This window comes from Falco rusticolus, chromosome 7 (genome assembly GCF_015220075.1).
Source record: "Falco rusticolus isolate bFalRus1 chromosome 7, bFalRus1.pri, whole genome shotgun sequence".
NCBI lineage: Eukaryota > Metazoa > Chordata > Aves > Falconiformes > Falconidae > Falco > Falco rusticolus.
In genome coordinates, this window is record NC_051193.1 from 61184214 (window position 1) to 61256302 (window position 72089).

At 45.5% G+C, this 72089-nt stretch overlaps 1 protein-coding gene across 1 annotated transcript; it reads right to left on the minus strand.

Moving 5' to 3' along the window:
- Positions 1-13652: 13652 nt before the first annotated feature.
- On the minus strand, positions 13653-45133 carry EGLN3 (egl-9 family hypoxia inducible factor 3). The gene is made up of 5 exons (XM_037394407.1): positions 44397-45133; positions 23664-23783; positions 19497-19633; positions 18724-18797; positions 13653-17374 (listed from the first exon to the last, which is right to left on the minus strand). Exons 1-5 carry the CDS (start codon positions 44751-44753, stop codon positions 17337-17339), a joined length of 726 nt encoding a protein of 241 aa, XP_037250304.1. The 5' UTR covers positions 44754-45133; the 3' UTR covers positions 13653-17336.
- Between the last annotated feature and the right edge of the window lie 26956 nt (positions 45134-72089).

The following is a 72089-nucleotide window of genomic DNA, read 5'->3' on the forward strand; positions in this document are numbered from 1 at the left end:
GGCAGGGGAAGGTGCCACAGTGGTGAAACCAGGTGTGCGGAAAGGGGGCTCCCCGATGCATGCCTGGTCTCTGAGGGTGCATGAGTAGCGTGCAGAAAGGTCTCTTTGTGCCGATGTTCATGCCCTGTAATTCTAATATGACAATTATTTTATAATCCTTTAATATATTTTTAACTAATTTAAAGTTCAGAGCTGACAGTAGATTAGCCATATAGCTCAATTATTTAAATTCTTAAGCCTTTTCTAACATACCAAAGAAGCGGGGAGTCTAGGTACTTTAGCTTTAATTCTTCATAATTTTTCCCCTTCCTTCAAAAATGAATGCAAAACAAAGTGAAACATTCAGGGCCAGCAGCTGTTTCTCTTTGCTGGTCCTCAGAGGTCATTACCAAGGTGTGATCCTTACCTGCAGTTGTGGAAGACGAGCAAACCATGGGCCGTGCTGGACCAGGGCTTGGGGCTGTGCCTTAGCGGAAGGTCTCTGCCTGATGAAGGGGGGCACCCTCACTGCCGGGAGGGGAACAGCTGGCACCGCAGGAGGTGATTCCAGCCAAGTTGTGCTCTGGAGGTGTCCATCTCCAGACACCCGGCGAGGCTACCTTGGCAGAGTATTTACTGGATACAGTCCCCATGTAAGCCAGCAGCTGCAAACCTAATCCTCCAGCTGCTCATCCCCAACGGATTGCCTGTGGCTGCTTCCAGCATCCAGCAGGACCGGGATGCATCTCTGAAGATGATGATCTTGGCATGTGGCACACTGCGTGCCACATCTGTCCTTTACCACCTCAGAAATAAGTCTTTGCTGCTAGTGGGTTGCTTATTGCTCATGGCCCATTTTAATTTGTGTCAATTGCCTCCAAGTTTGTTCTCAACCCGCTGTAGCCCTATAACATGTGGTCTACCATTTTGCTCACCAAAATGTACACACCCTGCTCAACCAAACGTACTTGAGGGTTTTTTGTTTGGTTTGTTTCTGTCAAAGAGATATAACACAGTATTATTCACTAGAGTTAACACCTCCAGCGCAGGCACTGTTAAGCCCATAAGCAAAGGTAGAAACAACTACAGAGCTTCCTGGCCCTTGTAAACTTTCAAGAATAAACAAGATGGTTCTAAATAGTTATCAAATACCTTGCTTAAACCTGTTCCTTGTTGATGAACAGAGTTTTAAATGAAGTCATAGAAGGTTGTCCATGTAGGTGCAATAGAGATACAGATGTACGACAGATAGCACCATATACAAACAACTGTGTCATAAAGATTTGGTCTCTTCCACCTGCAAAACCTCACCGGAAAGTAAAGAGAACCTAATTTTGCTATAATAATTTCCAAAATAATTACTTTGTCTGCAAGTTGATTATATCAAATTGTCTGCCTGTTTTATCTGTAGTTTTATATTATTTTTAAAGAAGTAGGAGTAGAAGTAAGTGGAAGAATCATACGCAAGTGTGATGTCTAATGAGTAGTCATCATATTGAAGAAGAATTAGCTGTTCCTAAATGGTCAAGTTGAACTTACTCTGTATAACAGAGTAAAACATAAGCCTTTCAGGCAAGTTCCCCTGCTCCTGATAAGACATATTTTAAATAGTTCTGCTATCCTAATTAGAATCTTTTCCCTCTGGATAACATTGCTAGGTGTTATTCAGGTTAACATCCCCCTTTATATTTATTTTCTTTCTCTTTATAATATGAAAAAATAAAATTGAAATGTATGCACACTCAGACTTGGAAGAGTTATACAGCAAGATTTTTGGAGACCTATTCTGCTGTCAGGTTTCAGTAACACATATATTTGCCAGTTCCCTTCTAGTGGTTCCTTTCAGGAGATCAGCTGCATTAATTTAACTCCTCTGCTGCGATTTGTAGTTAACAGAGACTAAACCTGGAATAAAAGGAGCTTCGTGACTACCTCTGCCTTTTGCCATTGCTTGCTTGGTCTGAAGATAATGGTGACAACACTGACAATGTTAAAAAAAAAAAAAAAAAAAAAAAAAAAAAGGTGTACCTCAGGCTTTCACTCGAAGAAACAAAAGGCAATTATCCAAAGCCAGAGAGAAAGGGAGAGGTTGTTGAAAGCAACCTAATAAGCGGTGTCTGCTGAGAAAAGATGTCAGCTTTGAAAAAGCATCTTTTTGAATTAGATCTTTCCCGTTGGGCTCCTGTTCCAGGCGTTCAGCTCACCCAGGTGGCCAGCCCAGCATGGCACTGGCACCGCTGTGTGAGGACCCACCACGGCTCTCCCTTCGCTGGGCTCCTGCGGCACCAGCACCTTTCCACCCACCGAAGGGAAAGGACCACCCAGCCAGAGGGTTTGCCATGATGGCAGCCATGCTGCATGGGAGGCAGAGCCCTCCGCGCCCCTGGCATGTGCTGGGATTTAAACGTGCACGCCCAGAGGTGGGACCCGCGTGTGCACACGTATGTGCGCATGTGCACAAGGCGCTCTATCCTTCCTTTTGCCTGCTGCTGCCTCGTGCCCTGGGCAGCTCCAGGGAGCCCTGTCCCCATGGGAGAGGCACTTCTCAAGAATAACATTATGTGCATCACAATATAAATTACAAAGTGCCTCAGTCTTGTTTCCACAGAAATTTTCTTCTTTTTTTTTTTTTTTTTTTTTTTTTTTTTTTGTTAAATCTAGGCTTTCTATACAACTGGGAAGCAAAGGCCATTATTCAGCTCCTGCACAGTAAAGAAAAGCATGTGGCTAAAGTACAGTGTACTGAGTGTTTTGGCTGAAAAACAAAAGACCTTAGCACACGCATAAGTGCCATTGAAAAACCATATAAATTTGCAGATGGTTTCAAAAGTGTCAAAGTCACTTAGGATGGCTGCACTGGGAATGTCGGGGGCGGGCTGGGACATTCCTCAGCCAGCCATCAGGGCCTGGGGGACACGTCCCCCTGCAGGGTTACCCTCTCTGCTCGAACATGAGGTTGCAGAGGGAAGGATATGCCAGATCCCAACAAGACAGGGGAATGTGTCAAAACCAGTTTGAACAGCCCCATACACCCAGGAGACCCTTTGTATTTGCCTCCCCACCGCCTGCAGCTCCAGAAGAAGCTGAAAGCAACTTGTACTACACCCCCTGACTGCACAGAGATGGGTGCTAGTACGATCGTTTAACACCACGGGAAGTACAATGCATCACCAAAAAAAGAAAAAGATAGCTGAACAAAGCAAAAAAAAGAATGTTTTTATAAATACATCAGGGCGTCTCAGATACATCACTGTGATGAGCCATTGCCTAACACAGCTTGCACCACTTGGTGGCAACACTTCCATGTTTGATTTATTGAACCTTTCTCATTATATTTCTTTTGATACTTGAAAGGACAAGTGTAGGCCCTGATATGTGCAATTAATTACCGCAGACCATAAAAAGAAAAGTTTTGCATGGCTTTGCTGCTACTTTCTGTCCAGGATTCATAGTAAATAGTTTACAAGAGCATGCTGCTTTAGGTCCTGGAACATTTCTAATAGGAAAATTTCACATGCCACAGAGACGTCACTGAGCAGCCTTGTACAGCAATCTCATCTTAAATACCGGCAGAAAACAATTTCTTCCAATGTGCAACCAGAACCATGAAAGAAAGTGCTGACCAACTGCTTGCAAGAGCAGGAGGTGCTCTGGAAAAGCAGGGTAGATGGCTACAACTGTGCAAGGTTCTCCATTGCAAGTGTGTTTTAAGACTGCAGGTGCGCATCCAAATGGCATGCAAGCTGTAGCCTTGCATGGTGCCCAAGCAACAGCCGTGCCATGGCTCGCTCTTGCAGTTGAAGTTAGACCTGCAAGACTCATTCTCCAAGCAAAGATCACTGAGTGTCCCCACCTGCCTGAGTCCGGGCACTTTGCTAAACCTGACAACTAGTGTCATCCATGTCAATAATTTCCCAAATTGCAGGATGCACAAACTCACCGGCATTGGGCCCATACATGCAGCTTGCGGTGTCCTGTTCTGCCAGGTGCCCCCACAGTGACATGTCACCCCAAGGCTGTCCAGGGGCAGGCAGGATAGCTCCGGGAAAAGCAGCCCAAAGTCACGCAGCAGCCCAGGTGCGGTGCTGAGAATGGGGATGCTCCTGGGTCTCTGCTCACTGCCACAGGCAGATTTTCTGGGTACCACAGCAGTCCACAGATGATGTAGGTGAGGTTCACGTGCTGCAGGAGCCTGCAGGAGTGCCCTCCAGCCCGGGTTGCTCTACCCTCAGGCAGAACAGCAACAATGGAAAAGGCACCTGCAGGTACCTGTTCCTCACCTGCTAGGAGACAGAGCTCAAATGTCATCACACAAAGTCCTTGAGATCAGCAGCTGACACAGCAAATGGAGACTGTTTGAGTCCTAAGACTGCAAGGGAGAAGTCTCCTAGATATTCCCTTGCCCTCTGTGCCTGCCGCACAGGGTCACGCTTGGCAGGCTCCTGGCATGGCTGCTCCATCCGGAGGGGTCCAGGCCCTCCAAAGTGCTGAGCCAGCTTGGAGAGGACGTGCCTTCTGCAGAGGCTGGGGAAGCCCCCACCTCCTCCAAAATGGCCTCACTACATGTTCTGGCCCTGATTTGCTGACAAGGGGAATGAAAGGAAGCTGAGACTCCAACAATTTTCATGTGCTCCCTGGGCATATTCGCAGAGACTCAGCAAAGGAAATACACTAACAATAAGGGGGGAAATGTTTGGCTTATGATATTAACATATTTATAGCAGCAAGAATACTATAGGTCTCAACCTTATATAAAATTTTGATGGACTGCCAGTTTTAAAAGTGAAAGAAAAAAGTTTGCAAGAACTACCCATGGTATTTTATATTAATAATAAACACATCTAGGCTCAAGTACTGACATTCCAAGCGCTTGAATTTACAATCACATTAGTTAAGTTCTTTCAGATGTGTTGAAAGAACTAATGACTCAACGGAGAATTTACTTACAATACATTCGGAAATCAACACAGCTTTGCAAAGGGGAGAAAATGTTCAACGGAGGTAGCAAATGCTGACTTTTGGATGTACACACGCACATTCTCTTTAATCGGGACATGAACTGGGGGAGGGAGCAGAGGTTCCTGCCTTCAAAACCCATATGCTCACGAAGGCTAACTTCTGATACCCTACTGTATATTTCTTCATCATTCCCTTTTTCTTTCCCCCAGTATTATTTCCATTTGTAATTAAAGATTTCCTAGAAAACAGAGAGCCTAGCCAGCTGCATGGCTGCTCCGGACAGGAGGGACAGCAGGATGCGCTCCCTGCTTGAGATCTGTTTCAGCTTTACCTAGAGGCTAGATCCAAAGGGGCATCAGGCTCAGAACTGCATCTCCAGAGTCTGAGACAAGACGAAGAGGTGGAGAATCCACCACATCAAAAGGTTTGGGCATCAAATAATAGGATAAGTGTAACCTGCACGAACCATCCGACAGGGAGAGGGTACAAAAGGAGCTACTGATACCTTGTTCCTGTGGAAGATGCGGGTTCAGCTCTTTGCTGTGTAGGAAGACGAGAGGTGTTGCTCACACAGAGCAGTGCCAGGCTGCAGGGTCCTCCTAGGGTACAGGCTTACCATGCCCAGCCTGCTGCATGGTGAGTGCAGCATGAGTACCTGCGAGCGTGCTGGGCCAGAAAGAAGAGAGCAGGGAAGGACAACCACTCGTGACAGTGTTTGGCTGAACTTCACTCCTCAGGAAGGGCAGCACTGGCCTGGTCCCACACCAACAAGTGTTAGTGGTCCCCATAACCACTCCCTGGATTAGGACAACCCCAAACCTCTTCACTTCCATGGAGTACCTCTCCCACTGAGGCTCCAATATCACACTTACGATGACACAGGACATGTCATCCAGTCTGGTCAGTCGCTACTCTATGCTCCAAGAAAAAAAATAATTATTATTTCTACCTCCACCATTCCTGGCAGACATTTCTCCAACCACATCCTATGGTAATGGCACCTCCACAACTTCAGGCACTCTGGTCGTTCAGTTTCCCAGCCATAAGAAAGTTAACTGGCAACTTCCTTGCTGCCGTTTTATCCCATAATTTGTGTGTCATCCATCACAAGTATAGAGAACAAACTACTTATTCTTTGCAGTAACCTTCCCTGTATTTTAAGAGTCTTACTGTGCTTTTACTTCCTCCTTTGCTCCTCTCCCCACTCTCTGTAGCCCTGGAAGAAACATCCCCAGGTCTTTTAGCTTGTACTCACAGGTCATGTTGTCTAGGTCTCTGATCATACTCGTTCTTTCTAGTGGACTGATAGAGGAACAGGTTTTTTCCATGTCTTTGTTGAAGACAGCTGAGCCACAATATTCCAGTTCAGCTAAATTTCCTCTTGAATCCATGAAAATGTATTTATTCCCTTGGAACTGGAACAGCTTCAATGGGTTAACCAGAAAGGTCACACTCCCTCACCACAAGGACATGCTGTGTAACTTAATACTCAGGATCTTGTCCTAGTGGGTGACTGAGGCCAGTTTGAATCTCCTTGGGTAAGCCTGGTGTGAGATCCTCATCATCTCCCTCCAAGCACTGACAGCCGGGGACCAGCGACGGGCAGAGGCAGGCAGCTCCTCTCCCTCCTGCTGTGGTCCACATGGGATCCAGGCCCAGAAGATTCATGGCCGCTCAGCACTGTGAAGACTGAGGCAGCTCTCCACCAGCTAAAAGGAGATCTGTGAGTGCCCTGGGAACTTTGTTACAATAAATGTCAATGACTGTGGTTGTAGGCAGGAGGTTAGAAAGCTCCAAATGTAGGTCTCTGGCATGGAGGGTAGCACTTGGGCACCCAGGGGAACGTGGATGACAATTAGTTATTACAGTTTAATAAGATGAGCTGCTCAGCTAATGGTGGCTCAGAGCCCTCCATCTCCCCAGCCCCGGGAGCAATTCACAGCCCAAGCACTACATTCACACCGCTGCACCACCGATCACAGCACCGGCTTGGCTCGAGCCCTGTCCTGACCATGCATTGGAATTGCAGCACAGGGAGCTTAAAATAAGTAATCAGCCTTTCCCCAATCAAGGAAAGATATTGCAGGTGAGGACCAATGGAGCGGGAACTAAGTAGAAGGGGAAATAAAACATCTGAAGAAAGAGAAATCAAAACAACTTTCTGTATTGACACTTGTTTTTAAACTAAAGACATAATTATCCTGTTGCAAGCCTTGGCTACAGAGAAAAACATCTTGTTGGGAACTAATTAAAGAATTAGCCAGTGTTTAGCTTCTCAAAGATAAAGGAGCATAAGCTTTGAAACAGAAGTGTTTGCAGTGAGCTTTTGAAAGCTCTCTAAAGACAGCCAAGCTTAAGTCTGTTAAGCCTCTTCCTTCACCTATTAAATGTCTGTTCAGATGTCTTTTTTTTTCTTTCTTTCTTTTTTCTTCTTATAAGAGAAACCCCTGGTACCTCTTAACAACAGGCATTTTCTTTCTTGCTTGGAGCACAAAGTGATGTGCAACCATACAACACAGTGATGAACACGGGACATCCATGAACCACTATTAATGTGGGACAATTGACCAGGCTGGCATGAAGTACAACATTTAGTAAATAAAAAGCAACCCACTGTCACTGCATGCCACAACATCACTCCAAAGTTACATTCTGACCAGACCCTGCCCAGACACATCCACCTTGCCTGGCCCGCCTGGATCAGCACTCCCTGTGTCACACAGACAACGTCTGGGTGCTGTAGGGGATGCCCAGTCCCTTTCAAGAAGCTGACCAACTTTTTGGTCACATTTGGAGTAACTTTCATCCAAGTTTCCCTGCCTATTTGGTCACCCCCTTGCTGGGATGTCTTTTATCAGTGGAAATTAAAACTGTCTATGCAGGTGGAGAAGCTGAACGTTTTGCAGCCCAGTTCCATCTACTGGTACCTTTCTGACTAGTCTGCTGGGCAATCAGTGAACTTGGCTATATTTCCTATGGTCCACTGCAGGGGCCAGAGAATGGTGGCACTTAAAATACATCGATCCACAAGGAGCTCCTGTAATCCCTCTGCCAATTACCCCCTAACCTAACACCTGAGAACCCTTATTCTCCAAGTACTTACTTCAGGCATCGGATCTGCACTTCTCCCAGTGCCTCCGCTGCCCACATCTTGGTAGGGCCCAGCAGCTGACATCTGAGCTCCTGAGATCATTTGGGCTCCACTGCCTAAGTGGTCCTCCCTTTGCTCACTCACCTGCAAGCCACGAGCATCCTCACTGCAGCCCCAGCTACGCACTCAAAGGTCCTACCACTTGCAGTGGGTTTGAAACAGCAAGGATGCTGCCAGTTTATCCCCTTTGTATACGGCATATAATAATTTTGTATAATAACTTTCTGCCCTCTGTATGGACAAGCCGCCAAGACAGAATGCTTAAATACAATGTGGGAGCTCTAATTCTCCCCTTGCTTTAAGAATCCAGTTTCTCTCCCTGCCAGAAAAGCTTCATTCAATCTTCTATTCTTACTTTTCTGGAGGTATTTTTGATTCAAGCTCAAGAACAAAACCAAGCCTTGATTATTTTCTCCTTGATTTCACATGACTACAACGTATATTGAAAAATGAAGATAGTTTCAAGATAAAATGTGAAATTTGTCTCTGTCTCTGGGGGGAAAAATACTTTATTGGGGTAACAGCAGCCACTGAGGAGGAAGGCAGGTGTTTCCCACAGGTGATCAGGAGACTTTACCGCTACAGGGAAATACCACGCTCTTGGGTACTTTGCATGTAGTTAGAAATAGCATGATTGACAGGTTGATCAAGCCTGAGGTTTTGGCTAAATGTGAAGTGTCAGTACCCTTTTCTTTCCCTTTCTCTTTTCCCTTCTTTTTTTCCTTTTCCCTTTAAGATCAAATATGGAAGTGTTACGCAGTTTTCCTGGATTTCAAAAGTTCTTAAGTTTGTTTTCAGGTTTCCACACTAAAGGTCCTTTCTTATCTCTGCCATTAGGTCTGGCCAACAGCTTGGCCACGGGCTCAGAGGTCCCTTCCAGCTACTGAGGTCCCGGAGCAGCCGGACACACACTTGCAGTGATGCAGGACACTGCCTGAGGCTGCTGAAGCTCATCCTGGGCCATTTGCCCCAACAGGGTGGTGCACAGGGGCTCAGCCCCCACAGCTCAGCAGCCGGCAGTGAGGGGTGGGCAGCAGCAGGGAGGTGGGCAAAGACCTTGAGTCCCAGGTAAGAGCTTTACACCTTTTGGGAATACCCCTCTGGAGACATTCTTCAGAGCTATCAGGTCTGTTGCAGGCAGCACCTGTAAAACAGCCCTCAGCCTTGCCCTATGGAGGCATTTAATGAGAGATGAGGTGCAACCGAGTTAAACAAACCCAGGGCCAGCAACAGTGCGACAGCAGCGTAGCACCTACCTTATTTCCTGCTTTCCATGCTCCTGGCTGACATGCAGCAATGCCATGGTGCAAAACAGCTGGCAGAGGTCGGGCAGGAGAGCTGGGGGCTGCTGTGCTTTACTACAGTGCTGCCGACCAGCCGAAGCCTGCTCCTTCGTGGGACCGCTGCTAGTAAGTGTTAGTTGAGTCATGAACAGGTGTTATATGATGTTTTTATAACTGCCTCTCCTTCAGTTTACTTAAGGGGAAAAAAAAAGAAAAAAAAAAAAAAAAGAGATAACTTTCAGGAACACGTTTCAGGAACAGTAAATATTTTAACTATAGATCCCTTCCTATGTCAGTCCTGGCAGAGGGAATGAGTCCCTCCTGTGCACTGGAAACTCAACATATCCTTCCTCCGGTAACAGTAGTTAGTGAAGCAGCCTGGGAGGTTAGCTGAGCCGTAACAAAGGCTTGATGGTAAAAATTACTGCAGTCTAAATTATTCCGCTTTCAAAAGATACGCTTATGTGGTTTCATTTTGCAGTCCTTCTAGGAAAAAGAACTGGTTTATATTACCGACATTAGTTGGTAGCAGAGGAGCAACTTTCATTTTTCTCAAATTAATTTCCCTTGGAAATCAGCTTCCTTCTAGCTGCACAGGGAAAGAAGCACACGCACACACACACTTAGACACGCTCACGCACATTCACGCATGCTCATACATGCACACACACACATACCTGTGCCTACCGAGACCGGCGGACCCTCAGATGCTTTTCTCTTCCCACAGCTGCTGAGTCGCTGCTACAGCACTGCCAAGATGTAGCTGTTTTCTTATACCGGTATCAGAGCAAGCGAGAGGGACCGGTGACAGTAACATGTCATCGCTCATAAATGCTACTGCCTTGATGTCCTTTGCCAGGGAAGGGCTGGGCAGCCGGCCTCTGCACGGGCTCCCGTGGCCACGTGTATGCTCGGCACCGGGCGCTCTCCTCTGGGATAACTGGGGCTTGGTTTCAAAAGCAACTTTTCTTTGCCATGAAAGCAAATTTGTGGCTACGACTGAGGAGCCGTGGTGGTGGAGCTGTGGAGACAGCCTCACTCCGCAGAAAGGGAGAGAAAATAAAAGTGGGACAAAACCAGCTGTTTGCCATAGGAAGGTGGGACAGGAGTTACAGAGAAGGGTGGCCAGAGGAGACTGGGTGGTCACGTGGTTCATCCAGTGAGGGGTGGCAAGTCTGTCTACACCAACGGCTACACCCAGGAGTCTGTCTCACCCAGCCTTCTGTAAAGCTCACCAGCACTGGCGATGCTATCACCACCCCACGTAGCCAGGGCTGGGATGTGCCTGTGCTCCCCACCGAGCGAGGCACTCGGGCACTCTCTTGGGAGGCTGGAGATGTGTGAGTGACTTCCCAGTGCCTAGGGGGAATGAGATCCTTCTCCTCCCAACTCCAGCTGCAACAGCTGTCATGGAAGGGGAAATGGCCCCTGCCAGTTCCCATATGCGCCACCATCCTAAATCTTTTAATATTTTTGTAAAACTTCTTTTTTTACTGCTTCCATGCACTGGAGGGATTTGACTCTTTAACTGCTTACAAGATGTAGGCATTACTTACAAGATGCAGGGTGCAGTACTGGGTGCTGCAGCCCCCACAGGTTGCATTTACAGTTCCCTCCCTAGCACCGACATCTAAGAGACACGCACTTCTGAACGCTACATCAGCCAGCAGCCCAGGCACACAAACATCTCAGCCAGGCCACCACAAACACTGAAGATGAGGTGAAACGCCCCCTTTTTGCACAGTCCCAGTTCAATCTGCAGTTCCTGGACAAGCGCTGCTCCAAAGCTGAGATTCATTGCTTCCCAGGACAGGGTATTTAACTCGCTGCTGATTGATCCCTCACACAGTTCCCATACCTACCTGTGTAATGCTCTGGTCAGAAAGAAAAGCCTGGATGGAGGATGGCTTTGCTCCCTCCCCCCAGCATCCTGATGGGAGCTGTGAAGTCGGTCCCCTCTGCCAGGAGGGGGCAAAGCCTGTGGAGGGTGGTCACAGTTCCACGTTTTAACCCCCAAATGCATAAATGCTAGGGTTCCCACTCCCAGCTTCCTGCATCAGACTCCCCAGCCGATTCCTGGGCTCTTCCAGGTTGGCAGGATGACATGCCTAGTCCTGAGCACAGCTCAGTGCCAGCGGCTGCTGTTCCCAGGGTGCCGGGCAAATTTGTCCATCCCACTCCGGAGCCCACACCACAACCCTGTGGTCAAGTCTTGTGCTAGCCCAGGTCTGCTCTCACCTGTTGCTGTCATACGTCCTGTTAATGGATAAGTGTAACAAAACCACCTTGACACAGCAGTGCCACCAGCTCCGTAGGGCAAAGGAGACCTCTTCTGAGTCGAGTCGTCCCTTCTGCTGCTTCTTTGCCGAACGGGATGATGATTTCTCAGTTGAGAAATCTGTGCTGCATACAGCATTATGGTGTTTCAAAGATCATGTAGCAGCAATGCTTCATAGCTCATGGGGCATCAGGGACCAGAAAAATGCTCTAAGTCCACAGTTCTGGAAGTTACTAAACAGTAGCAGCTGTATCAGAGAGGCAAGGCTTGTAAGGGGAGATAGTATTTTTTATTAATCAGACTGACAGAGTTGGGAAAAAAGAGACACATTCAGGCAGGGAAACCCTTCTGTTTAAATGTACTGACTCTACTGTTTGGAGATCTCTTTCCCCTTAAGTGCTCTAGTTCAAACCCCCATTCCAATTTTGCTATTCTGAGGTGTTTTAGCACAAGACACTCAGCAGGTATGAGCTGAGAAAAACGTCAAAATTAAAGTAAGAGCAGCCACATGTAACCACAAGTGATCTTCAGACCTCTGTTAGCTTAGACTACAGGGTTTTTCTTCCCACGCTTCTCACCAGCCAGCCATACAGTAGGTTTTTAAAAGCCAGACAGATTAACACTTTCCCAAAACCTTTAGGACCAGGCAGCCACACTCTGACTCCTCTCCTGCTAAATCAGTCTCCAGGGTGCTGGCTAAGATCAGGGACCACAAACCACCTCCTCTCGCACCGCTAGAAGGAAGGTTTACCACTGTGGGTGTCGAGCAAAGGAGCAGACCCGCATGCTGGCAAGGACTGGGTTTGCCACCGCATGAGAATTGCTGTTGGCCTAGTGTAGTTTATTTAGCACCTCCAGCATTGTTTCAAATAAGCACACATGCAGATGAAGTTAGCTCCTTTTTCCACAAGACAGATTAAAAAAGAAACGTCCATCTACCCTTTGTGAAAGAGGATGGGAGTTTTACCCACTCTCTGAAGTGGAAGTACTCCACAGAGATGAAATTATGTGGGAAAAGGAGAATCAATTTTTACTAACCTCTCCCACTGTCACACTACTTCATAATTTTCAGTGCAACCTCTGATATCAGATGCATTCTCAAGAGTCATGGGAATTGTCAGTGCAAGTATATTTAGCCATGCCCCATTGGGTAGGTGGGGGAGGAAAAAGACCCCTAAATAGCTGTAAGATAACAATTACTGCAAGCACATTTGCTTAGAGAAAGTTTAGTCAGAGTTCAGAGAAAAGATAAGTCCTTGGCAGCTGGATGGCCAGCTGCTTCTTCAGCTGTCCCCACAAACCCTTAGTCGGTGAGGAGCATGCGCAGAAGAGAAACCCCTCTGCTTTCCTTAGGTCTTCTCCACGTGCTCTAGGCACTCCTTGGTGTAAAAGAAATGCTTAAAAAAGTGGCAAATTACCTACAATTCTCTCCTCTCTTTAACAACAACAGCAAAATTAAATCCAAGCCTTCCACAACAGAAAGCATCTTTTACATAGAGGGGGAAACTCCCACTATTCACAATATTGCAAAAGAATCAAAAAAGTTCACAGCATTTTAACAGACCAGTAAAAAAAATGTCCTGGCTTTCATTCAACTGCAATGTTAGTGGGAGTAGGGAGAAGCCTGGCCCACGACTGCAGGAGAAAACTGTGGGATTTGGGCTGGAAAAGTAGCAGGAGGAGGATGTGAATGTTGTTAAAAATAAAACTTACCAGACAACAATTAAATCACGATAATGTTATCTGATTCAACAGGAGTGTGAAAACAAATGGGCATTTCAAGAAGAGGGTCACTAGCAAGGTAAATAACTTCAAAATAGCAGGAAGCGACCAAGGAAACATGCCAAGCTGATGGCAACAAACAGAGCTCCCCCTGGCAGCGGAGCACAGCGGTGGCTGGGGACTTTGGTGTCACCTCCGTGCATCACCACCACCCTTCATCCACCTGCTGCAACCCTAGCTATGGTGAGACACAAGACGAAGAGATTTGCACAGGACAACGTTTAACATGACCCAGTGTTTATTGACTCCTGCCACGTTTTGCCTTTTTTTTTTTTTTTTTAATAGTAACACAAAATGTGATGTATGGTAAAATACTACAAGGGGTTTCTATATCAATCTGATGCAAAGTGCCAGCATTGTTGACCAGCATACAACCTGACAAGAGAAGATGTAGTCATAACTCACTCTCAGATATCTGCTGGGAGTACATCACAGTCAAAGTAGAACTAGTTATTTGCCTGCAAATAGATACATTTTCTTCTAGATGCAAGTGGTGTTAGAGCCAGCTATTTTGCAACAACAACAACAACATACATATAATATATTCCAACATTTTTAAAAATACAATAGGAAAGGACTAAAACCGTTTAAAGAGAGAAGGAAAAAAGAACAGATCTTTTTAGACACTACTTTGCCGAGGCCATTCCTCATAGAATCAGAAGTAATCTAGAGAAAATAAGATTTATTAGAGGCTACTTTGCTCAAAAGGCCAGTGGCTACAGGTTTAAGAATAAAAATAGTCTCTTGATTTTCAGTACTGTCTCCTGGCCTTTTTCCTCCCTGCACAACAAAAACCACCTGCTGGAAGTTGTGGCTTAGTGGCTCTGCATATTTTGCCAATGCAATTGCATTTGGAAAGGCAACCATATTTCTTAAAGAGCCATGAAAAACTTGCATCACATGCACATGTGGCATGTAACATCTTCACAGATATGAACGGTGAAGGCACATTACCTAAAGGTTAAAAAAACAAAAACCAAAAAATAGCAAAGCTTTTGGAGGACTAAAAATTAAAAGTGTCTTAGAGATAACAACACTCTTTTTCACAACCGGGTGACAAGCACTGTTGAGCCATAGATGTTTCCAAGTGTTTGCCATGAAGACAAAACAAGGAAAGGGAAAAGTCTCCTTGAAATGCCCTCCCCCCTAATTAAACCACAGCATCTTCCAGGAGATCACCTCACCGATTTGGAAACAAGCTAAAGGCCTGGAACTGGTTTCAAAATCCTGTGCCCTCAACCTCTTTTGTACTTAATTATATGTGTTAATAAAGAAAAAGACAATGCGTTCTGCCACAGAATAATTGCTCTATCTCGATCAGGAAGATATTGGCTAAAAATGAAAATATGTACTTTATTTACAATAAATGCATCTATACTGCTCCATCCATCACACACATATTGCTGACCTCTGCTGAAGCCAGGTGGTAGCAATAGCGGTAACCAAAGTACCTTTCTTTTCCAACCTTTATACAAAGCCTTTCTCCTCCGACCCTATAGTTTTTCTACTGTTCTGGCCTCCAATGAGATGTATGCTAACATCTCTTTCTAGTGCATTTGTTTTAAGATTACAGTTTCTAAAGGCAAAACTTGTTCTGCTCTGTTTTAGCTGTTTTACCCCCTTTTAAAATCATGTTAGAATTTCAAATTAACATGCCGTTATCAATTTTGCATAGTAGTACAACAGGTTGGGTTCCCCCCTTCCTTTTTAAATAATCATAATGTGGGCCCCCTTCTTCTACACCTCCCATTTTTCAGAGGGTTACCTCTCACTCTCTGGGAAGAGCCCTAACTCATTTTCCTCCCATAGGAACGCTACAGAATGAGAATTTCAAGTTACCCTGAAGTTTTCTTCAAGTCTATGTTGTGCTGCTCAGAAGCAACCGTAGTGGAATAATGTTTTTTTTCTAATATTAAAGGACATTTATCAGATTATTTGGGGGTCTTTTAGTCTTGAGTTGTAAGAATAGTTCTCACACGTGGTCCCTCATAATCCTCTCTTAAGGTGCATGGTGGTCAGGCTAAACAAAGTCTAGCCCATAAGACCATAGCTGGATCTCCGGGAGAAGCCAGAGAGAATGAGGGATTTGTTAGCACTATTGTATTTACATTCAGAACTCAAGGGCAGGCTGAAGGATGCCCAGCTTTCTCTTTTCTTTTCTTTTTTTTTTTTTTTTTTTTTTTTAAATAAAGAGACAGAACTGCTTAAAAATACTCCATTTCTATTACCATTTTTATGTCATGAAAGTTGGTTCTTTTCTGTCCTATACAGTTGTTGCCCTTCTTTCACTGACATTTAGTAGTTACCATTGCACACTACCTTTTCGTTCCCTAGCTCAAGTGGGACAGAGCTGGCCCGCGGACCCGTCACTAGCATGACAGCCCAGCACAGCACGGTGAGCTGGTGCAGGGGCCGGTGGTTCAGATCACCTTCACTGCTGCAGGCAAGTGGCACCAGACAACATGGGACACTGAAGAGGGCACCTATTTGGAACATTTAGTAGGGTCTGACACACACTGACAAAGCCAGAAAAAAAAAAATGAATGCAAGTGAGAATATTAGGTTGAGAACAATTAGCGTGAGTAATAAATACACCCACTGCCAGCTCCCAGCTTCATTAAGAGCTATTCTGAACTGCATAGTTAAGTGCTGGTTGTAGAAGATTAGGCAGATTGGAGATAGCTTACCAGTTACTCATTGAGTCTAATAAGTTTTTAAAAAAATGGAGAGGGGGAAAAAAAAAAAAAAAGGTGCTTTGCCATTTGAATAACTCTGATCTTGTGGCTTGGGCACAGCAGAAATAGTTACCTGGCGTAACAGATCAATTGAAACTGAATTGCTGGTTCATTCAAATTACATATGTGTGCAAAGTTAAATGAGTGTGTTAACTAAGGATAACCAGCATAGAAATCAAGTCAGAGTTACCCATTATTTATCATACATTTGTCAGACTGCCAGACGTATCTTTTCCTTTCAGATTCATATCTGTGTCATACAAAACAGATGGACAAGTCACAAAAGGAACACTTAACCTTACCGTTGTGTTGGCCTTTAGTGCCAAGACATTGTGTGCCACCAGCCTTCCAAGTTTACCAAACTTTTGGGAGAAAACAGCTGCTTTACAAAACCATGAAAATAGAAAAAGTACAGCCCATCCTGCTCAGAACAGAAAGGAAATGGTTTAACAAAGCTGTGGACAAATACACAACTACTTCTCCCTCGGTCCTGGGACAGAAAGGGCAGTGCAACTGCACAGCTAGGACTTGACTCTTGAAAAGCAGACAGTCTCCAGGAAATGCAATGACTGTGTAGACAAAAATCTGTTTGGAAAGTCGTGGTATTGAAGAGCTGAGCCAATGTTCTGTGCAGCAGAGTGATGAACAGTACATTGACAGGCCCATGTGGGACAGACCATAAGAAAACACTCTACAACAATCCAGTTTAATTTCACATTGCCAATACCTCTCCTTGCCCATTAGCAGTCTGCCACAAATTCTAAACTTGTAAAACTCCCTCCCATTGAGCTAGATTATTTTTCCCCCATAAAGTGCAAATAAGACTCAGGTTTTTACCACTAGTTCCAATGATCGTTATCTTGGTTACGAGAGAGATCAAAAGCCAGTTGGCTGAGCCACTACCACTAGGCTTAATGATACCCCCCCCCCTTTTTTTTTTTTTTTTAAACCCTGGTAACTTTTTCCAGCAAAAGGCAAATCAAAACCAAGTTTTTCTTCTGCCAGATGCACGCATGACAGGAGGCTGCCTTAAGTACCATCAATATAAAATGCACATGCTAGACACAACCAGCACATTCTTGTGTATAACAAGAATTTGCCCATGTTTGCTGGAAACGGAAGTCATCTTTGGGATCTTAATTCCTCACGAAGAGCTCAGGAACTGTTGATTAGTCTTCATTAAGAGGCGCTTCTTTCTTCCTTGCATCTACATCAAAAAGATGAAAGAAGGAGAGGCAGTTAGCCAGAGGGTTCTGACAACATTCATTGGAAAATTCAGAAACAGAATAAAGTTGGTTTGTTTTCAGTGGTCAGCACTTTCTATTTCAGACTTGTGATACGAATTCACTACATGGACTGAGATGCTGTATGAATCCATGTATGATGCGTGTATGAATTAAGATATTCGTGCCAAAGTTTTGTGGGTTTGCCTTGTTGAAACTGAAGGTAACTCATGAAGTATTTAAGTAGCCCAATGAACTTTCAGACTCTAGATCTGTGATGCTTTCCCCCTCCACTCTTGGCCCCTTGCTCCTGATCCCCTTTAAGGCTGAAGCTCTGCATACCAGCTAGAGAGATAACAACCTTCTGCTCTGAAAAGCATTTGACTAATTATGACTTTGCTGCTCCCCAGCTGCCTAGCACACATTTTAAGAGACAAGTGCCTTCCACATTGTATTTTGAGGAACTGCCTGAGGCAGTCCCTGAAGACCAGATCTCAAACACCTCCAAACAGCAAACCTTGGAGCATAGCCCCAGGCAGGGTGTTGAAGCACATGTGGACAACTCAGTCCATTACTCATGCCATTACTATGGCAGCGTGGCTGCTATTAGGAAAGCTGAGGTCACCTCTTCCCAGGCTTCTGCAGAAATGCCTCTGGGCTGACTTTAAGCTTTCTGTGAGACCCAGTTGAATGTAGGCAGCTGTTGAAGTCCACCATGATCACTCTAGCAACTACTCGCCAAGAGACGAACTTACATATTCTAAACTTAGTTCCCTTCCAACTCATAATCTCTACGTTCCAAGGTCATCATGAATATGCTCCCTCAGAAATTACTTTTATATTAAAGACAAATCCCTTTTGCACTACTGCAGGCCCCAGCTGCCTTTCACTAATACAGAAGACAGGACCTATTCGGCCAGGACATGATTATGAAATGGTGTAAGTCTCATGACTTTCTGTAAACAAAGTTTGGAGGAGACAAAATATATTTCCCAAATAACAAGAGCTTAGAGATTCCCAGTGACTGGAGCAGCCACCTGGGGTGGGACAAAATCTCGGTCTCAGCAGCCCATTTGGGAGAGAAATCAGAAATCACCTCTCCCGTGTTCCCCATCACACTCATCATGGATACTAGGGACAGGCCTGAATCTTCTGCTGTCACTATTTCTCTACTTCACATAAAATAACTGACTAGTGATTAGAGATGAAAGAGCTTTCTGAAAATGAATGTCCCACCCATCTAGCTACAGAGCTATTCCCAGTCTGTCTCTGACTTCGAAAGTATCAAAATGCACTACATTCTTTCTGGTGAACACATATAAAAGAAACATACCAGTTAAGTTCCTGAACTTTTTTTTGGCTTCTGCTCTTTCTTCAGCATCAAAATACCACACAGTCATGGCATATCTATAAAAGAAAGAAATCTTGTATTTGTTTCAACTTTCACTATTAAAGTAAGAGTCCTGGAGCTCTACGCTCATGGAGAAAGCAAAAAACCAAAACTCAATTAGAAGATAAAAAAACAAGATGCAAACGGCACGTCTTTATAGACACATACAGACAGCATTTGAAATGTGTTTTCTTAAGTAAGATTGAAATATAGGTGAGAATTTCTGCTTGGAGGCATAAAAGATGCACAGCCCCTGGTTACAGAGGGCAAAAGCAGCTTACTGACCTTTGCCTGGTTTTTCTGTTCTGGGACGCCTGCAGGCAACTTAGGGGTTGCCCTGCGTCACATCAGCTTTTCATAGCCTGTTGACAGATGGTAGCCCCAAGAATCCCTATAGTGTTATGAGGGCAAAAGTATAACCCAGAATCTCCCAGCTAAATAGCTGTGCCTGGCTTGGAAGATATCTCCTGTCAATGGTAAAACAGCTTTTTTTCCATCACACAAGGAATCTTATCATTCAAGCTTGTTCTTCCTCATTTGAAGAGAGAATCCCCAGTAACTCAAAAACAGAAAATACTCCAAATCCAACTATCTATTTTTAATGCACATGTGTACTTAAACAAACAAATGATGGCCATAATTTTAGGTACAAATATTGGTAAAATGGATGGTTTGTTTTCTCCCGGCCAAATATCAATACCAAATATGCTACTTACCTGGTTGCATAAGAAGGCTGGACTTCATGTGGGTTCCTTCGATCTGACCAAAAAAAAAGTAATCGGTCAAAAATTGGCTCAACATCTGCTACATAGGACTTTCCTTCTGGGAATATTCGAAGTATTCCACCATGCAGCTGAAAGAAAATGAAAGGTTGCATTTTACACCTACGAACACCCACACACCAATGTGAACAATTACTTATTTCTCCCTCCTCAGCACCCGACAAACGGGGAATAAACATCTAATGATAACAGAGATAGCTATATGACAACACCAGAAAAATGACACACTAAATCTCTTGGCCACCTTGTTTTTCCCAAAGAGTTTATAATGTTTTAGCATTGGCTGACAGAGTTCCCTGGGATATAGTTCTGAAGGGCCAAGGGGCCCAGGCTGGATGTTCCTCAAGGAGGAAGCATTAAAGGTGTGGAAGCAAGCTGTCCCCACGTGCCAAAAGGCGAGCTGGCAGGGAAGACAACCGGCCTAGCTGAACAGAGAGCTTTGGCTGCAATTCAGGGGAAAAAAAAAAAGGAAGAGTTTACTGCCTTTGGAAGAAGGGGAAGGCAACTCTGGAGGACTATAAGGACATCATGAGGTTACGCAGGGTGAAGATTAGAGAGGCAAAAGCCCAGCTAGAACTCAGGCTGGCCACTGCCATAAAAGATTAAAAAAAAAAAAGTTTTTACAAGTACATTAGACACGAGACAGCCAAGGATAACCTGCATCCTTTAGTATGTATGTGTTGGGGGGGGAACTTTGCCACAAAGGATGAGGAAGAGGCTGGGGTACTTAATGCTTTCTTTGCATCAATCTTTAATAGCAAGACCAGTTACCCTCTGGGTGCTCAGCCCCCTGAGCTGGAAGGTGGGGATGAGGAGGAGCAGAATGAGTCCCCACAGTCTGGGAAGAAACAATTAGTGACCTGCTGCTCCACTTGGACATGCACAAGTCTATAGGGCCAGATGGGATCCACCTGAGGGTACTGAGAGAGCTGGAAGAGGAATTTGTCAAGGCGCTCTCCATCATTTATCAACAGACCTGGCAAACTGGGAGGTCCCAGCAGACTGGAGGTTAGCCAGTGCAACACCCACATACAAGAAGGGATGCAAGGAGGATCTGGAGAACTACAGGCCTGATCAGCCTGATCTCAGTCCCAGGGAAGGTTACAGAGCAGATCATCCTGAGTGCATGTGCGGGACAACTGAAGGTTCAGGCCCAGCCAGCTCAGGTTTTATAACAGGCAGGTCCTGCTTGACAAACCTGATCTTCTAAGACAAGGTGACCTGCCGAGTGGGTGAGGAAAAGGCTGTGGATGTTGTCTACCTGCAACTTAGTAAAGCCTTCGACACCATCTCCCACAGCATCCTCCTGGAGAAACTGGCTGCTTGTGGCTTGGACAGGTGTGCTCTACACTGGGTAAAAAGCTGGCTGCACGGCTGAGCCCAAGGAGTGGTAGAGAATGGAGTTACACCCAGCTGGTGGCTGGTCACAGATGGTGTTCCCCAGGGCTCAGTATTGGCACCAGATCTGCTTAGTATCTTTATCGACAATCTGGACTAAGGGGTCGAGTGCACCCTCAGCAAGTTTGCAGATGACACCAAGCTGGGCAGGAGTGCTGATCCTGAGGGCAGGCAGGCTCTGCAGAGGGATCTGGACAGGCTGGATGAGCCAAGGCCAGTTGTATGAGGTTCAACAAGGCTCAGTGCCGGGTCCTGCACATGGGTCACACCAGCCCCACACAGCGCTACAGGCTGGGGGCAGAGCAGCTGGGAAGCTGCCTGGAGGAACAGGACCTGGGGTGTTTGTTAACAGCTGGCTGAATGAGCCAGCAGTGTGCCCAAGTGGCCAAAAGGGCCAACAGCAACTTGGCTGCTACGTGAAACAGTGTGGCCAGCAGGACAAGAGCAGTGATTGTCCCCCCGTACTCAGCACTGGTGAGGCTGCGTTCAGTTTTGGGGTCCTCACTTCAAGAAGGACATAGAGGTGCTGGAACATGTCCAGAGAAGTGCTTCAGACCCTTCACCAGCTTTGTTGCCCAAGTCTTACAAGGAACAGCTGAGGGAACTGGGGTTGTTTAGCCTGGAGAGAAGGTGGCTCAGGGGGGACCTTATCGCTCTCTACAGCTGCCTGACAGGAGGCTGCGGGCCGGTGGGGGTCGGACTCTTCCTCTTCTCCCAGACAAAGGACAGTACAAGAGGAAATAGCCTCAAGCGGCAGCAGGGGAGGTTCAGATTGGATATTAGGAAAAATTTCTTCACTGAAAGAGTGGTGAAGCACTGGAACAGGCTGCCCAGGGAAGTGGGGGAATCACATCCCTGGAGGGGTTTAAAAAACACAGATGCGGTGCTTAGGGATGTGGTTTAGCGGTGGACTTAGCAGCCCTGGATTAATGGTTGGACTTTATCTCAAAGGTCTTTCTCAACCTTAATGATTCTATGAGGATAAACATCTGGCTAAAGTAAATGAACCAAGATAAAGACAACACTGGACCTGTAACAAACACTGGGGAACTCCTGAGCTCCCAGTGACATCTCTAGAACCAGGGAATACCAGAAGGCAGGTAAGGCTGCTCCACCTGCCCAGCCTCCTCCCAGCTGCTCCACCTCATCCCAGCAATTGCTAGATCCTCCTTATGGTATCTCAGAGCCTGCATCTGATCACATAAGATTTAATTTTTATGCCCTGGGAAGACTGAAGTCTGTTCTATTGTTGGATTTATAATGCATTTCTGAGATGTTTGTTACATCTCCCAGCCAGTCTTTTCCCTAGTTACAGCATAGCCTGGTTTCTCTACCACATCATTTCTCTCTTTCTACATGCCACGAGTGTGCCAGGGAAAATGTCTGGCGATCTGAACGCACAGTAGAACTTCAAAAGATGCAGGTGAACTCTGCCTCCTCCCTGCTGCTGTTAGAGAGCTCTTTAGAGGCTTTTATGCTGCACCACAGAGCGCAGGGAAGATGCTGTCAGCCCAGCACTGACCCGACTTCACACCTCCACATGGCATGCAAACCTCAGTAAGAAACTGTCAGGCCAGGTTTAAAGCAACATGGTTGCTTTCAAAGACCGGTATGGTTATATTGCATCTCCTCCAGCATTTGCATAAGATTACCATCACACACATATAATACTCTCCACCAGCATCCTGGATTTCAGTTAGCTTTCTTCATCCACTTGGGTGCTTCCTCACTATTAGAGTAAGAGTGCAATGCACAAAATTAGGTATTCACATATTCTCCCACATATCCTCCATTTTATTACACTGAGGTATTTCACTGTCGTACTCTCGATAAATGAATGTGTTTTTCACAAACAGCGTGTTTTTCATTGACATTGCCTCTAAATCTGAACTCACTTTTGGGGGTTCATAGTATTTACATGTGCTTAATGAGCACCGAACTAGAGTGGCCACGACAGGTTAGAGACAAAACAAACATTTGGCAACTTTTAATAGATAATCCCCATGAATGGTTTGTGTTGCATTATGACAATAAAAGTGTAAAGAGTCATCCTGTAATTTCACAAACCCTTATTCAGTTTCTAACGTAAAGGTATGGTAAATTCAAGGCTGACTTTATTGCCTTATAGTTTCTTTCTCCCTGTATTACAAGCACACCGTTCTGTCAGGAGACCCACTGGTGGAGTCAAAGATGCAGAGGACCAACCAAGCCATGTGCTCGATGCTCTTACTAAGTCCCATCACTTCAGAAATAAGAAAGCCACAACGGTAACTATTTGAAGATCTTCTTCATGTTAGCCTGAAGGAACAGTATCAAGAACACTAGAGCCCCAAGTCTGGGCTGTCATTTTATTCTGCTTCCAGAATCCACTTATTCTTTAGTGGATTATGTTTTCTTTTCTAGTGGTTCATTGTTCTTTCCTCTAAACAAAGTGTAAAAGCCAGCAGGCCAGTGCTTAGAAGCTTCATTCTATAGCAACAAAACAGTATGTGTGTGGGATGGGAGAGAGAATTATAAGGGAACAGTTCAGATTCTTACTTCCAAAGGGTTGCCATAAACACCAAGAAAATAAATGTAGAAATGAAGAATGGACCAGCTGTTTGAAAGTTCAACAGAGGTCACAGAAGCAACTGACAGCTCCAGAGCTCTGTTTCTGAAGTAGTTTTTCCTTCATGTTCTGCCTCAAACCTGTGGCTTACTCACCTTGGAGTCCCAGTTCTTATTCAGGTAATAAATACAGGTGATGCAACGCCCATCGCCATTTGGATTGTCCACATGACGAACATACCCAGTTCCATTTCCGGGATAGCAAGCAACCATAGCCTGAAAGATAAAAAGATCGTTAATTTAAAAAAAAAAAATAATAAAAATCAATCCTACAGGTTGCCCATCTGCAGTTTTTCTTTGCTAAGCATTCTCCCACCACCAGTTTGGCTCAGTATTTTTTGAGATGATCAATGCAAAACCTGCAGCAGACACCAACAAAAGGTATCTTTGCACAAGCTTCTTTCACTGGATGAGTCAGCCAGTGTGAAATTCCAAACTGGAAATAAATATCTTTTATATTTCACAATATATACAATAAAGTAGGAGACAAAAATACTGAATTAAACTAAAACACTAGTATACATGATACAAGCTTATTTCTCTCTACAAGCTATGCGACTTCAAAGGCAGTTTCACCTAAATTTTGCTTGGGTTTCTAAAGATGAGCAGTCATTGCTAAACCAATTTGCCAGTCATAATGAAAGTAGCAGGCATGACATCCTGGGATTGCTTTACCACCACCATTCTCCTCTATTCATATCTTTCAGTCCCTGTCATATACAACCCTATGGTCCAACACAAAATGAGGGTCCCCAGGAGATGTGGGTAGAAGTCCACAGAGCAAAGTCTGCAAAAGTCTGCAGCTTTGTGCTGTGTTTGCACAGGGCAGCGCATGTTTGCTTTCATGGACTGAACCACAGAACTAACCAAACAGCTTTCAGAAGCATACTTCTCTCTTTGATCATCTCCAGACTTGCTGATACAATCACATAATTCATAATTTGTTTAGTTTTCACCTTGAATGATGAGACGAGCCTCACATGAATTACTCCAAACCACACAACAGTCACAAGGTCTTAAAAGGGTTTTTAGAGCAAAAACTTATTAAACTTGAGTTCACACAATTTGCAGCCTAAGCAGGATGCAAGGAAGAGAAAGTGAGACTGCTTGGTGCAGGATACCTGATATTTGTCTCAGTCACGTCTTTAATATTGGGACTACTTGGAAGTGATATCAGTCACCTTCCATGGAGTTTACTCCAACAGAGCTGTGGCAATAGAAGTCTTGTTCCCACTCCTCTGACACATACTTTCATTGCTTGACAGTATTAGCAACAACTGTGATGGGAGATGAAGGGCTAAGTTCAGTTGGAAAACTGGACACAGTATCCAGATACAGTTTCTTCCCCAGGACTGAGGAGAGGGCAGTAATCACTCCCCTCAACCTATGTGCTGTGCTCCTGTAAACAGTGCCCTGGATGCTGTTGTGCAGGGTTACACTGCAGGCATGTTCAGCTCACCGCCCACGAAGACCACCAGGGTCCCCAGGGAACAGAGCTGCTCCCCAGCCTGTACTGCTGCAGGGGGCTCTTTCTTCCCAGGGGCAGGACTCTGCATTGTCCATGTTTAATTTGATAAGGTTCCTGTTGGTCCGTTCCTCCAGCCCTTTCAGTGGCAGCCCTGCCCTTGAGTGCATCAACTGGTCCCCCTCAGTTTGGTGCCATCTCCACACTTGACGAGAGTGCACTCTGCCATTTGCTTTGTGTTGCTGATAAAGGTGGTTAACAGGCCAGGTTCCATGAGAGATCCCTGTGGTGCTCCATTTGTTACCAGCCTCTAGGTATAATATGACTGATTAACCACCACCCTCCAAGCACAACCATCCAACCAGTTTTTTACCCATCTAGTTTTCCATCCACCCAGCCAGCCCATAACATCCTAACTTCAGATACAAGAGTCTTGCACACACCTGTCCCACAGAACGAGGATGAGATTGTGCACCACTTGCATGATCCACCCACAATAACCTGCCAAGCACAGCTGACAGCACACGAGATTGACAGTAGAGGCTTTACTAAAGGCAGCAGATTTTTCTCTAGGAACCTCCGCGGGCTGCGGGGGGGTGTCTGCTCCCCCGGGGGCTCCGTGGGCTGGGGGCACAGCCTGCCGCACCGGGGGCTGCACCTCGGGCTGCCGGGGGGGTCTCTGCTCCAGCGCCTGGAGCCCCCCGGCCTCCTCCTGCCCTGGGTGCTGGCAGGGCTGCTGCTCTCACACAGTCTCACCCCTCTCTCCAGCTGCGATTTATTGTGCAGGTTTTTCCCCCCTTCTGAAATACGTTACCCCCAGGCGCTGCCACCGTCGCTGACGGGCTCGGCCTTGGCCAGCGGCGGGTCCGTCTTGGAGCCGGCTGGCATCGGCTCCATCGCCATGGGGGAAGCTGCCAGCAGCTCCTCACACAAGCCACCACATAGCCCCCCACTACCAAAACATGGGGGTGCCATGCAACCCCAACACACCCTGGGAGCCAAGAGTGCAGAGGAGAGGGCGCAGTGACTCCAGCAGACAGACGGGCAGGGAGAGCTGTGCCGGCGTGGCTGCTGCCGAGGGGACGCACGCCTTACCCAGCCAGCGTGAGGCTCGCCTCAGCACAACTCTGCTAATCATACCAGAGGGATGATGCATGGCAGGAATAAAACTTTGTTGACTGATAATACCTCATTTTTAAGTTGATGTACAAGACAAAATTATGGAGGCTCAAAGGAGGTCTCTTTGGAGAGCAGACATTACTCCAAGATTACTGAACTGCCTAAAAATCAATCCAATATTACTACAATTTTTTTAATGCCACAACCAAAAAGCTGCTGAAAGAAGAACAGACTGCAGGCCAGATCCTTAAAGGGACTTTGGTGTTTTACTTACTACCAAAATCTGGGCAGAGGGCCAGAGTTTTCCCCAGCCTCCCCCACATAATATGTTCTCTTAGCAGAATATGTGCTTTGACTCAGATATTTATGCATTATTTATTTACAGCGTGCACCTTTTGCAACTGCGACATAGAGTCCCAGGGGATGAAGCAGTAGAACAATTCCCCATAGAATCCAACAGCACTGGCCACACTCTAGCTTAACTTTAAAAAAAGAGAAAAAAAGTTTTCTAGTAGCAGCAGTGAAGGGAGAAAAGCAGAAGTGAAATATCCTTTTTCCTGGCATGACAAATATTTGAATGAAACCTTAAACAATGAAGGGAAATCATTCTGGTCCTCCTAGAGCCTGTTGAAATGATATCAAGCTTTATCAGAGCACTGGCTGGAGCAGCTCCAGAGCAGATCAAGCGGGCCTCAGCAGGGATTCCAGCTGTTAGCACTACTTTTGGATTCATTCAAAGCAAACAAGAAACAGGAGATGAGATGCGTGACCCAGACTTAATTTAGGTAATTGGTATTTGCCAGTTCAGCACATGGGCTAGCTACAAAAACCAGAGGGTAGATCATAATAATCAAGTCATTTACCAGGTGAGCAAGTTGAGTGTCAGAACAAAAAAAAAAATTCCTATACTTTCAACTATTGTTCCCAGAAGAGCACACTCTGGTTTTGGAAGCACCTCCCTTCATTAACCAGCTCCAAACTTAAACTAGCTATAGCAGGCAGTAGGAAGCAGGAATGTACATAACTTTTCTCTTCCTCACAATACAACCCATTACAATGGCTGTTAGTTGGCTTAATTTCCTAGTGTAAGCACTCAAGAGCAAGCTCAGCAACACCACCACCCCCATTATAAGTTAAAAAAAAAAAGTAGTCTTAAACAGCTGAACAGTCAAAAATTCTGATACACAGATGCATGCCTTTGCAGTCGCACATACCCCCATAGTTTGAAGACCAATGCTCTGGTGGTCTAGTCAACAGTCATAAATTAAACCCTACAAAACTTGGAAAATGTAAAGCAAATCAAGACTGCAGTTTCTGCACTGTCATTTTCAGAGACGTGAGGTTTCCCAAGAGGGTGCAAATCAACTACCAGTTAAACAAGCAGTAATTACCAGCTTTAGTAAGGAACCAAGAATCATCAGTAAATTCAGCGCTGCACGGAAGCTTGCAAAAATAAGTTATTCATCATTCAGTTTTTAAGTATTACACTCAAGTCAGCCAGAGAAATCTGCAAGTCAAACTGCAAGACACCAGCAAAGTTTGGAGGTGGATAAAAAACAACAGTTCCTTAGAGAGGAATTTTCCTTGCCTCCTAGTGCCTCTAGCAAGGGGAAAAACAAATCCTTTTAGCTGATAGCCAGGACCATGCTGTGCGGCATCATTCTGCTGTATTTCATAAAATAAGCAGTGCTGGAGTAGACTGATACTTGGAACAAAACGCTTGAGAGAATACCTCAGCTAGCAGATGCTTCTAAGTGGAAATGAACAGTGCTTAACAGGAAGCAGTGATGGCAGCAGGTCAGGAGATGCTCTCCGTGCCTACTAGCAGTAAGCCAGGGCCCCAGTGTACTCCTAGTGCAGACCGTCTAGGTGGTATTGAAACCCTATACTGATCCTGTATTTTCCTCTCAGAACTAGTATGACCTTAGCAACCAGCAGAGGAAACTTTGACCTCTGTAACTCTACCCTGCCAACACCAACTGCCCTTCCAGATTAAGCTAAAGACTCCACAATATGCTTTTCCACCTTCTGTACCTGATTTGTCCTATATATTATTGCACAGCTCCTACTTTTGAACCCTGGTGTAGATCATCTCTGCGTACAGCTTGTACATCAAGCAGTTAAATTCAGAAATTTGTAAAGTCTGTTAGATGAAAGGCAGGTACTACACAGACACAAGGCAACACTGATCTATAATATCACTGTCATGGTTGTCTAGAAAACAATGGTATTAAGAATTAATGGTGGTCTAACCACTGCAGCTTTCAAATACATTTATTTTGCTGCACACTCCCAAGTTTCCCAAATCTCAGTCCAAGACGTGGTTCTCAGTCCTGAACTTGAGCTCAAACAAACAAAACAAACAAAAAACCACACTTGACCAGACTTTAGGAAATGAGGACTACAAGGATTCACCTGATTGACATAGGTCTGAGCATATATCATGCTCAACCTGATTTTAGTTTGTAGACACGCACAGTCTGTACAGCCAGAAAGGGAAAGGCACACAGCATGCTCTACAATAAAAGAACATGAGCAGTCTGACATTTCACGATCAAAGACAAGAGATTCTCAGTTGAGGCTTGTCTGACACACAGGCACAACGGGGTGTTTAAGTACTTTCTTGTTGCACCCAATTGTGCCCAAGTGTTTTCTACTATGTAGCTTATAATGGTTAAGTATAAAATATTCATGAACATTATTAAATATTAGTTTGTTTGAATTAATGAAAAAGTTAAAACGCTCAACTGCTACACTGAAGCATGACCTAGGAAGGTTGGTCTAATTTAATACTCTGTGGAGATGGGAGGGAACAGAGAGAAGAAAATTATGTTAAAACAGCAAAAAAAAAAAAAATCAGAGACATCAGCACACACAAACACGCCTGTTGGAAAGGGAGCCACCAATTCCAAGCAGGGGTAAAACCCTGCTTATTCCAGTCACACAAAACATGAAGTGGGCTACTATAGCAGTGAGAATGCATGAGAAACCAGTACTTCATTTTCTTCCTCTATAACCTGGTTATCAGTCTTCAATCAAGCAGCTGTTACAGAGCTAAACCTAGCCACCTCCACCCTCTTTGATCAGCTTCTTGCTCAGAGGTGGAGGCAAGAGAGGGGAAGAGTTACATAAGGAAGGAGTTTGTACCTAGACATTAAGAAACACTGGGGAAAGTGCTAGAATTTGGCAGGGCAAGACACCTGCACCTTTCCACTTCAACTTTCATCTTCATACAGAGGTCTAAACTGAAGCCATATGGAAGGCATCTAAAAAGCAAAAAAGCCAACAGAAGTAACAATAGAAACCCTGGGGCAGTTACTGTCTTTCATGAAATACAAAGCAGATCAAACTCCGCAAACTCAGCCACAAGCAGAGTTTGCTGAACACTTCCTTCATTAGCTTGCAGGGACGGTACCTTGGATGCAGGTGACAGCTGTCTGCTGAAGGGCCAAACGAGCCATGGCAAACAAGATATGAAAGACTGATAGGACCCTGTACCAGCAGGTGACTCATCTCTGAAGCACTACACTAGATTGCGACGATCACAGCTAATTTTGCTTCTTGCTCTTGTATTGTATCAGTAACCCTGAAAATTTTAGGGGAAAGGAGAAGGCGTTTCTATGGCCAGAGATGCAGCCACACAAGTAAAGATACAGTCATGCTCAAAAGTTCTCAGGAACACAATGCTGTTTCTGCAGTGCCCAGTACCACCTCTTTCTAATAATACCCTCCTGCTGGGCAAGTACTTATAAGTGTACAAAACCCATGTTTCCATGGATAGCATTTTAGCCAGGTGGTCTGGTACTTGCTTCTCCCTGCATGTACGCGACCTTGATCATCCGATTCAGATCTTCCAAGAACTGCAAATCTCATCTCGCCCTTTTTATTCTATTTGATTATTCGTATGTACCACTGCAGCTTGATTATTGTTTCCAGGTACAGAGAGGCACACTTTGGAGAATTTTTTTGAGGAACAGCCTGAGAGTGGGAATTGTGGGAAAGACTACTGCTCTCATCTGCAGGAAAGATATGGAAAGATACTGGTTAGTAGAAAACTGCTCCTGCTTATTAAAAATCTTCTAGAACTAAGGGTAGAAACAAAAAACTACCCATGAAAGATCTTTTTATGAATTATCTCCATGCCACACAGCTGTTGATGACTGGCATGTTATCTAGTGGTAGCTCAAGGAGCCCATAATAAGCTTTCAAATCTTATGGAATCTGTCTGTAAGGAAGCTAAATCACAGATTGATACTACATTAAAAATGAGCTCCCTATTAAATGAATCTGTGATGGGGCTTAGGAAGCTTTTCTAATGATTGGCAACAAAATTTAGTTCATGGCCTGAAGAGTCCCATTAACATGAAGGACAGCTTCAGCCTGTGACTTATTTCTTTTCTTAGCAGAACACCCACTTAAGGATAAATCTGGATGCCCTTCAATTTCAAGCTGGCTGCCAGGGCAGTGCTGCTGTGAAGTGGGAAGGCATGGAACAGCCATGCCTCGTGTCGGTGGTATGCGACTGCCAAGAGAACAGGGAGCATTTGCAAACCAAGCTTTGGAGGCAGTGGAGAGTTTTGTTGAGCTGTCCCTGTTGCTGGATCCTAATGCGAAGGGGATCTCTGGGATCCTGAAGTGAAGAGGCAATTCAGGAAGCTGTGAAGGAACCTGACCAAGGGAGTTCTCCAGCCTCCCATGGGGTTTCCTGGGCAAGAAGAGTGCCAGGCGTTCACCTGCCACTGTATACTGTCTACATTGCATCTGTTTTTTTAAAGGCCAGTAAAAAAAAAACACCTCTTGTTTTCAGATCACCAACCAAATTCTCCATGTTCAGTATTCCATTTCATCTTGGCCGTGCCCAGAGGCTGAAGTTGAAGGAAACCAATCCAGAATTACCATAGGATTGCAACCGTCTTCGCGGCGAGCATCTTTGTTTCTTCTAATAGTTAAAAGGATTAACCTTCTTCCTTGTACGTTTAATTAATCTACATATTTCTGCATGTATGTCAATTAACGCTTTTCTCCAGTTCCCCAGTGCTTCTCTGATCTCCTGCAATGGTAAAATCAGGTAAGATTTTTATTTTACATCCTCCTCTGACCTAACACTGCATTTTAGGCTGCAACATTACTCGGTTGTTGTGCCTTGCATGCACACAGAGACAATACAGTTTCAGAAGAGATTAGCGTGCTGTGAAGAGCAGGCATGCCATCGCAGCAGGACCTGAAATTTAAAAGGCTATTGCCAGTGAATTAGTTCAGTCAAGGATATTCAAATTAAGTCTCCAATTAGCAGCTGTAAACATGCGCAGTGCATCAATGTATCAATAAAGGCTGTTTCAGTTTAGAAAGACCTCCCGCCCCTGCGCCACTGAGCCCTGGCTTGGGGCCAGTGAGATGATGGCTTAACGACAGTGCTACGTGCGGAGCGTGAGGCGATCGGCGATCAAACACAAACTTTACTCCAGAGTGCACTTCACAGACGCTGTGGAGGGAAGAGGGGGAAACCCACGCCTGCAGCACACAGACGCTCAAAGTGCTTCTCTGTTCTGGTTCTTACTGGTCTCCCTCCCCCTCCTGCTGCACGCCTGAGCACACATGCTTATTGCCCACACTTTTTTTAAAAAAATATACTCTGATTAAATTTTAGCATTATTTTTGCCTGTTCTTGAAGCCCTCTTTCATCACCCAGAAAACTCTTTCAGTCCCCTCATCTCCCTCAAGAGCCAAACCTGGATGAGCTGCACTAACAAGAAAGCATCCCAAGCAATCAATGCAGATAGAGAAAGTGTCCCCTGTAATGAGTCCCAGGGGACACAGTGACAAGCGCCACCCCAGCAGAAAAGCAAATTCATAAGTAAGTGCAGGCTCATTAAGGAAATCTGTAAGGACCATCCCCTGTGTGTTCAGGTTCTCAGCAGGGAATAAAGGCATGGTAACCAGCACAGACATCCTCTGTGGAATATCCTCATCTGTGTGGTAGAAAGATAATTTCATAGTTCTTTAAATGTTCCAGCCTTTCATTCTTTGTCAGCAGTTAAGACCTTTCCAATTCTGTTACTAATCACCCAGAGGATTACACCACTTTATTTCCTGCAACATTTAAAGAACTATGTATTTTGATGGTCTTGTGGCCTTATTTCCTGACCTTTAACAATGCACCCACAACACAGGCAAACTGTGTTTTGCTGGTGTTGGAGTTGCCCGAGCTGGCCAACATCCCTTTTCTATTATTATTTATTTAATTTTAGCCCGCAGGCTCAGGGAGAGTGAGCAACGCTGCCTGCAAGACTTCCACCAGCTCACAGCCGGCACGCAGCACCCCTAACGCGCCCTGAGCACTCCCCTTCAGAGGCTCACAGCAGGCAGCCCTGGGCAACCGAAGGCACAGGAGGTGACAAGCCACCACCCTGAAGCAGATGTGCCATGGGGACAGGGAGGCCCCAACACGGCCCCTCCTTGGGGCCAGCGGCTGGGACACCTTCCGTGGCCTCGCATGCTCCCACCGTGGCAGGGGCAGTGCTGCACCAGGGAGATGTTTTTCTTTGTCCCCTTTGGCTCAGTGAAAGTTTCCCTGCTGCCAGAGGCAGGCTGGGTTCAGACTAGTGCCGTCACACTTGGCAGGTACCCCAAATATGCCTCAAGGGTCCTTCCAAAACTGTCAGAGTTGTCTGGGCTTCTGAGGCTGCTGTGACACTATTGCACCGCATACACAGAGAGATGAACCGTTCTCAAGTGTTTGTTATCACAGCAGTAGCACCAAATTAAGGCTAATTGATGAGACCAGTTATCTCCAACGTTAACTCTGGAAGGAAGCTGTCTCACTCACCCCCCCACCACCTTTTCAGAGGACCTTGCCTAGTTAACAGAGCATTCATTCCTGCATAGGATTTTGTGTAAATGAATATTTATGGATAAAACTCATTAAGATTACCCACAATAAATTACCATCAGAAATAATTTCTGCTATGCTTAAATAACATGTGTAGTCTTTACCACATGCAGGCAAAGCCTTAGAGAAGTTGTACTGCTCTGACTACACGTGTACGTTACAACGGTGCAAGCTCTCTAGTGTGGGTGCAATTAAAGGGGATGAACGTGTATACACAGGAAGGGAAACAAGCTCCTCAGATTCAAGGCAATTTTGTAATAATAACTATACACCTGTTCTAAGGTTAGGCAATAAAATGTATCAGTAAAAAAAAACTCCTATTAAGTGTTGTAATGCCTGTCATCCCTACCACCTACACAGTTGGTACTTGCACCAGTAAGGTGTGTGTAGACAGAAACTAGGCAACTCTGAACAAAGCAACCATGCATAAACACAGGCATGCACGCACATAACGAACTGAGCTCAAGCCTTACATTTGCACACCTTAAAGCTATTCACAAAAGCTCTTAACTCCTAGACATGGAAGCCTGGTCTTAAACCCAGCTGCAGGGCAATATCAGACTCCAGACCTGAAGGGGCTGCTGAATTTTTCCACTGGTTAAGCCTCTCCCACGGATTTATGCTGCCACCAGCCGACAGAAGAGCCCAACCCTACAGGCTGGCTGCACCGCTGCTGCTGCCAGGGGCTCCGACCTCCGGCCAGGGGACACAGCCACGCCCGAGGGGTCCCCTGCCCAGCTCCCCCTCCACACCGGCAGCTCTGCATCACCGCTGTCCCCTCAGGAGCCCTACCCCGTTTGCCATTCCCACTGCAACTCAGTGAGGCAACAGTCCTTGGGAGGTTTCTCAAGACCCAGTCCAGGACCGGTTCTTAATGTAATAATGCTCTTCAGCATTGAAGGTAGCTTTTGCAGGAAGCACAGCAGCTGTTGAGAAGGGAGGTGGTCTCTCTGGTGTGGGTTCAGGGTGTTTCCTGAGGATGCAGAAAGCCTGCAGTGGTCTTTCTGGCTCTGTTCCCTCTATTTTCCTCTTCCTCTCCAAAACCTTTCCTCTGGCAGCCAGTGTGACAAGAGCAGCATGCACTGGAGCCACGGCAGGGGTGGCCAAGGCTGAGCCAAGCTGGAGGTTGGACGGGAGCTGCCCTCCCAGGATGCCAGGGGGTTGGGTAGCCGGAGGAAGCAGCCCTCATCCTTGTCTCTCCTCTTGCCTGGGATGGAGAGGAGAGACGGTGGCTGCACAGGCACAACAGGCTGTGGAAAGAGTGGAGGTAAGAAACCCCCCATTGAGGCACTACAGCTGGCTTTACTAGGGGTGTGTGGCACAAGATACATGGTGGCAAGTCAGAGCTATAGGGGTATATATGCATATTTATGTGTGGGGGTGAAGTAGGTACTGTGTCTGCCCATAGCTATGGTCACCATTGGTGCAACTGGTGCCTTTCCTAACCACAGCCAAGACATGGTACTAACACAGCTCAATTAGCAGCAATAGCTTCTACTGGTTGTAAGCTGTAAAACAAGTTTTTAACCGACTGCCAGCAAAAGACAAAAGTAAACTAAGAAAGAAAGAAAAAAAATGTATGTTTCAGTTGCAGACATCTTAGGTAAGTGTAAGGAAACAAAAAAACACAAGTCAACTACATTTTCATCCTTGCCAAGAAATAATCACTGTCAGTGTCACTCTGGCACCGAGCCTTTAGGTCACCAGTTAGATGTCAAGTTATGCACCGAGAAATATAATGGTAAAATGCACAACTTTGACATGTCAGCCTTTGACCACCACCAAATGCTGAATTATAGTAAATTTGGCAATGAGGACCAACATCCGCAAACCCTCTCATTGCTCCCCTGCGAAGAGGAAGCCTGTAAAGCAGTTAACCAGGCAGCGACCCTTCCTGCCCGCCTGCTGCTGTGGCACCACGCATATGTGCCGCAGGCAACGGAAGGCAGAGGACAAGTTAACGTAGGGAAGCGGAAACATTGGTGAATACTGTAAAGAACAAAGTTATCAATACATCCCGGGTGACCCCATTCTGTTTGTGCACACCTAGTCAGATGCTGTGGCTTGTTATGTCTGAACAGCAGGAGAGGTGAGAGTATTTACACTGAAGCTTCTCCTTTTTCCACTTCTCAAACCACTTCCACCTGATTCCCTGTGGGAAATCAGAAGGGGAAGGTGCAGTCATACATTGTAGTCTTCAGCAGCAAGCACAACACCCTAAGACTTAACAACCTAGGAAGAGGCAAGTTGAGGACTAATTGACACTTCCCCTCTCCCTCCCCTCTTTAAGTCTCCTCTTCCAGATCCCCCTAGTTCTGCATCCTTTTTCTACCCCCACGGTCCAGCAAGGGGCTGTGTGCAAGATCCCTTCCTCACTCTCTGGGGCCTCGGGGCAGCAGGGAGGCAGTGGATGCCAGCACGAAGCCTTGGAGCCCGCTGCCCAACAGCGCCTCGCATCCCAGGCTTTTCCCACTCAGGGCTGCGTTCCCCAGCCTGCCCTGACTGGCACCTATCTATCTCCCTGTATGCACGACTGGAATAATGGCTACTGATAATGCTATAGGACAGGTTTGCTGCAAGACAGTCAGTTGCAAAGGTCAGTTACAAATCATAGCTGCTATCTATAATTTCCATCAGCTAAGGGACCTTGCTCCCTGCCAAGGCACCGTGTAAAAGATGACCCGTAATTCAAATTTAAGACTAAATGTAGACAAATACTAGAGACAGCACAAGAAGTCACTGCAACTTTCTTTGATGTTTTCTAAACGTATCCTAACGTAGTCTAAGCCAAGTACCAAAGGATGTGCTTCAGTCCCATTGATTTGAAAGAGATGTTAAAAACAAAAAAAGTACTTAAGTGAATTGCTGAACTGGGGCCAAAACTTTAAAAAAAAAATTGCCTTATCAATTTGTATAAAAAAATTACAGTGCAAGATGACATAAGCAATGATTAATTATTATTATGACTTACAGACAGGAAAAATGTAAACACATTTCTTCTTTGGATTTTCAGGTCCAAAAAGAAAGCATAAAAAAAGAGTCTATTGTGACCAAAGGATTCATATGAACTAGATATATGAGGCTCAAAATTGTTATCTTTGCTACAAAGTAGGATGCAATTCCCTAATGTTTGGCAAAAGGTGCAGCCACCCTGCCATTTCCAGCTGACAAAGCTCTGGACAAGCTGTTTCCAGGCTGTGCAGATAGCGTGCTACGCTGTACTCCTGCAATTTATACTATTCATTTTAAATCAGCTGGCCAGTGGCACGAACATTTATAAGCCTCCATGGAACCATTATGGTCAGCAAAATCCTCTTGCATTACTTTATTTGTGCAAAATCAGAGCAACAAGTAGCTTGTTTAATCAACTGCTTTCTATTAAGTGCTTTGCATGGTGGCACTAAGTTTCTTTGTCTACTAATCTTATCAAAACAGAATGACAAGAGAAAAATGACTGTAGGGAAAAGCTCCTTTCTGTCAGTGAGAGATAGCAGATGCATGTATGTGTGTGAGTGTCAGAGGGGAAATGGGGCTTACAGCTCTCTCCAAATCACTTGCAGGAATGGTCAGGAGTAGTATGCTGATGGGACGACATGCCTGCAAAGAGTTTAAGCAGTAGGAGATAGTCTACTTGGCATGAGCCTCCACATCACTGCCTGAACAGCTAGGGACCTTCTCCTTGCTTTTCTGACCAACTCCCTGCCACCTCTTTTCAAAGCAATAAAATTATGGTCTAAAACAAATTGCTATGTAATGTTAGGCATCAATCAAAATCTTTTGTCAAGCCCCACCACGTTCTGTGCCAACACATCAGTTATTCACCCTGGTGCGCACCACAGGGCCCACCAGCTGCCCTAGGCGCAGGTACCAGAAGGAGTTCCCAAAGCACCTCTACCCAAGACCTCCTCTCCTAATCCAATAAAACCTTTTTCACAGAAGCTTATGAAGCCTTGTGTTGCTGGCAGCTTTCTAACAACGTTGTTTCAGTCTTCAGCTTTGTGACAGAAGGATTACAGTCACGATAAATCAAATCCAGGGCTTCAAATTCCCTCAAGTTGGTATGTACACATCCCCCTTCTCCATCAGTCTAAAACCAGCAACACTTAGTCACAGGCTTCCTTTTCTGACCTCCTCATTCTCAGAAGCCATCCACTGTAAGGCAGATGTGGCCTGCTGGTGCCAAAGGACCACTTGCCCCTAACCTACACAACAGGAATCCAATTGAAACAGGAGCAGGAGAAAAACTTTTTTTTTTTTAGATATTCACATTTTAAAGAGTACTTTGACTTTGTAGGAGTTATCTTGAAACATTTGATAAAAGTATTGATCTCTTGCAAGTGTGTCAAGTCTGTTCAGCAAACATCAAGATTTCATCTGATTCAAAATGCATTCATGGTTGGGTCATTGTGGTTTTATCTTCTCCCTCTATCCCAACCCTTCCACATATTGAAAGGAAGTGCTGAGGGAATACAGACACTGTTGAACCATCCACCACCACCATCACCCCACACACACACCCCGGAAAAAGATAGATAGATAGATATCTGTGCAGCATAGGAGAAAAAGGGAGAAGATGCTTCCACGTACTACATCAAGCAAATTGCTCAGGAAGCAATATGCAGGGTAAGGCTGTATTACACTGAGCTACCATCCAGATAAGTTCTGAAGTCAAAGAAAGAAGAGTTTACTGCGAAATCAAGTAAAGACACTGGGATTAACACAGACAACTGGAATCCTTAATGCAAAGAAATAAGTTCACTTTGACTGTGTACATGCTGCCTTGCATCAGTGTTATGAGCATCAATGCATCTCCATTTAAACATATACTGTTATTAGCAGTGGGCTGTAATGAACTGAACTATTCACTAATAACTACCTTGGGAAGAGTCTGTGCACAAATATTAATAGTAAGGACAAGCTCCCCTCCCTTCCACAAGGCAGGCTCAGTGGGAGGGGGCACTGAACTCTGAATCTTGCCATTTTCCCCGGTGGCTCTCCCAAAGATACTGTGCCTTGCAATGCTGCACACACCCCTGCCAGTCCAAAGGGCAAACGCTCCCTGCACCCAGAGGCACTAATGCCACCTCTATTACAGTGTCCCTCCCCACCCACACAGCTGCAGAAGGCTCACACCAACATTTCATGACCCCTCCTACAAAATCAAACTGAGAGCCACATAGTTAGGGCTTGCAAGTAATAGGGATATTGGCAGGCATGCCAGCAGGGCTACCACTGCAAGTCTCCAGCTTTAAGAGCTGATGTAGTGGTGCTGGGAAGGAGCGGTACCAGAGCAGTCCATGGCAAGGCGTAAGAACGTACTGAGGGAAATGCACTACCGGTATGGGACAGATTGTAAAAAACTTCACTGCTTTGCCATCATTGTGTAGCTCCAGAGACTAATAGACTCATTAAGCTCTTCTTGGCTGCAAAACTGCAGACAATATAAAAGAGTCAAGTAACCTGCCCTAATGCCACAAACACGTGCACAAACTCAGGATAAACAGGCTCTTTACATCGCCTGAGAGCTCAGACTTACTTCCCTTCTCATACGGGATCAGCCACCTTCTGCCCTTCTGTGACTGCGACCGTAAAGCACAGGGACAGGCTCCGAACGCAGCCGGAGAGAGGTCGCTGGGTGGTTCCAGACTTCTGCACAGGAGAGGGAAAGGAGGCCCAACAGCAGCCACCTGGCTGCCTGAGGCTCTGGTGTCACATGCTGCAGGTAGCACTTTTTTTCCCACTGCCTACTGTGGAATAAGTGCACTACAGTCAGGTTCTTAAGAGTGATGACACATAGCAGGTACAGAATTCAAGCTGCTCGTAACTGCGACACCCAGCTAATGAGCTCACACACCATTCCACAGAGGCTACCCACTTACAGATACGTGCATCGCTGCCTGTAAAATATTGACCTGTCTCTCCGATACCCCGTCCCTGCTGAGTGAAGCGGCAATCTGAAAGATTCTGAGTGCCTCTTGCAGAGAAGTATCTTTCGAAAGTTTCAAAAAGTCATTGAAAATAATTTGATGAAGAACAAAAACAAGAGCTAATATGCCCAGGTTTATACTCATCTAATGCTCTGATTGTCAAGTAAAAATTATACATTCCTGTGTATAATTAACCAGGCTAACTAATCTTGCTTGACAAACACAGATATAAACATCGGCTTTGACACTGAGCCAAAGCAACCACTCTAGGATCTGTGCCAACACTGAATTCCTCAGTCTGATAGCATAAAACGACTTGTCTGTTGTATTTACAGTTCCAGTGGCTCTGGACTCTGCCGGCAGCCGGCCAGAAGAACAGATTTGAACTTACCCATTATGCCGGAACATGTGCATTTGATTAGAAGAAAGAAAAATTATGCATATTTCTTCTAGATGGTGGCATTCATCAGACCTCCCATTGTAAACTAATTGCAAGGCATGCTGCTACACAAGTATCAAAAATACTTTGTAACATATAATAAACCCGTATATTTTTATAGGCAGTATTGCCTTCATCTCTATAGCCAGTTTTCTGTTATCACGCTCCTTACATCCACAACTCGCATCAGAAAATTCAGCATTTCACTCTGTACTTTAATTGCAAAAGATAGAATTTGAATGCTATAGAACAGAACTTTTCTTTCTTCATACATAAATGCAAAACTATTTCACCTCATTAACAGAGTTATGAGGGACTCTGTAAAACTACTCAACCCAAGCCTGTGACATCTCATGCATTTTTTTTTCAGTTCTTAGGAACAGAAATTTTGCTAACAGCCTGCTAGACAGACCGTGTTTCAGAATCCACCTAAGAACACCCCTCATGCGGTAGGCAGAAGGACCCGCTCTGGTTTTCATGGCTAGTGGGTGTCTGCTGAAGTGCCACCACAAAAGACCTGCTTCTGCTGTGACAGTCAGAAAGGGCCCACCAGGGTGGGGTGAGCAGGCAGGTGTCACGGCTACAAGTGGAAGATGTAGAAAACATCCCATAAAATAGTGAAAGGCCCACACAGAGATTTTGAAGCAAGTTTTCAAGAGGGTTTGCATCCCACAGAGACTTCCAAATTAACTAATCTCATATTGCAAACACATTTCACTTCATACATGATGCTGGATGTGAGCAGCTGGGTTCTGAGCTGAAGACATCCAGTCATGGGGTTCCTTCAACACAGGTCAGCTCTTTGGATTCTGACTTCTTGCCTTACTTTCTAACCAGCAGGGCTCACTGGTGCCCAGCAGGTGCAAGATGAGCTCAAGGTACCCAAAGGCAGCCCTGACATAGATTTCAACCCACGATGGTACCCAAGAGGGTACCAGTCACTCACAGTAGGATACATTCCTGTCAGGACCAGGGTGCAGAGTCCCTGCGGAGCACAGCCACACCAGTTCAAAGTACCTTCCACCCCTCACCCTGAGGACCAATGCAGCCTGCTGGCAGCACGTCAGGCACTGACCTAGCCAACGTGGCCCAGGGCAGCAGGCACTGCCGGCATCGCTCTGGTTCCCTGCCTGACCACAGGGAGACCTGCTCTTCTCTGGCAGAGGCAAAATGAGAAAGGGGGAACTGCCACAGCCTCTCGTCAGCCAAAGAGCTACCCAGACATCCCGCTGCAAACGCAGCTTTTACATGTCCGCACACCAGCCAGCCCCCAGCCCCTGCCTCCCTGAAGGGGGGACTTCCAGGGCCCTGGGCTTCCCAGGCTCTACAACATCTGAGCCTGCCAAAGGGATGGATAACCCAAATTCCAGAGTACCTGGCACATCTGCAGCTTCTACATTAAAAAAAAAAAAGCGCAGTAGCATTTAAAGGCACTTATGTCTTGAAGGAGACATTTCTCAAATGGCTTTTCTTCTGGAATATTTTCCTGCCTTTTTTTAAAAAAACCAACACACTGTTGCTTTTAGTTACTTATAATACAGGGATTTTTCTACAGGGCACTCCCTCAAGCACCAATTAACCCCAAGGACGGACTTTGGGACCTGAGGAGCCAGAAGCTGCAGCACATCACCCTTTCACCCTGGTCCCTGGAGCATCAGCTGACTTGGGGGCACTCCAGGTGACTGGCCTCACAGACCAAGCGGCAGCTTTGCTTCCCAGCCCCAACCACCCACCAGCTTTTCTCTACCAAGCATCAGCACTCCAGCAGAGTGGACACAGGTCCTCAAAGCCAGTGACCCTAGTCCGCCAGCCAGGCCTCCCTATGCACAAGGACGTGAGTCTTCTCATTCTAAGACAACTGAACCCAGGTCAACAATGCCTCAGTGATATCTTTAAGCCATTTACTCACTAGAAAAGGAGAAGGACTTATTATTTTTACTAGAAAATGGAAGCTCTCATTGAGGAGAGCGCAGAAGCCAACAAACAGTACACTTTGTCTGTCGACAGAGAGTCCTTTAGAAGAATCTTATTTTTGATTGTTTAACCATGTCAACTAATATTTTAAAATATGACTTACTGCAATGATAGATTTGGATCACTGGTCTGCAGAGATGGAAGGTTACATTTCATTATCAGCCCTCAAGTGTCAACCAACAGCTCCGCAGAGTATCCAGTACCCTTGTGAAGTTTTACTTCTGTCCGTTCTCTTTGATGCGATCTTAACTTCCTTGCAAAGCTGTTGACGTTCATTTGGAAACATCAAAACCCTAACTGACTCATTTCTCTCATGGAGCTACAATGAAAGACTCCTTTATTGGAGAAAAATAGTTCTTGACTTCTTATGTTTGTGTAGCTACAAAACCAATGTGCAGCAGCACTTCACAGTAAGCAGACATTAAGCTGACAAATTCATTTACAAAGCAAATTTCTCCTGCTTTTCCAACACCTGGGCTGAAGATTAAAGTCATACTATTGGTTTAAAAGCATAAACCTCTAAATAATGATGAGGCTGATATTGCACAGGTTCCTTTTCATGACAAGAAGAGTTACCATGTAGCCAAAGGCTTACACTTTAAACAAATTGCTTGGGCCACTTAGCTCCATCTAATACCTAATATCCCAAAACAATAAGTTATAATAGCATACATCCAGGTAAGAAGTTCTGGTCCAGTTGCTCAGGAACACCCCACGTTCCTCCAAATGTTAAGCTGTGGAAGTTTACTGGGCATCCATTTATGTGTATAATGTAGCAGATAAAAAACACACTGAATTTACATTTAGGATTTCTGTGCACGCATTCACAAGACTTTAGATAAGCAAAATGGGCAGGTATAGTGGTGGAAGGAAAATGTCTATAGGTGATGTAGGAACCTGCACGCACTGCAGTAGTCAGCTCGTTAGTCACAGAAATAATCTTCCTGCTGAAGGCATCCCACATCTCAGTTACGGACAGCAGCTGCTATTCCAGGGCCTCACATATCCATGGTACTTATTATAATAAAGGCATTGATTACTATTAATTTATGATGGAAATTTCTCTGCGTTTAGTTTTACAAATAATACCAAGTGCCTTTCAGGCCTGAACTGTTGTTCCATGTGCTATCTAGAATCTGACGTCTTCCACGCTGAAGACAAGGGCCAAAAGTCTTTGTAGCAAGTAGCTTGGTATCTAACTTATAAAACAAGTTCTGTCTTGTCTGTTATTACTATTTGTACAAAAATGACTGCAAGAACACCATAACTCAGTTTTTAAAGTCATCTATACACTGCAAGGTCACCCTCCAAAAGACCCTTCTTCCCAGCTGGTGCCAACAGCCTTCACCCATCCAGTTGACTCTTTCTTCAAATACCTTGTAAAAGCAGGGGACAGCCTCCTTTTACTCCAGGCCAGCTTTAATGTAAGCCCCTGTTTCCCTCCCCAAGGTCATCTGCAATGCAATGCAGCAATGCAGTTCCAGCAGTAATCAGGCAAACAGAAGTCATCCAAAGAAAGAACTAGGATGACCTTAAAGCCATGCCAGAGCAGAATGGTTATTTATACCTCCCAACACCAGGCTCCCAGCAGGAATAAGTGAAATCCAGTCTACCCACATTTTAAACCAGATCTACCCAAGCTTTAACTGAATTGATGATCAGTAGATCCTCAGCCCAGGAGCAATGTTTCAACCTTTTATTATTCCCACTACTGGGAGGGGGGGGGGGGGGGCTGCATGCACAGGTTTTAAGGTGTTCCCAAGCAACTGGTAAATATCACCATATTGTTTCCTTTGTTTTGGGGGGAAGGGGAGTGGGGGGGAGATATCTCAGTACGACTCACACATCCCCTTAGTTCAGTACAAGTTAGGACCACAAGAAATGCCTGACTTTTCACTTCTGTAATTATTTGAAAAAAAAGTTTTATCATTCCTGGCATAGCTCTAAAGCAGTGAATGCTTTGAAAATGTGCTACATATTATAGAATTTATAAGTCAGAAATAAAGAAGCGGGGACATTTTTAGCATTCAGGACAATGAGGCAAACTCAATTCCAAACCAGTCTGCTTTGCCGCCACAAAACAGACAAGGAAAGAAAAGCCAAGTCGTCCCAAACTGAAGTAATGACATTACAAGTGCAAATAAACTTCACTGGGACAGAAACCTATAATACAAGTGTCCTCTCCATTTATGAGCAATACAGCCTAGAAAAAACAGCTCCACGCTTCACACACACACAAAAAAAAAAGTTTGCCGTGCTCAAACCGAGCATCCCTTACTTTGTGCTGCACGCCCAACCCCGGCAGCACCGATCACCTCTGCAGCCGTAGGACGCTGGCAGGAGTTGACCATCGAAACTGTTTTGGCAAACGCTGTCAATGGGCGCAAGCGGCCGGGTCGGCGGGTCCGAGCCCGCGGGTGTGCGGGGAGCGGGTGGGGAGCTCTCCCCGCCACCCGAAACGATCCCCTGAAGGGCGGTCACGGCCAAGGCCAAGGCCTGGCTTCCCCGCCGGGGCTCGCCCCGCCGCAGCGGCCCCCCCTACTCCGCAGCCAGCCGCGGGGCGCAGCCGGGCTCCGGCCCCACGGCCGGGAACCGGGGTGCCGTCGGGAGCTCCCGGGACGCCTGCGAAGTCATCCCTGGTAGCACACGGGGCTACGGGCAAGGGCCCGGCCAGCGGCCGGTAGGCGGGGAGGCCGGCGGAGACCCAGCACGGCGGCGTGCCGCCTCGGAGCGCTGCCGGCACCGGCGGAGCAGCCCCGCGGCCGCGGTTATAGCGAGCTCTCCGCACACGGCCGCCGGCGGCACGGTCTACCGAGCGGCTGCCCGCCGCGGGCGTCCCCGGGGCAGCTCCCCGCCACCGGGAGCGGAGCGGCGGGGCAAGCCCGGCGGGGCTGCCGGGGCCGCGGACGCGAGGTGGGCGGGCGCCCGCGGAAACTTTCTGCCGGGTCCCACGGGCGGCTGCGAGGCGGGAGGCAGCCGGTGCCGGCAGGCAGGCCGGGGCCCCGCGGCCCCTTACCTTGGATCGCTCCTTCACGTAGTACTTGCCGAGCCGGCTCCCGCAGTACATCACCAGCCGGTCTATCAGCGTGAGGAGGAAGTTGATGGCCTCGCAGCCCTCCTCTGTGCCCCCGATCCACTTGATCTGGTCGCCGCGGAGGTGCCGCTTGGCGACGCCGCGGCTGGGGCCGGCCAGCTGCCCGTCGGCCAGCTCCCCGTCGCGGTGCATCCGCTTCACCCGCTCCAGCACGCAGTCCCCCACCACCTCCCCCAGGAAGTTGTCCAGGTAGCAGAAGCCGATGTCGTGCAAGCAGGGCACCACGTACTCCAGGGCGATTCTCTCCAGGTCCAGCCTCATGATGTGCCCCAGCGGCATGGCGCGGCGGGGACGGCCGCACCGCTGCCCCGCCGGCGCCCGCGTCGGGAGGCGATGCCCGCCGGCTCCAGGCCGAGCCGGGCAGGGGCTCCGCCGCCGCGCGGGGCCAGGTGAGGCAAAACTTTCGCCGCGGCGGGCTGGGCTCCCCGGCCCGGCGTTGCTGAGGGCGGCGGTGCCGCCGGAACCCCGCGCTGCTGCTGCTGCTGCAGCTGCTGCTGCCGCTCCTGATACCGCTCCTGATGCCGCCGCCCGCGCAGCGCCGGGACCCCCAGGGCCGCGCGGGAGCCCCGCCCGATTTATGGACGGCGGCGGCAGATGGCCTCGCGCTGATTAATGCGCCGGCTACGTGCGGGATGTGTGCTCGCCCCGCCGCCCGCTCGCGCGGCCCCGGCGCACGTGGGTGGAGCCCGCCCGGCGCGCCTCGCCCTGCCCCCGCCCCGCCCACCCCCGCCCCGACAGCCAATCGGCCAGCGCGGGGCGTGGCCAGCCCGCGAGGAACAAGCGGCGGGGGCTCCCGCACGTGCGCCTGGAGGGTGTGGTCTACGGCCCCGCCTCGCCGGGGAGCGGGCGTGGCCAGCGCCATTGAGGAATTCTCCCCTCGCATGTCGGCGGGCCCCGCCGCCTTCCCCGCCCGGCCCCGCCGCCCCGTCCCGCAGCCGGACCGGGGGCACCGGTGCCCCGCCTCGCCTCGCCTCGCCTCGCCTCGCCCCGCTCCGCCGTGGGCCCAAGCGACGTTTGTAAATGGGCTCCCCCCGGCGCTCTCCCGCCGCCCCTTACACCGCCTCCCGCCGCTCCGGCACCAGACGGAAGCACTGCGCTGGCGGCAGGTACCGCTCTTCTGGGCGAGGAATGCGCTGGTTCTGACAAGGCTTATGCACCAGCAGCCCCCCTGAACGATTCACCCCCAGCGGGCCCGCCGGGGTGCCTGGCTCCGCCGGCGGGAGGCCCCTCCCGGGCTGTCGGGGACTCGGTGCCACGCGGGACAGCCCGTCCCACGCCGCGGCGGGCTCCGTCCCCCGCGTCCGAGGGGAAACGCGCCTCTCCTGGCGCAGCCGCCGCCGCGGCCGCCAAGCCCCAGCCCGGCCGAACTGCACGGGTGCCGTTAGAAACGCGTCAGGAAGAGCAAAGAGCGGATAACTCCCCAGCTGCGCACTGCGCGCCGGATTTGCGGCGCAGACACGCGAAGCCTCCGCAGAACGCAGGGGTAGCGCCGGGGCACGCCGCGCAGAGACGCCGCCTGAGGCCAGGCCGGGCTGCAAACCTGGCGGGACAAGGCGTCCCTGCCCAGCTCGCTGTCACTGAACTCACCGACATCACCCCCTACACACACTAATTCCGCCCCCCCGCGGCCGCCCGCGCCAGCGGGGCATCCACTCGCACGGCGGCGACCTGCGCTGACCCGCACGCACCGCCCGCGCAGCCCCGCACCCCCCCGGTCCAGCACCGCCACCGCTGCGCCCCGAGACCCCCGCCGGGCGCGGGCTGCGTGTTCCCCCCGTGTCCCCGGGGGGACGTGCCCACGAGTGGCCGCTCACCCACGGCCAGGCCGTGCGACGGGGGCCGGCGCTGTGGCACAGTGGGCACGGCAGAACGCGGCACCGGCCTTACAGGCATTTCTGCTGGAACCCAGCACATCTCACCCCCAAAAAGTGCAAATCCACGCTGGTCATTTGCTTCCCCTTCAAGCCACAAATCCCACCGGGATCACAAGCAGCCCGCGTTGCCAATGCTGCCTGAGCTGCAAGCTCCAGGGGCTGGCACACGCAGAAGCGGGTCACGTACCCCCACGCTTGTTGTCCTTGAACCCAGCGGTATCTGCCCCCGGGTGCGTCACACTCAGCGCAGGTCTAGTCCTCTAAAGTCACCCCCTGACAGCTCCATCACAAGCCAAGCAATACTTTTACATCAGATAAATTCATATGTGGTCAGATACGGATTGTCAAAGGACTTTATTTGATTTAGGTACACACTTCACATTAAAGTGTGGTTATAATTAATAAGATACAGTTCTGAATGTTATTAATCGCTTAATGCTTATCTGAAAAATCAGTCAGGCATGGTAAGCTAAGAGCAGCTATAATAATCAGCAAGGGGTGCAAGATTAATTCAACGGCAAAATGTCAATGTCATGAAATTTGGATGCATTAGGAAACACTGTTGCTGCACTGTTGTACTGTTCACGCATTTCTGTCAGGTAAAAGCCATAATGTGCCAAAATCCACTGATTTTTCTTGGATTCCCCCTCCTCCCCCCTTCTTGTTTACATGTACATGCGTGCACATGGTCCTGTGCCAGAGTCAAGTTCCTTATAGACCCTGAACATCCAGCCTTTTTATCGAGGGTAATCCTGCCACTTTGACAAGTCAAGGGCTCAGAGGGATATCTTCTGGCTGTACCTTAATCTGGTCATTACAGCTCTATTTCTTTCCTTTTGAGAGATTGAAATAATGAGTTAGGCAGATCTGCATCAGAAAAGCCACAGTACAGGGTTGGAGATTGTCTAAGAAAGCTGAGTCCACAGCCCCGCTTGCAGAGTGATGTTCACAGTGTTGTAAATACTTCTATTCCACAAGCATTGATAAGTCATGTTTTCCTCAGGAGGGCATCCACTGCCCTTTGTTGGCAAATTGGGTTTTTTGGTGGACAGTGTGCTTGTTCCCTCGAAGCAGGATGTGTTTTTCACAGCCAGCGTTTGCAGTAGCAGTCAGCCACATTACTTTTCCACAGCAAGATAAAACACCAGGATAAACAAGCCCAAAAAGTAGCGATTGTAATTATTTTTATTTACTTGTGCTATTTTACTTCATCTGTTTGCCCCTGCCTTTTGTGGGAAGTGTGATGATGATGAAGGTGTGTGATATTGTGACTGCTTAGATTGGAAACTCTTTTCAGCACACATACAGGTTGCACCAATCTCCATGCCATTATGCTGGTAACCTAAGCGGTCACAATCTCTATCACACCCCTTCCTCATTGCCAAGGAAGGGCAAATTCCTGCCTAGCCCACAGGCACTCTGCAAGAGCTCTCTCATTCCCCTTAGGGGCACCAATGCTGAGCAGAGAGGTGCTGGGCTGCAACTGTAGTAACTCCCAAGCTAAGTCATGGCCCATAAAGGGGCAAAGCACTCCTCAACGTATAGTATCCTGCACAAGGACCACCCAGAGGAACAGAAGAGGCGCAGCAGGAACAGACATTGAACCTTCCCAAGCACTTGTGACCACTCCACAGCTCCCCAGACAAGAGCTATCACGCAGCACGTACAATACGGGTGTTGCACAGGTCACAAATAAAGGCATGAAGGTGTGAAATAAGGAAACTCACAATGTCACCTGTACCTTTGGACAGGCACAAAGTTTGTTTACTGTGTATCACAGCCATGAAAGGCGTCACGTCACCACATTTTAATTAAAAATCCTACATCATTCAATTATATATGAGCTATCCCTCTGCCATGTAAAGCTCTGTTTATTCTTGCACTGTAGAAACTTTTCTTTTCCCTTCTAAAATTAATTCTATATTTTCTTCTTTTCCATTCTAGAATCTCATTTGCAAAACTTTGGAGTCCTCTATACCTGTTGTTTCCACCTGCCTCCGTGGTACATATTAGTAGAGTTCAGTAGACTAAACCAGGACATTAGCATGCTGGCAGAATGATTTTAAGAAGGTTTGTTTCAGAGGATGAGAATAATTGATGAGTGTCAGTAAAGCCTGGATACCTTATTACACAGTAACACACTTATTTTGACAGTGGAGTTTACGGATGAACCACTTCACACTTCTTCAGGGCAGTGAGTTTTAAATATTTTGAATCTTGTTTTCAAATTTTTCCTTTTGGAAAGCCAGACTGCTTCAGTGCCAAGAGCCCAACTGCAAAGGCCCCAGCGAGAGAAAGGGAAGAAGGAAAGTGTATTCTTTGTAGCAGCGAGAAACTGAAAAATAGTATTTTTTAAAGCTCATAATGTGATTTGTAGAGCTGGTGTCACAAGATCTAGTAAGACAATAATTGAAGCCCTGCCTACGGAAGGAAGTTTTCTGACAACATTGGTATGGTTAGACAACCCCTCTGGCGGAGGGACAGGCGGTGTTTTTACAGGGATGACACACCAGCACACCTTGCTGTGACTGCTTGAGTGGCCACCAACCCCACCTGCCCTTCCCAGCCCTCTGCTGCAGGTTTCAGCCTCTCCTCCGCAGGGCTGACAGAAGGGAACACGTGGGGTTTGTATCTCAGCCACTTCAAAAGTGCAAAGCTCAGAGCCTCAAACCCACCTTCAGTGGGGGCTCAGTTCTACACAGAAGCGGTTGGGGCATTGGCACCTGTTCCTCTGCTGCTGTGCAGGGAGCAGCTCCTGGCGGAGCAGCCATGTTTTGGTGTGGTGTCTCCTCCGACAACAACAGTGAGACTTGCCAGAACTCCTTTGTCAGCACCTTTGTCATATTATGTCATACTGAAAGCAGGTGTGAGGGCAAAAGTACGTGTCACAGCTTGAGCTGATCTAGCAACTCGCTCAGCGCCTCTTCCCCCACACCCCTCTTTGCACTTGCTTTGGCACACTTTGGACTCCTCCATGGCCAATCCCATCTGCTAAGGTGGCAGAAAAGCAATCCTGAGCAAAACAGTGACCAGTCACTGTCTGCCAGGTCAGGGAGTTGAATCGCCTCGGGTCAAGTCCCATGAGATCCACTGAAAGGATGGGGACCACCGGGACTGACCCCTTTGGGCAGGGATGAACAATTTGATACCTCAGCCCTCACTGGCATCTTTTCTTCGCTGGGGTTCAGAGTCAGTTAATGTGTGATAAAACTTCAGGGTAGGCTTTGACTCGGCTTAACATCTACCAAAGATTGCCTCATCTGTAGTAGGCTGTGAACACGCGCTAACCGATGCACCAGTAACTATCTTCCAAATCCTAGTCTTGGGAAAAGCCAAGACATTGTTAGCACTATGGGAGCTCAGCTAGAATCAGTGACAACTGAGTGTTTTCTCAAAATCTTTCTGCAGCTTTCTAGGTGTACAAATAGCCCTTTGGAAGTGAGATTCCCAGCTGATGGGATTTAGTGCCCCTATCTTCTTCTAGCAGTCCCTGAGATATGCAGAACTGTAAGCTTGCAGCTTTTACTGGCCTGTCATGCATCTCTCCTGGAGGAATGGATGTTTGTGGCAAGCTGTCAGCTGTTTGAAGAGCTGTGGGGTATTCAAAACCATCCTGCAGGGAGTTAGCCAGTGAGCAAAATGCAAGTAGAACAGTCGAAGTTGCATGGTACACCCAATTAATGCACAGTCTGACAATATAGCACTTGGCAGTTAATTTTATGGCTATCAGCTGTAAGGTTCAGGCTGCTGTTTGGGAAAAACAAAAAATAAGTGTGCTGAAGAAGGGAGCTGCCATTGGAGCTGTAAGAAAGGAGCAGGACGGGGCGTAGGCTGGGTCACTTCTTTCTGAGGCTCGATGCCCACTGTGCATATGTGATAACACTGCCTCACTCACACCCTCTGCAAAGGGAACAAAACCCAAGAGATAAAAACTGTCTATCAGGGCAGGGGGAGCACACATCCAGTGTTGTTAACACTTGTGTTCTGTCTAAATTGATAAAAAAGTCTTGCTTATCGAAATTATCCATAGGAAAAGTCTACGGGACTGCAAGGGTATAAAATCTTGACTCAGCGAGCACTCGATGGAGTGCCCTCTCAGCCCACCTGAGATTCCCTACCATCCCCACACTGCACTTTCCCTCTGAGCAGGTCGTATGTCTATTTACTTTCTTTTGCTTGTAGCTTACTGTGAAGTTTTAATCAGCTCCGTAGTCTATTTTTCCTACCTTTCTGTGTGTTGCTTATTATAATCCTATCAAAGATGATCAACATATGATCACTGCCTGCATTATATTAATAAGGATGGTGGTTTGCTTGCGGGCATTGATTTATGGTGTTTATTAAAGTACTCGTATTAATCACTCTGTGAGTCCTAGTATGTGTTTGTGCCGCCCAGGCCCATAACTGCTGAAGTGGATTCCCTGCTCTGAGTAGCAGGCGGGAAGCCTGCCGGGTCACGGCATAAGTAAATAGTGCAAACAAGGGAAAGCAGTAAACTTTGCTAGCGTAGTATTTTTGTAAAACAAAGATTCAATGATATTTAAATTGCTAACATCCCTTTTAGGTATCTCACCGTACAGACATCCATATATACGGTTCCATGTTTCAGAGGGGTTTGTCTTACCCTTTTGATATGGAGTGGTAAGAACTACATCTAAGGCACTACTTACATTTGAAATTACATAGAAAATTACCATAGATACCATTATGATTACCTTTTAAAAATAGATATTCCTTCCCAGAAACCATATCCTTTGCTACCAGGTGTATCTCAGTGTTTCTGGGATTAAACAGTAAATCCTGACAACAGAGAAATAAGTCTGCCCCAAATGGTGCACTGTAATACAATAGGGAATCTGTCTAGGAAAGCAATAATCCACCGATCGGAAGACTGAAGCCATAACCGAGTTAGCTGCATTGCCAAGGATGTCAAGTCAGAGAGCCCTAACCAGAAATCAAAGTTCTTAACATTAAAGAGATTTCTACTGAAAAGACCAGGCTTCGAAATCTTTCCTATGTCTTTTCTTCCTCAAAGACATTAACTGGTCATTTAGCGTCAATAGAGGTGAAGAGGAGGAAAGCAAGAGGTAAAGTGTTTAAAATATCTTCCCTCCTGGTTTGCAGCTGCTGATTTTTCACATTTCTAATTCTCCCACAGCTTCTAAGGAAAACAATAAATATATGATGTAAACAAAAATCCCCTTTCTCAAAAAAAAAAAAAAAAAAGGGCTCTTTGGGGATGGAATGGACAGTTTAGGGATCAGACTTTCTACTTTTTCAGTTCTGTTAGTCAATGAATGAGCAATAGTTTATCATCTGGGGTTTGTAATTAAAGCCTCCACTGTGCAATTGTCAGTACAGGCAAACTTCATTTCTGGGAAATCTCTAGCTGGTACTGATGATTACAGTTGGCTTTTAGCACTTACTGTCCTGCTGAAATGTCAGTGAGATAACAGAGGTGTCCAGGTTAGTTTGTTGTTCTGTTTTTTCTTTGTTGGTGGATTTTATGTTTGTTTGGGGTTTTTTTAAGAATTCTGTCTCTTGTTACATCTCTCTGACCAATACGTCACTCAGAGACTACCAAGCCTCCTGCAGTCCACTATTACCTGCTGCTGCTGTTTCACGTGGGCACCAGTGATACAGTCAGGAGCAGCCCGAGGAGCATCAAGAAGGCTCACAGAGCCCTGGGAGTGGCGGTAAGGGACTCTGGAGCACAGGCAGTTTTTTCATCAGTCCTCCCAGCCAGAGGGAAGGGGTTTGAAAGGACCAGTTGAATCTGGTGAATCTACAAATTGTTACAGGGCTGGTGTCACAACCAGGGGTTTGGGCTATGCAGCCTGTGGGACTCGCTTTGAGAAACCTGGTCTGCTGGGGGCTGATGGGGTCCATCTGTCAGGGAAGAGGAAGAGCATCTTCAGTCATAGGCTTGCCAAGCTGGTGAAGAGGGTTTTAAATTAAAGTTGCCAGGGGAGAGGAACTTCAATCCATCCCACTCTTACCAGTTTGATGCCAGTGCCAGCAAGAGCTTCCCAGAGCCTGGAGAGGAATCACACATCAGCAGAACACCTGAAAAGCAGCACAGAGGAGTTCCAGCCACTCCAGCCAGTAAGTCAGCTTCATCGGGGGCCCAACTTAAATGCCTCTGTGCAAAATCAACACACGTAGCATGAGAAATGAGCAGGAGGAGTTAGAGATGCACGCACACCTGCAGGGCTGTGATCTTATTGGCATCATGGAGACTTGGTGGGATGGCTTCTATGGCTGGAGTGTTGGAATGGAAGGATACAGGCTTTTTAAGAAGGGCAGGCAGGGGGAGATGAGGAGGGGGTGTTGCCCTTTATGTCAATGACCAGATGGATGGATTGCATGGAGCTCCACCTGGGGATGGAAAGAGCTTATGGGTCAGGATTAAAGCGAGGGCAGGAACAGGTGACATTGTAGTGGGGGTCTGCTGCAGGCCACCCAACCAGGAAGACCGAGCAGATGAGGCCCTCTATAGACAGAAAGGAGCAGCCTCACATTCAAAAGCCCTGGTCCTCATGGGGGACTTCAACGACCCTGATATCTGTTGGAAAGACAACACAGCAGGGCATAAGCAATCCAGGTGGTTCCTGGAATGTGTTGATAGTAACTTCCTTCTCCAAGTGACAGAGGAGCCAACAAGGAGGGGTGCTATGCTGGACCTTGTTCTCACCAACAAGGAGAGGCTGGTGGGCAATGTGAAGCTCAAGGGCAGCCTAGGCTGCAGTGACCATGAAATGCACAGATGAACAAGGAACTCCTGGAGAAACTCAAACACAGAAAGAAAGCCTTACAGAAGGTAGAAGCAACAACAAGTAGCCTGCAGGGAATACAGAGAAATTGTCAGAGCAACCAGGGATCAGGTTAGGAAACCTAAAGCCCTGATGAAATTATATCTGGCCAGGGATGTCAAGGGCAACAAGAAAAGCTTCTATGGATACCTCGGTGGTGAAAGGAAGATTAGGGGAAAGCTGGCCCCTCTCTGGAAGGAAATGGCAGATCTCGTTACCTGGGATATGGAGAAGGCTAAGGTACTCAATTACTTTTTTGCCTTGGTCTTCACCAGCAAGCGCACCAGCCACACCACCTAAGCTGCAGAAGGCAAAGGCAGGGACTGGGAGAATAAAGAACCACCCTCTTAGGAGGAGATCAGGTTCAAGACAATCTAAGGAACCTGAATGTGCTCAAGTCCATGGGACATGGTGAGATGCATCCGCGGATCCTGAGGGAACTGACGGATGAAGTGGCTAAGCCACTGTCCATCATATTTGAGGAGTCATGGCAGTTTGGTGAAGTTCTCACTGCCTGGAAAAGGGGAAACAGAACCCCCGTTTTTAAAAAGGGAAAAAAGGAAGACCCAGGAGACTACAGGCCAGACAGTCTCACCTCTGTGCCCAGCAAGATCATGGAGCAGATCGTCCAGGAAACTATGCTGAGGGACATGGAAAATAAGGACGTGATTGGTGGCAGCCAACATGGCTTCACTCAGGGCAAATTGTGCCTGACAAATGTGGTGGCCTTCTACAACAGGGTTACAGTGTTTGTGGGCACAGAAAAAACAACTGGCGTCATCTACCTGGACTTGTGTAGAGCATTTGAACACTATCCCACCTGACATCCCTGTCTCTAAATTGGAGACATGGGTTTCATGGATGGACCACTCAGTGGGTAAGGAATTGGCTCAACTCAAAGAGTTGCGGTCAATGTTTCGATGTCCAAGTGGAGACCAGTGACGAGTGGCATTCCTCAGGGGTCGGTACTGGGACAGGCGCTGTTTAACATCTTTGTCAGCAGCATGGGCACTGGGACTGGGTGCACCCTCAGCAACTTGCTGACGACACCAAGCTGTGTGGTGCAGCTGACACACTGGAGGGAAGGGACACCATCCAGAGGGACCTTGACAGCCTTGAGAGGTGGGGCCGTGCAAACCTCATGAAGTTCAACGAGGCCAAGTACAAAGCGCTGCACATGGGTCAGGGCAATCCCAAGCACAAATACAGGCTGGGTGGAGAATGGATTTGGAGCAGCCCTGAGGAGAAGAACTTGGGGGCATTGGTTGACAAGAAGCTCAACATGACCTGGCAATGTGAGCTTGCAGCCCAGAAAGCCAACCTTAATCTGGACTGCATCAGAAGAAGCGTGACCAGCAGGTCAAGGGAGGTGATTCTGCCCCTCTACTCCACTCTCGTGAGACCCCACCTGCAGTACCGCATTCAGCTCTGGGGCCCTCAACAAAAGGACATGGACCTGTTGGAACGAGTTCAGAGAAGGGCCATGAAGATGATCAGGGGGCTGGAGCACCTCTCCTATGAAGACAGGCTGAGAGAGTCGGGGTTCTTCAGCCTGGAGAAGAGAGGGCTCCGAGGTGACCCTATAGCAGCCTGCCAGTACCTAAAGGGGGCTTATAAGAAAGCTGGAGAGGGAGTTTTTACAAGGGCATGTAGCGATAGGGCAATGGCTTTCAGCTGAAAGAAGGTAGATTTAGATCAGATGTTAGGAACAAATTCTTTACAGTGAGGGTGGTGAGACACTGGCACAGGTTGCCCAGAGCAGCTGTGGGTTCCCCATCCCTGGCAGTGCTCAAGGCCAGGCTGGATGGGGCTGGGAGCAACCTGATCTAGTGGAAGATGTCCCTGCCCATGGCAGGGGGTTGGAACTAGATGGTCTTTAAGATTTCCTTCCAACCAAACCATTCTATGATTTTATGATTATTCTGTCAAAAAAAAAATCTAACAAATAATGATTATACATGTTGTGTATAGCCAGGCCATAAATAATGTGGTACCTCTGCCTACCTAAATTGTAATCTGTATCATAAATATTTTTTTGGTTATATTAATTAAAATATGGCATATACTTTGCTATTTTTTTATTTTATTAAAAATCGAGTGGACATTATTGCATAAAGATCACAACAAGATATTTTGGATTTGGGTTTGTGTGATTCAAAATGAATATAAATGTAAGCTTTTTCTAAATTCTGAGTTTGATGATTAGGAACAGATGTTCATGGACTTGGACACGTTACTGTATATATAATTACTAGAGCTGTCCTCCTAATCGTAGCATGCAGAATTGATCACTTACCATATCTAATTAAAGCAATTTTTCCTCCTAATGCAGAACCATGAAAGTACTGTTCCCTAAATTCTCTTCTGAATGGTTTGTTAATAAAACTTGTATCAAAGATTTGTTTTCCTCTCCTAAATTAATGTTTCTAATAAAACTCATCTATTTTGTAGGATTCTTGCCAGATGTTACTCTGAGCAAGTACTGCCTATTACTTTGAGTGCATAAAATGTAAAATACATGTTCATATCAAGTTATAAAATTAATAATTTACACATATAAATAGTTGCAGTGCCAGCCTTAAAATAAAACTACAGTCAGGAGTTTGTACACAGTTCCAAACATACTCATGGCAGAACTCATACACTTTGTTCAACTTAAAATATGACTTGCTTTTTTTTTGTAAATATATCTTAATTAAGATCTTGATACTCATGCACTTCTGAGGATCTTCTGGGTGGCTACCTCTTGCTCAGATTTCTGATTTTCTGATAAGCAGTTTTTGCCTTCTTTTAACTTTTTTCTGACTCAACAGTTGACAGCAAGCTATCTGGCCACATAACAGCAACAAAAATCAATGTTATTAGGTAATTATCATAAGTTTAAAATTAACAGCAGAGTTTACAGTAGCTATCAATCACACTTGCACAGCTTTCAGGTCACGTTGGGCAAATACTACATTATTCCTCTTAAACGTCAAGGTCCTTGTCCTGGTGTTTGAATAGGGTGGACACAGCTTTACCATCTCTGACATGGGGCTCCCAGTCTCTTTGCTGGCCAAATGACATCACCTTTCACAAACCACATGCAGCTCAGCAGAAAAACTGCACTTGTAATTAAAATTTGCTTTTTCAAACATACTTTGCTGTTCCAAGTAGTGAGTAGTATATTTCCCCAGCAAACCTTTCAGAAGGCAATGCAGAAAAGAAAACCCAAAATTTCATGTAGTGTGTAGGAAAAACAGACTCTTTAAAGAATTTTAAGTATTGGGGGGAAAAAAAAGATAGTGTTGATATCTTTTCTCATAAGAGTTGTTGAAATTATTTTTTATTGTGGTTTACGATGTCCTATGGGAAAACTGAAAAGGAGTCTGTGTGTTGCAGCCACAATATGGTGACGTCACTGATAGTTAAGGGGGTTTAATGGAGAAAGACCTTGTGGGATAACTGTCTGGCCTAATTAGTTATAAAAGCAAAAGGAGTGAAAAATATTTTAACCAAAGAGGATCAGCATTTATTTAAAAATGCTGTTTGGGTTGGGTTTTTTATGATTTAATTCACATACATTTAAAGCATTAATTTGGTAGACAAGCCAATGTTCCTACAGCTCATCTTGTGGCCAAAGCAAGGTTCCAGTTACTTCTAATTCACTGTCACAACGGATTAATTGAACTTAATTCATATTTTTAATAATTTGTTCATAGAGGCTGATGTTAAATTCTTTCTTTCACTGTCTTTTTGCCTACAAAAGTTTAGCATGTCAGGACATTGATATGTCCAAATAAAAACCCTAGACATGGTTACTGTAATCTGCTTTTGAAGAGGGGTGGTTTTGTCCCACAACATAATTTTTTTTTCCACCAGGGATCTTTTGAGCTGCCTTTCCTGCACAGAAATTGCAGTAATTAGGCTCAGTTCAAAATGTCATTCTTACTTAATAAACAGATCAATCTTATTTTGCAGTTCCTTCACTGCCTTTCTGAGGATTTACAAGTCAGAGGGTAAGGAGCTATTTACTGCCAAAAACCCAGTGGAGGTTCAATAGAAACCTCAAGGGAGGTCAAGCCTGGAGATCACAGAGCAACACCACTTCTGGGAATGTGGGTGCTCAAACGAGATGGAAGCAGCGATTATCTTCAGTGAAGTCTTACCCTGACTTAAGGAAGTTTGAGCAGGTACCAGTAACTGCCATACCCAGAGATCGGAGCTCTAGGCCCATGTACAAGGCTTTGTCTAGTAAGTGAGCCTCTACATGATTCATTCTTCAGCAATTTTCAGAGAAAAATATCTGGTTTCTTCTGGGTGTATGGAAGGAAGAGAAAAACACTGCGAGAACATTCATGACTAAGCTTGTCTCCCCATTGTCTCGTGGTGAACGGAAACTTCATCTGGGCTCTTATCTGCACTGCTGTGCTCTGAATGCTCTGACATTATGACCTGACAAAAAAGAAAGAAAGAAAAAAAAAACCCAACACCAGCCTTAAAATTGTTCCTTTTCTCTCTTCCCTAAGGAAGAAAAAGTTGTTTATGTTTTGCAAAAAAAGATTTTAGCAAATGACCGCACCCTCGCTTACCTAGGAATTATTATGTGATTATGTCTTCTGGCTTGGGGGTGAGGAACCACCTCAAATACCTGTGCCACGCTGTGTTGTAATTCGAGAGGCTGATTACACTGGGGTTTTTAGGCTTGCTCTAGGTACTATAGAGTCTGTCCTGGGGGACCAGGAGTCTATTCTTAAGGCCATGTTATATCCCAGGAGCTACTCTGCCTTTTAAATGTAAGAACAAACTGCCTGACAAAAAGCCCATTGAAATCTCGCATGTGACCTCAGTAAACTCTTGGGAAAAACATGAATCTCTCTTCTGGCAGAGTTATTAGTTTTTTAGAGGCCAGAATCTCAACAGTTTATAATATATTGATCATAGAGTGGATTGATTCATGTTCTTTTTTTTTCTTGACGTTTCTGTTAAAAATTCCTATGCCTTCTCCATTAAATACAGAAAAGATAAATAGACATTTTAAAGATCATCTTATAAGTAAGCTGCTGTTTCAGCAGCAAGCTGTCTGAGAGTATGTGTATTATTAAATATGTGACCAGGAATAGTTACATCATTGATGATGGGGATAGGCTTATTTTACAGACAAAAGTGGGTCACCCCATTAATAACACACATTTTAGTGCAGATAAAAGTAAACATGCACTAAGAAGCAAAGAGCATAGTTAAGATCTGGGTCCTTATGTGCATGTATATTTAGATCTATAATGGTTAAACTATGTATTATTTTGTGCTTTGGGATCCACAGTGAATTTCAAAAGGCCTTGAAGGTCAGGGAAAATAAGTTTGCTTTGCTGGGTCACAGCTGAGAAAGCGATGCAATCACGACAGAACCGTTGGTCTAAGCACAGGAATTACGCTGTGAGAATTTACTTGGCTTCTGTAGAGACACGTGTGCACCATGCCCATATCTACCTGGCACTGACACATCCTGCTGATAATTTAGCACACTTCTTTCTAGTAGCACAAACCCTTCCCAGGAGGCCACACGGAGCAATGGAAATGGTGACCTACACACCGATACAGCCATCTAAATGCAGGTCTGTTCCACATTCAGTGGAATTTCACACAGTCAAGTGTCCGGTAAGCTTTTTGAATGCTGCTGTCCATAATTCAAAGTCCTAATGACATTAAAAGGCTTTTTATGTTATGAGCTGCTACACTCCCACTTCTATTCACTGTCAGTGAACATGAGCGACATATTCAGCAAGGTGCAGAGAGGAAGCCATGTATTGTTCTGGATGGAGAGGCAAAGAACAAGTGCAATGAACTGTCCGAAAGCCCAGCATTGGCCAGGCCCAACCGTAACACAGAGATGGAGCCCAAAATCTCACCCAGATGCCTGCAATTCTATTACACCACAAGAAACAAAACTTGGCTAAACATTTCATACACACACTAATCTCTGTCAGATTCCTGAACAGTAACCTTGTATTCAAAGTCATGTTTGCTGTACATAAATTTTAAGTGAGCATCTCTGTCTCTATTTTCCCAATGGATGAAAACAGGTATGAGTGAGAATGTGGGGATCCTATCTTTCCTCCAGCTCATTCACATGCTTCCAAATCACCTTCCACTTCCTCTCCAGCAAGCTTTTTGGTTTTCATTCTCCACTACCTTAAAAAAACCCAAACAAAATAAAACAACAACAAAACCAACCAAACAAACAAAAAACAAAAAAAACACCCCAAAACAGTTACCTGAAAATGCATCATAAGGTTCCTCAAACTCCCTAAACCCCTCTTTTAAAACAGTGCAGTAATTTCCAGTGAGTGGCCTCCCCTATGTTCACATAACCCCAAAAGGCACCTTTATTATTGCCAAAAGCACAGGCTGAATGCAAGAGCAAGAGACAATGCTTGGGGATGGCAGCATTTTCACTTCAGTGATACAGTACATGATAATTTGCTGATCTTTTTAAAGCATGTGATTCAATCTATTAATGAAACTTATGTAAATCATCTGAAGTGTATTACGCAGTATTTGTATGACAAAACAAATTTACAGTAATGCCATCATCTAGAAAAGCAGAGTAGTAAATTATATGATAGGTAAGGACAAACCACACTCTTTGATTATGTTACATGAATGAATGTGTGGTATGAAATGTGATACACGCATATAAGCAACTAAGGGAAAAGACATCTAGGATAGCTCACAGAAAATAAATTACATTATTTCCCAGCTAATATATGTGGGCCTAAACTAGAACATGATTTTTTGTTTGTTTGTTTGGCAATATTTATTTAGGGGACGGGAAGCAGTGGCAACATCTACACTGTAACATTACAGTTCTCTAAGGAGCTTGCCATGGCCACTGGGGGTCTGCTCTGCTCTCCTGGTGCAGACTCAAGGTGAGGAGCCACCACCGGAGAGGCAGAGGGGAGGCAGCCAGAGAGGTCACTTGGCAGAAGCCTATCAAAACTCAGTAGAGGTAGCCACACTCAGTCCCATGACTTAGAACCACAGAAACCTGATAGCATTCACATATTTAAAGGCAGTATTTTACAGGATGCTTAACACTTTGCAAGCACAGTGCACCCGAAGAAACTGAATGTGGCAAGGAAGGAAAGCGCTCCCCGTATTATTCCACCAGCCTTTCTCAGAAGGTTGTAAAAGACACTGGCTGCATATTTTCCCAGCTTGTCTCCTGCCACTTAGGGATTCCTCTTGAAAGACATTCCCTCAAGGATTCTGGAATAGTTTAACATCCTTCATTAAATACTTCCTCTGCTTACCCTTCCCTATCCCTTTACTTCAGTATTCCCAGGAGAAGTTTTACAAGATGCTGATCTTGCACAGCAGGGAGAAAAATACTCAGCACCCAAGGCCTTAAATGGAGCGTTTGCTTCAAGACTCTAATTAAGGTTTAAATATATGTTTTCAAGTGGGGAAATAAAAGAACTTTTTATTTGTTCTTTGTTTATTCACTTCACCTGTGACCTCAGGGAGCGAATTTCTGCAATGCCTTTCTGGACATATGTACCTATAGGTCAAATTTCTGGCAAAATTTCTGGTGAATGTTTGAACCACAGGGAAATAAAGAGTGGTGAGCATGTATTTTGCAAGCTTATGTCCAGAGGCCAACAAAACACCAACAGAAGCAGGAAATCCTACAGTGATTTCTTTCCTGAAGCATCCACTTTGCCACAAGGAGGATGATAAGCACCTGGACTTCTGCTCCAATCTGGTACAGCCATCCTTCTGTGAATGGCGAAGAAGTACTGAAAGACATGCAGCTGGATGCAATCCAGACAATGAAACACAAGGCAGAACTACTGGAAACAATACTAGGGAATATGCTGGCAACCACAGGAAATATTACCCCGGAGCTACAGAGCTGAAGGCATGCAAGCCATTGCCACTGGCCCATATGTACATCACGCTCCATCAGGTCTCCTCTTCCTCCTGTGGAGCTCTCAATTGACTTCATCATCCCGCAATACTCTGTTAATAAAGTGCAAGTGTTTTGTAACTCAATACCCTTTTATTGTAAGTGATAACCATAACAATAGACAGGAGAAGAACAACAGAGACAGTAGAGATAAGGTACAGCCTTGCTCTCACTCAGACAAGAGAACACTGTATTGCAATCACCTACTCTCAAAATAAGTTAGTACCGCATTCCCCATCCCCACCCAAAACGACAGTACACCCACGCACTAAAAGTAAACTTCATAAATTTTATGTACCAAAAACCAAATAGCAGAGGTAATCCAGCATAGTTTTCACGATGACTTTAAGCCATATTATGACGCACCTCCACTTGCCTGTTGGCTTTCCACAGACTTGCTCCACACCCTCTGTGACTACCTGCCACTTGTTGCCTCCTTTAGCAGGAAGAGAGCACCGCATTTCATCAGCCTGGAAAAGACAAGACAGGCAGGGACAACTAGTATCTTGGTTAACATCATGAATATCAGCTAGGTGACTGAGGAAGGGAGAAGTCCTTATTAACTTTGTCAAAAGGTTCCTGAATCGCCTGATGTTCTTCTCCAGCCTGGGCTGATGGTGCTGAGGCACTCCCAGTGACCTGCTACTACATGACAATTATTAGTTCCCAGTTATGCCCCTGGCAGGTGAGTGAGTATGACAAAAAATAGCACCCATGATCAATTAGGAACTTGGAATGAGTGCATATGAGGACTATAGTCTCCCTGTATGTTCTCTCACTGAAAATCCACAGCTCTGAGAACAAAACATGCCCAGAGGTTTTAGTTTCATTGCTGGCCAATATAACAACCAGACTCACCAAACTGTCCATCTGCCCTGCAAATACAGCACTCACAAGCAGTTATGCTTAATTCCTCTCACACAAGTTCTCCACCCTGGGGCACAGGCACTTCCAGCATCGTTCCCATTGCAGCAGGGTATATCCTGACCTAACAGTGGGAAAGGGCTTAATTACTCAGTCCTCATCCATGCAGGTGACGATAGGCTCAGGACTGAGACAGCCAAATAAATTAACAGATTAAACAAAGCGAAAGTCATGATGAGAGCTGGTGTGCCACCAGGGGCCCAAAAGCATCCTTGCTCCCGGAGATGTGGCTGTGGGGTTCAGGGTCCCTTTGGTGGCTGTAGGAAGAGGCTGCCAGGCAGCGCTGCTGGGAGCCTCAGCAGGGGCTGATTCCCCTTCCCGTGGGAGCTACATTGAGCCAAGCCTCTACCATTTTGCCTCCTACCTGAGCTTGACCATCCCAGGGCTGTCTGACCCCGGTTCCCCTCACTGAGCCTGATCCTGGCCCCCACTCACAGGCTGACAGCTCAGCCTGGCCGTATCCCTGTCCCCCATGTTCCCCAGCCTGCCCCGTCTCTGGCTGGGGACAGTGGGGTGGTCCTGCCTGGGAAGCCCTGCCCTGCCTGCTCCAGGGGAGCCCCAGGTACTTGCAGCACGCTGAGGAACGCTGTGGTCACACTGCTGACATTTCTAAGGAGGCACGGCAGCAGGGAGGTTACCCGCGTATGGTGCACTTCCACACGGCCACGCAGAGAGAGGAGCTGGGGCATGACAAGGGGACTCAGAATCAGCCACCGCATCAATAATATTTTTGGGGTGAGCAAAACCAACGACCTTGTGCCTCAGCAGTTGACTTTGTAGCTAATTTCTGGTAGATTCAGAAAGACAGAAGCGTCGGTTTCTTGCCAGTGTGGTTTCCTTTGCAGTAACATCTGTGACCCCACAGAATTTTTCAAGACCTAATTAACGATGCTAGAAGATAATGTTAGTTCACCAGACAGTTTGGGGAATAATGCAATTTATATATATATATGTGTATATATATATATATATATGTTTGTTGGTTAAGGATCTTGAATCTTCCTCACGTCCCCATGAATCTTGTGTGGTAGCAGCCCTGGAATGCAAAAATCATCTAGGGAATTCCTCATCGCTAAGTTTAGCGCTAAAGAGCTAATGACTTCAGTATGTTTAGATGTGAGGTTAAATTCAGAGATCAGATTTAGATTCTTTTCTGAAAAAACAGTCTAAACCTAGTTAGGGTGTCCAAGTTCCATTTTTTACTGCCTTGCATTGGATTCTGGAGGCAGGACCTTGGAAAGTGCAGAACAATTGTTTTAGCAGAGCAGTAGCTTGAGTAAGAAAGAAAAAGGCATTAACTCAGTCTTTCATTTCCAATTTTCCAATCACTAAAATATTATCTGTCACCAGAAGAAGAAGCAGTGTTAAAAAAGACCACTGGCTTTAAGGAAAAACAATTCCACTGAATTCTTCAGAAAAACAGAGTTTACATATAAATTTAATCGCCATATCTTCAAAGGAGCCAGTTTATGTAAACTGACTTATATAAATCAAAATGTACAAAGGATCTAGATCACTGTATTTTCCTAAAATCAAATATGTCCCACTTTAGTTTTATCAATTGTTATATCTAGAATTTACTTTCCAGTCCATGTTAATGACTTCTGCCTTTGTTCAACCCTTTTTAATCTCCTGACCTATTTTCAATGGATAAGAAATTGCCTTTTGGTCATATTCCCACATCACTGAAGTGACTGATGAGTTTGGCCAGAGTTCTGTGCCTTTAGAATGCAAGAGCTGAAATCTGCTGTTAATGGCTACAGCTATCCCTAGAAAGACTGTGAAGAAGAACCAGAGTTGTACAATCTGCTAGTCTTGGAAAAAAAAAATATTACTGTCACTGGAAATAGCTGACCACCACTGGGAAACGGAATGTAAAAATAATTGTTTTTAGCTGGTTTTATGCAACCATGGCAAAAGACAGTTAAATCAATAATAAAGAAAAAGGATTACTCAAATACAGTCTTCTATGACTTGTGCTAGATTCCAATAATGAAAACAGTTTATCAACAAATATTGTAAAATCAACAAAAGATATAACCTCCTATCTCCATCTGCTTTCTTTTACTCAGCCTTGGAAAACTCACTAGAAGAGTCAAATATGATGATGTGAAGATAATCTGGGAGTTATAGAAAGTGCTTCCCATAATGCAGCAGCACAAATGACTCCACACCTTTGCCAAACCAGCCGATATTTCATATGCCTTCTCTTGGGTGATCTGGGCTTCACTAAACTTATAGTACAGAATAGTTTTTCCTGTATATTCTGTATACAGAATATACAGAAAACAATACAGTTTTCTGGTCTCTCTTGCAAGGCCTTGTGATGCTCTACGTGTACTTAGCATAACATTTGAACATGATAATGAACACTGGTGCAAGAGGGTTAGCTCTCCCAAAAGCAACACTGTGTCCTCTGAACTCCAGGCAGATCCCTACCCATAACCTGCTCCTCCCTCCTGCTGGCTGCTACCTGGCAGCAGTGTCCTCGGTGCAAAAACCAGTCAAGTGTCAACGAAACCTCTTAAATATTGAAGCCACTGAGGCTCATACAGGTCTTGCCTTCCTGCTTTACCCCAGCTCCATATAGGAGGAGGGAGGGAGGGACTTCATACTGCAGTTTGGGATAACTGCGGTGCAGCACTCCGGTGTACACAGCACCCAGCCTCCCACTGCGGCTCACAACCAGCAGCCGTCTGCTCACAGGCACATGTCCTAAACGTTTTGTCATATGCGAATTTAGGCAGACTTTATGATTCCCATATTTTATTTGTGATTTTGCTTTTGTGAGTCACCCAGCATTATCTTGGGCAGTGGAAGGCATGCTCCTTATGCACCGGCTCCATCACGATCCCCAGCTCCTGCCGTAGCCCCTGCAGGTGAGGGCAGACCCTGCAGGTCCCAGGGCTGAGATCCAGGTTGACTTGTCATCCATCTGGACTAGGCAGAAAACTTTGCTCCCATATCCAAAATCCAGCACTAAGCACTCACCTAGGACTAAGAATTGGGCTAACAGATCTCATTAGTAACTGCAGATTTTTAAAGAGTTGAAGCAAAATATCAATTGATAAAAAAAAAAAAACCAAAAAAACTCTTACATAATATTTCTTCATGCTAAACAAAAGGGACTGTATGGCGCAGATAATTTTCATGATGATTCCATAGTAGATCATAAGCTTTCCACAATCTATTTTTAAAGTCCTATGTTTTTGAAGCTGGTGGTATATTCATTGAAGTTGTATAGCATGGATTTAATATTGCACATAGAGCTGAAAAATAACTATATATGAGAAAGACAAGTTTTCCAACCTATGCTATTTAATTTATGCTGAGAACGGTTACATTTAAGTAAGGAAGATGAGAAGAAAATAATGTAGGTCTCCCAATGTAATACACCAGCCTTATCATCTTTTTTCTAACTAGATTTAGATAAGACATGGCGCAGAGTGTGAACCCCTACTGACAGAGAGCAGAAGTATAACGTGACAGTGAAACTGGGAACTTAAGCATTTCTAAAGAGATTATCTACTGTTTAATGCAAGATACTTTTAACAATCAAAGAAAAATCTATGCAAGTTAATTTTGCTAAAGATACTGTCATTTTTCTACTAGCAAGACATACTGCATTTTGCTATTTTATGGCCACTGGTGCTATTCTATCATTCTGTAGAAAAAAATCATCTACAGAATTGTCCATTTCTTTTTGTGGTAAGGCTAAAATAAGCTTTCCACACTATATTAAGCCAGATTAAGATTGCATATTTTTAAAAAAGCATTACCTTCTGATGCTATCTGAAAACAGCAGCAGGCTGCACCAACCATTACCATTTTTTTACATTTAAAATGTCATCTGTATAGCAAAGGTAGCTGACAATAGTACTTTAAATCAGTTATGTTAAGTACTGAAATGGGAAGGCAGAAGTACATAAAGGAACAGAAAACAAAAAAAAAAAAATTCCAAAAACTGCATTCTAATGTGAAAATAAAACATTAGGCTTTATGATAAGGAAGACCAAGCAGAATATCTATACTAGCAACTTTCTAAGTAAATGTGCACTAGGAATGCAGAGCTTAGGGCATAACACAAAAGTTGCTTTGTAATGACAAAATTTCTTTCACCCCAAGGTGAATTTGATGCAGAAATGTATTTCTATGAAAATACTGTGGTGCATGTAAAAATGGAGATAATCATGACGACTCTTTAATTATTAGCTGAGACTTATGACAAAATATGTCTGCACCCAGTGTTGCTAATAGCACCTGGTTGATGTAGGTCTTTGTTCCTTCCACACAGCTCAAGTCACATGAGGATAACATTGACCTTATTTCAGGGAAAAATTATTCATGTCACTTCTTTTAGTTATAGAGGTTGTTCACCCAGTCATGCCTGACTGAAATAGAAAGGATGGATTTACAAATTCAGTGCCAGACACACCGAGTCGACAAAGTACTTTATTTAATCTGTAAAATTAGTTCCAGAGCTACAAAAGGCAGAGGAAGAGACAGATCCAGCCTGTCTGCTGGAAGAACGCTAATATCATTACCTGTCAACTTCTACGGTTTCTTCTCCTCCACAGACTTTTTCTCTCCACACCTAGCACAGTCCATACACTTGCCTAGCCACACTGCTCCATTAGTAATTTTTTTCCTTTCCACTCCCTCTACCATCTCTGCGCTACCATCTCTCACACAGAGCAGCCTCTCAGCTCTCTCAGGTCCTTATTTTTCTCCCTCAACAGAACCTCTGAACACTTGACATTCTTGAAGATGCCTCCATAGGATTGCTCTCTGAAAGACAGACTTAGTCCCCACTCCCCTGCCAGCAATCCTTCTCTTTTCTTTAAACTCCAAGGAAACGAGATGGAAACTCTGATGTGTCAAGGTGACAAAAGAAATCTATGTTTAAGCAAAGAATTAAATTCAGGAGATCTACAGTCTTTACAAGAGGACATCCTTCATGTCTTCCATATCCCCTTCCCCTCTTCCTTAAGTCCATTCTTACTGCTACTTGGAATTTAGCCAGGGCAAACACTTGTAAAACAAATGGTCCAAATTATAAGGAGTCCAAAACTTTTCAGTCCTAAGTGTCAAATGAAAAAATAAACCTGTCTAGGTAATGCTTCTTACATTTGGGGCACAGGCCTTGTGATAACTCAGACTATACACTCCTAAACCCCTGCTTGAACCTAGCCCTAAGAGAAGAAATTACATTAACCTACTTTCATTCTGAGTAAGAGTATCCATGCAAGAGGATAAATGATGTTTGAAGCGTCAGCCAGATTAGTCAAATATTCCTGTATACAGGAGGCTTAGTGGATTTTCCATTCAGGTACTACTCCAGTCAAGCCCTCTTCAGCATGAGAGGTATGCCTTATATCATAAGACACCTTATTTTGCAGATATATTTTCTGTGTTGTCCACTTTTGGTAAGATATGCTATGGGGCATAGCACTGGGCACCAGCGGTCTTAATGTTCAAGTGACTCATAAAAGTTAGCAAATGAGAATAATTGCTTGTTATGTCATACACCATTACTTGCATGGACATCACAGCAGCCAGTGCTTCTACTCACAGTTTAGTCCAATGTTTCCGCAACGATACGTAAGCACTAATCGGTAATAACTACCCAACGACAAGTTATTTGTAGAGCCTGAGGACCCAAGCAATGAAGGCATTAGCAGTGCTGCTTTTATAGTTCATGTTCATATTGGTACGGTAGGTAGCTAAACTGACAAAAGAGCAGCGTTTCACTGAAGTATCTTTCTGTTCTCTCTTGCGTAAGGGCATCCATTTCCATGTTTATTCCATTATCATTCACTAATACAGGAAATAATTGTGAGACTGAGATTTTCTTTCAAATGGAGCTCTGCATCGTTGACTTTATTTTACCTTTGCTGTAGTTATGCTGACAAAACCAGCTATGTGAGCTACGAATGGTCTTGTCACAGCCATTCTCTTTCTCCTGATGGCTTTTTCAGTTCAACATGGACTATCTACATTTAACTTTTGGAATCACAGAAATAAGGGCAGGAAAGGACCTCAGGAGGTCACCCATTGCCTCACCTGCTGCAGGGCAACACCAAACACCTAAAACACAGCTAAACAGACCGGACTTCTCCCTAGCTGTTAACATGTAACCCATGTCCACGCAATAGCCACTGGTAGCTGTTTACCTCAGCTTCAGGATCTGATCTATTTATAGATGCTGTGACTTATAATAGATGATGTGATCCATACCATGCATTGCGTGTACAGCTCTTTTCATTCCATGCTCTTACTGTCTCCTTTCACAATGTTCTGTGTCCTTTACAGGTCTGGAAATCTACACGTTGCAGCAGAAAGAAGGACAGTCCCTCTACCCAGCGCTGTATCCGTGAGTAGTTTACAATCAGCCTGTGTGTTCTCTGGTAAATCCTCTGCTTTCACAACCCTGAGCAGTTATAAACAGCAACACATGATATCGTGTCTTCAAAAAGCCACAAAACTTCCCAAGAAACTGATTGCCCAAATGAAAATGCAGGGAAAAGAGCAAAACTAACCATAATGTACCAGGTAAGTAAAATGTCTGAGACTTTGTTTCCTGCTTTCTTTCATTTGCAAAGCACTTGGACTCGTGTCATTTCTAAAATGATGGAGTTTGCTGAGGCTGCACAGAGCTTTCCTTGATAATCCTTTTGCACAGTAGGAACTGCACTGGGAGAATGTGGCTTGGGTGATGAAGCAGTCTCAAAGCTGGTAGTCTGTGTTCTAACAATACATTACTTATCCATATGTTGGGTTTTGTTTGTTTGTTGGGTCTTTTTTTTTCCTGAGGCATTCATCATCTTCATACTGCCAGGTATCGTTACAATTGCTATGGAAAGGTATGTAGGTAATTCTAGGAACTTGCATGCAACTATATAGAATGTATGCACAACAAAACACACTACGGATGTTCATGTATCTACTCACTAAGCAGGAATCTTGCCAGTGAGTCTGGGATTTCATCCTCAAGACTGCCCCTCCCTGCAGAGTTACAGGTGAGGTAGAAAAGCATTACTAGCTTCACTTCAGAAGGGGAACGTCTGACAATGAGCATATTGCTCTACCACTGTTGCTGAGTGGGTCTCAGTAATAATCCCAGCTCATTGCAATAGAAACTTGGTCCTTGTGCCTTTTCCAACAGCGTACCATTGGCAAATTCTACACTTTAAAACCTTGTGTGGATTTGGGTTGTGGGTTTTTTTCCCTCTGGGTAGAAGTTATCTGGTGCAATGTGCTTACACAATATAACTAACAGTGAATCCTAACTAGAGTAATCCCAGGGAGAAGAGCCTGATGGTGTGGAACAGATTTAGAACAACAGAAAGGGCACAGATCTGAAGTGTAACGATATATTTCAAGTGCAAATACCCATGGTCTTTTAACCTATTAGAAATTATGAGCTTCGACCCACTGTGTAGTAAGCAAAAAATAAACCATAAAACCATAGAATCATTTAGGTTGAAAAGACCTTTAAGATCATCCAACCCAACTCTAAACCTAACACTGCCAAGTCCACCACTAAACTATGCTAACCCTACTGCCTGCTTATAAAGGAAAGCCTCATAGCCACCTTGACAGAATTTGTACCCAAGTGCCCTCAAACTTTTACAATCTTACTCTGTATAGCACATGCCTCACAACAAATGTCAGGGGTTAAGAACAAGAAGTAGGATTTGAATTACACTGCAGAAATAGAAAACTGGATTCAGTGACAAAGATATTAATTTTCAGATGTAAGTCTCAAGCAAAAATTCCAGAACTATAGTCCATTCCTGCCTCAGGATGGTGCCCTATGATATGCTGTATCGTAATATGTCCCAGAGTAGGATAGCATAGTAGATTCACTGGAGAAGAACAGTTTCATTCCCATTTGGGTCTGAAAAATCTGGGGGCTGATCTTGATGAAATAACTGACTCTATGACAACATCTAAGAGCATCATTGCTCTGTGGTTTTAGCACCAACTCTAAAATGTGATGTGTCAAAGACACAAATGCACTGGATGATATACTGGAAACAGTTGATTCTCAGCACCCCAACTCTAAACAGTTTGGTCGTGCTAAAAATATTCCCAGGGATACTCACAGATGGCAGACATATCTAATTGCCTGTTAGCATAATGACATGCAGAAGACAATGTTTCCAGGTTTTCATCATCAGAAAGTGACTGAGACAATGGCCTTAATTCCAGTGACACAACTGGAATGGATGCAAATGTAGGACCCAATGCATATGAATCATCCCACCACAAATCCTAACTCTTCACTCAGTCTGTTCAGTTCCTTTTCAGGCAGAGTTCCCATTCATGTTACTGTGACTGCTTTCACAAGGGAAGGTCATGAGTGTAAGTCCATGAGTAGTCACTGCTCCTAAAGATAGATCATGACCCTTAAGTACACGTTTATCAGAAAGCTGATAGGTAACAGATGATGCAACACAGCTGATTGAAGAAGACCTTTTTTTGGCAAAAGAAATCAAATGGAGTGAATTAACTGTATGGATCAAAACCCGGTAAAGCACAGGTAGCCCACTGGAGAATGGAAGTTTTTGTGATTGAATGCTTCTGCTAACAAGAATACAGCATACAACCTGCACAAGAACAAGCTATATTCGTTACTCAGAAAAGATCAATTAACTTCACTGGGATTGCTTCCAAGAATAGGGATTTTGGATGATTTAGAAAAGTTTAGCTGAAACAAAAAACTTTCCTTAGATTTTAAGGACCCAGAAGAGCTATGTATAGCAATCCTAAGGCATACCTAAAACACCTAGATAAACCTTCTATAACAAATATGTACTGTCAAAGTAAAAGCGAGTGGGAAATCTGGCCACATCATGGATTTCCAAGTCTCAGCCTTAGGAAGATGGAGACATCAAGATGCTATTTGCCCAGCTAAGCACAGGTAGTGTGGCCTCCAGAAGCAGCTAACACCAAAAGGGAATGGAACTTGCTGGAAGTATGTTTAACAGCTGGGTTCGGAGCAGAACTGTGATTTTAACTGCTGCCAGTGGAAGTCTTAATCGATGCTTTTCTTCCTTGTTCTGCAGCTATTTACCTACGTACAGATATGTATATACCTCTCACAGCAGTACTGCTCTTAGGAGGGGAGACTAAAACAGTGGCTCCAGAGTGTTAGAGAGTCTGGTAAAAGCTGAGATTTGTGCAGAAAGGGATTTGTGATTTTCAGAAAGAAAGCAGGTGACAGCACAGTATTTGCAGAAGATTTGACTTTGGAATTATATGGGCAGAGGGACTATGGGTACACAATTTGGCTGTGGGTATACAGTGTGGTGGACCAAGATTACACTTCTTTCCTTGGCAATACCTGTCTCCCAGGTTGCAGACACCTCCAACACCAGGGCTTCTAGCCTTGCTCTGAGCAGGTCTCATCAATAAGGATTTGAAACTGCCTGCAGCATCCTGTGACTCATCTTATATAATGACTCAACGTGGCAAGCTGATAGAGTTTAGCCAGACTTAGAAATGGTGGAAAGTTTTCAAATTTTTATTTATTTATTTATTTATTTATTTATTTATTTATTTACATACAAGATTTCTGAGATTACCATCTACCCCCTTACTCACAGATTCCTGTTCAGAGCCCACTGACCATCCATTTCACAGATCTCACTGCAGGGTGCTTCAGTTTTGAAAATTGCTGAGTTCCCACGGTGATTCTATTCCTAGCATGTGAACAACATAGCTACAGCATTCTTCCTGGGGGACATCCTTCAGAGCATATGATGTTTTAATGCAAAGATAGAGACCTGAGAACCACAATCAAATGATCAGATGTGAACTTACAAGATTGTCCTTAGAAGGAAGTATGATGCAGGAAAGCAATTTGCTGATTTTAGAATCATAATGTTCATGGTATGTGTGTTGCAAGGCAAAACTCTGCATAACCAGACACTGGGTAATGTAGATTCAATGGAAGATGTGCTACCCATGTCTGACCATTTACCTCCCTATTACACTGCAGTAATCGTGTTACCCAGAGACAGGCCTCCTGGAAGTACAAGCAGGTTCTGAG

Coding starts and splice junctions, on each gene's coding strand:
- EGLN3 (XM_037394407.1), bottom strand. CDS start 44,753: ATGCCGCTGGGGCACATCATGAGGCTGGACCTGGAGAGAATCGCCCTG. Junction 23,784..44,396: donor ACGTGAAGGAGCGATCCAAG/GTAAGGGGCCGC, acceptor TTTATCTTTCAG/GCTATGGTTGCTTGCTATCC. Junction 19,634..23,663: donor ATAAGAACTGGGACTCCAAG/GTGAGTAAGCCA, acceptor ATTTTCTTTCAG/CTGCATGGTGGAATACTTCG.